Source organism: Phyllobates terribilis, unplaced genomic scaffold (assembly GCF_046119375.1).
Source record: "Phyllobates terribilis strain yellow unplaced genomic scaffold, ASM4611937v1 Scaffold_19__1_contigs__length_20705806, whole genome shotgun sequence".
Classification (NCBI taxonomy): domain Eukaryota; kingdom Metazoa; phylum Chordata; class Amphibia; order Anura; family Dendrobatidae; genus Phyllobates; species Phyllobates terribilis.
Window position 1 is genome coordinate 7,250,032 of NW_027362779.1, and position 72,089 is coordinate 7,322,120.

Below are 72,089 nucleotides of genomic sequence, written 5' to 3' on the forward strand. Positions count from 1 at the left end.
AATACCAAATCTTTGGGATATTTCTGCTGTATAAATCTCTGTTTCAGAACTTCTGATTGTTTGTCATAATCTATTTCAGTGGTACAGTTTCTACGGATTCTTTGGAATTGATTGTGCGGAATATTAGTAAGCCATTTTTTATAATGTCCACTGGAAAAATGGATGTAGCTATTGGTATCCACTGATTTAAAATAAGTTTTAGTGAAAATTCTGTCATCTTTTACATATAAAACAAGATCCAGAAAATTAATAGATTCTTCACCACTATCCTTATTAAAAGAAATACCCCAATTGTTATTGTTGAGAAAGCAGAAAAACGTAGTGGGGTCTATAATTTTCCTGTCAATGATGAAGATTAGGTCATCTATATATCTTCTATAAAAGATGATCCCCTTATTAAAAATCCCCTGGAAGATAAAAACTTGCTCAAACAATCCCATAAAAATGTTGGCGAAGGTCGGTGCTACTTTAGAGCCCATAGCCACTCCCTTAATCTGCTGGTAAGTTTTTTTCAGAAAATTAAAATAATTATTTTTCAAGATAAAAGTGAGCCCTGCTAAAATAAAGGATCTATGGTTGGAGGACAGGCGAGTATCTCTGGAAATGATGTATTCCACGCACAACAGACCAATATCTATGTCAATGTTAGTATATAGAGAAGATACATCCAGGCTTAAAAAGACATATGATTTTTCCCATCTGATGGTTTGCACTAATTTGATAAGGTGTGCAGAATCCTGGAGATAGCTTCTAAGGTTTCTAACGTGGGGTTGTAAAAGCACGTCCAAGTATTGAGCCAAATTGGATGTAAGGGAGCCTATCCCCGATATAATGGGTCTCCCAGGGGGGTTTCTGGAATCCTTGTGTATTTTAGGGAGATGATAAAAAAATGGCATGCATGGACTCTGAATAGTCAGGAATTTCCTTTCGTTATCATTTAAAATGTTCTCATCCCGTGCTTTGGAGATAAGTTTCTTATATGTGGGAATCATGTTTAAGAGTGGATTGGAAAAAACTTCTCTGTAATAATTATTGTCACTTAGTATCCTATGTGCTTCCTCCACATATACATTGTAGTCTTGGATGACTATTCCCCCCCCCTTATCTGCCGATCTAAGAACTATATTCTTATTCTTTCTTAGATTATTTAGTGCAGTAATTTCGTTACGGCTCAAGTTGTTATTTCTAGATGGCAGTGGTGCCGCAATTATTTCTTTGAGATCTTGCAGGGTAATGTCACAAAAAGTATCTATCTGGTGACTCTTACTTTCTATAGGATAGAAGTTTGATTTTTTTCTTAAGTCAACATGACATGCCCTATTAGATGGGGAGCACTCCATACCATCATTAATTCCCTCTGCGGGATATTTGTCTGGTTTTGTAATAAAATGTCTTTTTAGGGTTAATTTCCTGATGAAAGTCTGTAAATCCAAAAAGATATCAAAATCTCTCGATTTGTAGGTAGGGCAGAAGGACATACCCTTGGATAATAATTTTTTCTCATCATCATCGAGTGTGTATGATGATAAGTTATAGATATTGGATTTCCCTTCTTTTTCTTTTAATATTTTTTCTCTTTTGTTAGTCTTTTTGCGTTTAGTCCCTCCTCTAACTCCTCTGTGGGATTTTTTCTTTTTCCCAGTCTGTGGAAGAACCGGTCTATGGTTTCCTGGCCTGGAGGCATAGCCTGGGGTAAAAAATCTGTGACACAGATGGAGTTATCAACCCTTGTATTGTCCACCAGAATCCTATTGTCATTTTTAGGACTGATGGAATTAGTCCATTTTTCTATTTCCTCTGAAGGAGAGGATGTGATTGTAATAGGAGTGCAATGTAATGATAAATTGAGTAGATCTGTGATGTCTGCTGGCATATGATTTGGAGACATATTACTGTTAACCATTGTGAGGGATCTTCTCCTCTCTTCCTGTATTTGATTTATTTGTATCTTTATATCCTCTAAATTTTTCTTAGTTTTTGCCAGTGTCTGGTACGCTATAAAGGAGTTAAGGGTTTTGGTAGGACCCTTGTCAGTGCAAACAGGTTTCTGGACTAATGTGGGAATAGGATTAGTATTGATACCTTTGTATACCCCTGTGTCCATTCTAGATTGTTTTCCATTAACTGGAGTATCTTTTATGTTATTCCCAGGCAATATGGGGGCTGCTGTTGTTTTTGTGTTGTCAATAGGGGAAGAACTGATAAGTTCACCTCTATTGATGCTATTTCTCTGAGGAGAGACAATAGTGATGGATATGTCAGTAGTCACTTTGTCCATCTCTATGGAGGGACATGGAGTTGGCACAGCTGTTTTTTCTGTGTACTCCGAAATAGATTGCTCCTTCTGACGAGCACTGAACGGGGCATAGTGCTTATCTTTGCTATTATTATTTCTCCTGTGGTAATTGCTATTGGAGAATGTTTTTATTTTTTTTGGGTAATCCATGAGAATGTATCCTCTTAGGAGGGCTCACTGTCTTTATTCTTAATTGGACCGGCACTATAGTACTAACAGATCTTTTATAGTCATCCCTATCTCTTTGGAGTTTTTTTGCTTTTTTTATAATGGTTTCATGTTCATTTTGCAGAATAGTTGTAGTAATATTGTTATTAATCTTCCCAAAATCAGGGTGTGTTTCAAATGCTAATAAATTTCTAGCAGTTTCAAAAACTCTATTTGTAGTAGCTATACATAGTTCCGACCTTTTTGTGTGGATGCTTTTTAGCAAACTTTGCATGCAAGAGTCTAAAATAGTTGTCCATTCGTTACTAAACTGTTTGTCTTCAGGAAACGGTGGGGGCATTGTAATCCTCAATCCCCGTGGACATAGTTTTTCTTCCATGTAAATGGTTAGAAAACGGATATCAAGTTCTAATCGTAGTTCATCTTTGAGCGCTTCTTCAAGATCATGAAATAAGTTTTTCATGATACTGGTATCATTCTCATTAAAGTTTACAGTATTATCAGTAGATGTTACCTCAGGAATACGGGTGGTAATTCCTATGGCTTGTCTAATTAGCCGTTCTCTAGATTACCAGCAGATTAAGGGAGTGGCTATGGGCTCTAAAGTAGCACCGACCTTCGCCAACATTTTTATGGGATTGTTTGAGCAAGTTTTTATCTTCCAGGGGATTTTTAATAAGGGGATCATCTTTTATAGAAGATATATAGATGACCTAATCTTCATCATTGACAGGAAAATTATAGACCCCACTACGTTTTTCTGCTTTCTCAACAATAACAATTGGGGTATTTCTTTTAATAAGGATAGTGGTGAAGAATCTATTAATTTTCTGGATCTTGTTTTATATGTAAAAGATGACAGAATTTTCACTAAAACTTATTTTAAATCAGTGGATACCAATAGCTACATCCATTTTTCCAGTGGACATTATAAAAAATGGCTTACTAATATTCCGCACAATCAATTCCAAAGAATCCGTAGAAACTGTACCACTGAAATAGATTATGACAAACAATCAGAGGTTCTGAAACAGAGATTTATACAGCAGAAATATCCCAAAGATTTGGTATTCAATTCATTCAAACAGGTGAGGGAAAAAAATAATCAAAGTTCATTACTGAGGGAACCAGCACGAAAAAAGAATGATAATTTTGAGCATGAACTAAAATTCATCACCACATATAATCAACAACATAGGGAAATCAGAGAAATTCTTCAAAAAAATTGGCATATTCTTCAAAATGACCGTTTATTAAATCAGGTCTTACCAAGAAATCCCTCCATAATATTCAGGAGAGCACCTACATTAAGAAATATATTGGCTCCGAGTAAATTACGTAGGCAGGAACCAAATATTGTGGTAGAGGGAAAAAAACACTTAGTTACTAAATGTGGTAAGAAGAGCTGCATGTGTTGTAAATCCATTATACATTCCACTGATAATTTCACTTCGGTGGCCACTGGTGAAAATTTCAAAATGTCATATCCCATGTCATGTGAAACAGATTATGTGATATACGTTATTGAATGTAGTTGCCCTAAACAATATGTGGGCAGGACGACTCAGGCACTACATAATAGACTCAATTCTCATAGACATAATATAACCACAGGATTCATGAAACATGGGCTGTCCCGACATATGGTCCTGCAACACAAGCAGGATTACAGGGATCTTAAGATCTTACCTATTGAACATGTTTTGCCTGACACCCCTAATAGGGTGCAATGTCTGAATCGTAAAGAAATTTATTGGATGTATAAACTCAACACTTTGAAGCCACAAGGGCTAAATGAAATCACAGAGGTTTTTATATGAGTCTTGAGGTCAGTTATCACATATACCCATTATATACATTTCTAATTCAATTATATATCATATGTCCACCCCACCCCCCTTTTTTATTCCCAATGTATTCTGACACATGGCTCAAACCCCACAATTCCTACAACACAAAATTCGTTATCGTCCTTATTCCTGCCATACATATTATATATATTGATGATAACAGAACAGCAAGATTTCTAGCCTTGCAATTCGCATACCAATTCCTTCCATGCATTTCCCGAGGTCTTCTACACTAACATCTATATACATATGCCACAGCACATAATAAGAATTAAGTATCTCAGCATTCTACAGTCACACAGCCATCTCCTCATTCCCCCACTCTTTCCTACAACCTGCCCCCTTCTATTTACACTGCTACTGATAACACACATAATATACCTTTAGCAGACTAGTACGTCCCACGGAGACTAGTTTGCATTTTCTTCTCTTCCTTTAGTTCCCTGTCCTCTGTCAGTCAGCCGGACAAGGTGTGAGATCCAGCACAGTGATCTGGAAGATCTTATCTTCAATACATTGTAATATACCAATCGTTCAGGAGTTTACACACTTGCGGTCCTCAGTCATCTCTACATGCCCGTCCTCCCTCCTTCCCCCCCTTTCCTCACTGACAAACACCTCATACCTAATACACCAGTAGCAGGCTTGCACCTTCTGCCATTCCTTCAGCTCTTGGTTTTCTGCCTGTCAGCCGACGAGGTGTGAGGTCTGGCAGAGCGGTCTGGACTCTCTGATCTTTCACACATGATACAATATAGCTAGGACTTTGGGATCGCATACACTGCGGTCCTCGATCAACTACAAATGTTTTATCCCATGTGCTTTAATATAAATGTTTTAAAACATTTGGATCATTACATTTCAGAGGTCATTTTAATTATTTGTTCTATGGTTTTCATTTTATCTGCATAAGAGTGTAATTAGTCGACCAATAATTTTATTTAATCTATTTATAAGTAATTTCACTGTCTCTCTGTAAACCGTTGGTTGGTCTTGGCGCCAAGAATAACAGCGGGCTTTTCTCCCCTTTTTTTTTTTTTTTCACCACGTGTAGTTTTATGTATATAAGACCGTTTGATAAATCGGTCTACATCAGCTATGTACCTGAGGAAGTGGACGGGACGTCCACGAAACGCGTAGTAATCGTAGCTTTTAACAATAAACCACAAGATTGTTTAATTATACAATCTCTCGTCATAATTCTTCACTACGGAGGAGCGCGGATTTTTTACCAGCACCTACTTCATCCTACTACAGCTATACGGCTCAGACACTGGTAGCTGACAGGGAAGGGGTTAAGTATGTTGCTAGGGTTAAACAGTTAATAGACATTGTAGGAATGAATAGGAGGGGAAGACTTCAGCGGGGGCTGTGGAAAATAGCTTTAAAGAAAAAAAAAAGGGTAAACTAGAGGAAACAGGTTTATTATCTGTGGCTATGGCAAATGACATAGCAAAACAGGGATGGGAAGAGGAAGAGAGAACAGATGATAATGATGATGTATATTACATGTATGTTAAGAACCATGTTTTTAATGTTGCTTTGAAAAATGTTGAGCCACCACCTTATAATGGCCTCAGGGGGTGGACATGTTCTAGGAGTGATGTGCAAACTTTAGACTCTGGGGACAATGGTTTACATTGTGGAGTTCATAGACCATCCCCCCTCCCCACTGACTTTGTAGCCACAGCGCCTTCTCTTGACTGCTCTTGGACAGACACACCACCCAGGTGCCCTCCCACCTTTGGAATGCATGACTCAAAGGAAGTCCCACCCACAGGTACTTTCTGTGGCGGTCATCTTACTCCACCCGGAAGGCCTGATAACAATGAGACGACAGATATTCCAAAGCCTAATGCCCAATTAGTTTCTCCACCAGTTTCTATATATCCGGTTGTGACTATGCAAGGACAATATTACACCCCACCTCAGCAATCTACCTCAGCATCTTCCCCACCTCCGACACCAATGTTCCCAGCTCTTACATCACCTGTCCCTCAGTCAGGTGAAGGGGCTCCATCTGTTGCCCCATCATATCAACATGTGGATAATGGCAGCTTTGTGTCGGGCCCCCCAGAGGACTGGGATCCTATTTTGAGAAAATGATTGCCCAGTGTCAGACAGGGGCTGGGGTACTAATCTCTGTGGGTGTAGGGAACATGGTCACTCAGCGGGTGGATGCTATAGTGAATGCTACCAATAGCCACCTGCAGCACAGGGGTGGCCTGGCTAGAGATATTGTCATGGCAGGGGGAGACAGTATTCAAAGGGAAAGTGATAATATTGTATGACGACATGGTCCTTTCCAGCCAGCAATGGTCACAGTTACCGAATCAGGCGATTTACCCTGTAACACTATTATTCATGCAGTGGGGCCCATCTATAACCCTTCCTATCCAGATAATAGTGCACGGCTCTTGTGCCAGACTGTACACGCAGCATTAGACATTGCAAACAAGACTGCTGGCATTAAGACTATAGCACTTCCTTTAATTAGCTCCGGTATCTTTGGATACCCAGTCAGAGCATGTGCAAGGGAGCTAGTACAGACAGTGATAGAAGAGGCCTCTAAGCCTTCTTGCCATCTAACCGAGATACGTCTAGTCAGTAAACAGACTGACACTGCAAGGGCAATGAAAGATGCTTGTCAAACACATGTGACTCCCATCACACCAGTACCAATTAAAAATGATGTGGATGAAGAAAAGTTGCTGCCAAGCCTACCTAGACCACCATCTAATTTAACCCTTAAGCCTATCATACCACCACCTGCTCTTGGCAAACCAGAACCTATCATGTATTTAAAATTCACACCGACTCAAGCCATGACACTCTGCAACTAATTGCCAGACCCAGAGAAACAACCCATGCCTTTCTACCGTGCAGTTTTGGCTATTCAGAAGACATACTCAGCTACGTGGCAAGATTTGTCCTCTCTTGTGTCTGTTAAAGCAGGAGATGCATATCATCCACAAGTGCTTGTGGGCAGGGACGGTACATCTCGCTGGTGGCACACTGGGTTAACATAGTGGAAGCCAGGACCCAGTCGGACCTTGGGACGGAACACGTCCTCCCGACGCCAAGGATTGCGGGCCCTAGGTCAATCAGCGTTGCCCCCACGGTCTACAGCTTCTGCACCTCATCCTCCTTAGCCTCCTCCTCCTCTTCAGCCTCCATCTCCGAAATTACAACATCAGTCACAAGCTGGAAGCACTGCAGCACTGCCTCGGCCAAGCTGCAACAGGCTGTGCTGAAGCTAATATGCTTGGGTGAAAATACCCACAATGCTGAAGAGTTGTGGACAGCTCTGAAAGAGCAGGCAGATCTGTGGCTCACACCGCTGAATCTTCAGCCAGGCATGGTCATGTGTGACAATGGCCGGAACCTGGTGGCGGCTCTGAGGCGAGGCGAGCTCACACACGTACCATGCCTGGCCCATGTGCTTAACCTCGTGGTTCAGCGGTTTCTCAAATCCTACCCGGAGCTGCCAGATCTGCTTGTTAAAGTACGCCACCAGTGTGCCCATTTTAGAAAGTCAGCTACAGCTTCCGCCGCCCTTGCAGTGCTTCAGCAGCGTTTGCAGCTACCGGCTCACAGACTGCTGTGTGATGTCCCCACGCGTTGGAACTCTACACTGCAGATGTTGGGAAGGAATTGTGAGCAGAAGAGGGCAGTTGTTGTCTACCAGCATCAACAAGGCCGTCGGTATTCAGTTCAGACTCCACACATAAGACCTCAGGAGTGGACATGGATGTCAGACATATGTACCATCCTCCAAAACTTTGAGGACTCCACCAAGATGGTGAGCGGCGATGACATCACAATTAGCGTCACCATCCCACTTCTCTGTCTTCTGAAACGCTCTCTGCTCACAATCAAAGAGGATGCATTGCAGGCAGAGCATGATGAGATGGAGCAAGGAACCATACAGGGTAATTACACACAGCCCAGCCTCATCTCATCCCAACGTAGATTGGGTGACAATGAGGAAGAGGAGTAGGAAGGACAGGAGCTAGTTTCATGCACTATAGATGGTACTACCTGCACAGCTGTCATACCGTCTGTTCAGCGTGGATGGCCAGAGGACAGAGAGGAGGAGGAGGAGAGCATGGTCAGTCATCCTCTTGGTGAGGACTCTGAAGTCTTGCCTGTTAGTAGTCTGGCACGCATGGCTGAGTTTATGTTACGCTGCCTTTCCCATGACCCTCGCATTCTCAAAATTTTGGGTGACAGTCATTACTGGTTGGTGACACTTCTAGACCCACGCTACAAGGAGAACTTTATATCTCTTATTCCTGAGGCAGACAGGTGTACAAAAATGGGGCAGTACCAGAAGGCCCTTGTTGCGGAACTATTAAGAAAATTCCCATCTGAAAACGCTGGGGGCAGAGGGCACACTTTGTTGGACAACCAAGGAGTACAGGCGAGAGAGACACAACTTCAATCCAGCAGAGGCAGCGGAACACTGTCAAAGTTCTGGGAGAGTTTTCTCAGACCCTCCCCTCGCACAGGCCCTGAAGCGCGGGGTACTATCACAAAGAGTGCAAAGTTTGGGAAGATGCTGAGGGAGTACCTTGCCGACCGTACCAACGTCCTCCGTGATTCCTCTGTGCCTTATAATTATTGGGTATCCAAGCTGGATACGTGGAATGAACTGGCTCTCTATGACTTGGAGGTCCTGGCCTGGCCTGCCCTGTCGCCAGCGTTTTATCAGAGCGGGTTTTTAGTGCCGCTGGTGGAATTATAACTGATAAGCGCATCTGCCTGTCAACTGAAAATGCTGACAGGCTGACTCTTATAAAAATGAACAAGGGGTGGATTGGGCCAGACTTCTCATCACCACCAAATGATAGCAGCGTAACATAAACTCCAATCCAGTGTCTTTTCTTGGGAGGTGTATTCCCATGCACCTTTTTACACCCACACATGGGTATACACTTACTGATTTTGGCTATTTGCTCTTGTCCTCCTCCTTCTCTTCATCCTTCACCACCATATCACCAGGGTGACCGTGGTCCGTGATGCAACACCCACATAATTTTTTTAAAGGGTGTTTATGATGCCCGTAAAAAAAATTTTTTATACAGTATGTTCATGTATACCCCCCAGGGGTAAATGTTTGTCAGCCCATACACTTAGTGCATGGGCATTACAAGTATAGGAGGCCCGCTGCTTTCTAATGGGAACATTTTTTATGAGGCCCTCCTCCACGTCTCTTCCAAGGGGCATTGAAGTGCCTCCAAATTTTTGGCAGCTCTTGCATTCACTGCATAGGCCAACACTATGGGAGACTCTCTCCTTTCTAATGGGAAATTGTCATTACTGTGGCCCTGCTCTGTGTGTCTTTAAATTCTTAGTGGGGTTTTTCCTAAAATTGGTCAGCCGTTGGACTCACTGCATACCTTATAACTGTATAGCAGACCCTCTCCTTTCTAATGGGAACATGTCGTACCTTGTTACTGTGGCCCTGCTCCGTGTGTCTTTAAAATTTTAGTGGGGTTTTTCCTAAAACTGGTCAGCCGTTGGACTCACTGCATACCCTATAACTGTATAGCAAACCCTCTCCTTTCTAATGGGATCATGTCGTACCTTGTTACTGTGGCCCTGCTCTGTGTGTCTTTAAATTCTTAGTGGGGTTTTTCCTAAAATTGGTCAGCCGTTGGACTCACTGCATACCCTACAACTTTATAGCAGACCCTCTCCTTTCTAATGGGAACATTTCGTACCTTGTTACTGTGGCCCTGCTCTGTGTGTCTTTAAATTCTTTGTGGGGTATTTCTTAAAATTTTTCAGCCGTTGGACTCACTGCATACCCTATAACTGTATAGCAGACCCTCTCCTTTCTAATGGGAGCATGTCGTACCTTGTTACTGTGGCCCTGCTCTGTGTGTCTTTAAATTCTTAGTGGGCTTTTTCCTAAAATTGGTCAGCCCTTGCAGTCACAGCATGGGCATTACCACTATAGGAGACCTGCACCTTTATAATGGGAACATTTTTTTACTGAGACCCTCCTCTATGTCTCTTCAAAGGGGTATTGGGTTGTGTCCAAATTTTTGGCAGCCCTTTCAGTCACTGGATACGCAATAACAGTATAGGAGACCCACTTGTTAATAATGGGAACAACAAAGCATAACCGGCTGATGGCTGTCTAACAATAGCTAGGGCAGACTGCTGACCTTTTAAGAATAGTGAGGGCCATCTGATGTCCCTATAAAAATAGGCTTTATGACTTTCAGAGTCCCTCCATCATAAATAAAACAGGATGTGTCTGATGATGTGTCACACACCACATTGCCAGATAAGGTTGTAAAATGTTAAAATGACATTTCCCAGTGAATGCATTTGTCTTAAAAAATAACGTAAACAAAACAATAGGATATTTCTTTAGTATAAAAAGCAGCGTCACCAATTTAACCTCAATGTAATCACATTGTTCAGCTCCTGCACCTCCTCCTCCATCTCCGAAATGACCACATCAGTCACAAGCTGACAGCACTGCAGCACTGCCTTGGCCAAACGGCAACAGGCTGTGCTGAAGATAACATGCTTAATGCTTAGGTGACAAACCGCCCAGCTCTGCAGAGTTGTTGAAAGCTGTAACACAGCAGCCTGATCTGTGGCTCTCACCGCTGAACATACAGCCAGGCATGGTCGTGTGTGACAATGGGCGGAATCTGGTGACGGAGAACTGACAGCCGGGGTAGATACGGTTTCCCTCTATGCCAGTCCTTTCACCGAGCTAAAGAATATGGCTGTGGTGAAATACAACTCCCACTGATAAGCTGTTTCAGATTGAAAAACATTGCGCCCACCAGAGGATTTGATTCTGACCTTTCTCACCTGCTCAAGAGCCCCATAGCAGCTGCAAAGTTAGCGCTATCATGAACTCTCCTGAGGTAGAAGCCAAGGCACACCAGAGGATTCTCTGCTGGGACCGTCCAACCCTGCCGAAAAGCAGTCCTAAGAAAAGTGTGTGGGAAGGTTCCCGGACACTCTATGGCTGCTTTTTTACTGAGGAGGAAACACACGCAAACACGGGGAGAACATACAAAGTCCTTGCAGATGTTGACCTTGCTGGGATTTGAACCCAGGATCCCAGCGCTACAAGTCTTCAGTGCTAACCACTGATCCAATGCTGCCATTCACCCTCTAATATCTAACAGGCTGGAGAAACTTGCACCTACTGCCACGCTATCTTTAGCTCCTTTGTGAGAAAATGTATTTGGGCAGCCACTCAGTCTACCAAATAAAATTCCTGAGAAGGAAATTGGGGAAGGCTTCGCTACTGGTACTGGGGCAGTGCTAATACCATGGCGTCGTACCATAGTTTACTGGAAATATTCCAGGCTGGTAGGAGGCAAGCAAATTCCCACAGAAAAGTACCAGCAGTAATATTCAGGCCACATTTCAAGTGCAAGCAGCTTTAGAGGACTTCCTGGGAGAAATGACACGCAGGGTAGATACGGTTTCCCTCTATGCCAGTCTTTTCACTGAGCTAAATACAACTCTCAGCAAAAAAAGTTGTGGACTGGCTCCATACCGTCCCTGGCCACATTCACCTGTCCACGTGTTTATGGTTAGGCGGTCCTTCCACTGGGGAGGGCATGGGTAATGTTGTGGGACCCATGCTTGTGGAAGGCGGAGATGATACAGGGAAAAATAATGGCGGCTGGGGACCGAGTATGGATACCCAGTCGCCACCGCCATAAGATTGTGGACAGCTTCCGCCTCCATGAGCTTAAAAACCCATATTTCAAGTGCAAGCAGCTGCCCACAAATCTGGCAGTTTAGTGTTGCGACCTGTGGGTGGGTGGGTGGCTGGCTGCATACTTGCACTTACATTCCAAGTAACAGAAAACTAAGCAGATGGTGGCCTCTATCATCATCATGGCCTCACCTCGGCACTATGAACTCTCCTGAAGGAGAAGCCAGGGCCCGCCGGAGGAGTCTCCGGTTCTCTGGTGGGCCCGTCCAACCCTGCCGAAAAGCAGCCCTGGATACGCAATAACAGTATAGGAGACCCACTTGTTAATAATGGGAACAACAAAGCATAGCCGGCTGATGGCTCTCTAACAATAGCTAGGGCAGACTGCTGGCCTTTTAAGAATAGTAAGGGCCATCTGATGTCCCTATAAAAATAGGCTTTATGACTTTCAGAGTCCCTCCATCATAAATAAAACAGAATGTGTCTGATGATGTGTCACACACCACATTGCCAGATAAGGTTGTAAAATGTTAAAATGACATTTCCCGGTGAACGCATTTGTCTTAAAAAATAACGTAAACAAAACAATAGGATATTTCTTTAGTATAAAAAGCAATTTAACCTCAATGTAATCACATTGTTCAGCTCATGCACCTCCTCCTCCATCTCCGAAATGACCACATCAGTCACAAGCTGACAGAACTGCAGCACTGCCTTGGCCAAGCGGCAACAGGCTGTGCTGAAGATAACATGCTTAATGCTTAGGTGACAAACCGCCCAGCGCTGCAGAGTTGTTGAAAGCTGTAACACAGCAGCCTGATCTGTGGCTCTCACCGCTGAACATACAGCCAGGCATGGTCGTGTGTGACAATGGGCGGAATCTGGTGACGGAGAACTGACAGCCGGGGTAGATACGGTTTCCCTCTCTGGTGGGCCCGTCCAACCCTGCCGAAAAGCAGCCGTGGCTAATAAAAGTGTGGGGGAAGGTTTCCGGACACTCTGTGGCTGCTTTTTTAATGTTGATCGGCCATGCTTATGCATGTTATTTCTCAAAACGCATTACAGATCAGGCCATTGTCCAACTCTGTATTCAAGAAATTAAATGCGCAAAGAAAGATGTGTGTGTGTCAAAGCACCACCGACAAGTGCAAGTTGATGTTGGACGGGCTGCCATTGCTTCTGCAACAAGCTCAATTACAGGACTTCCTGGGAGAAATGACACCCAGGGTAGATACGGTTTCCCTCTATGCCAGTCCTTTCACCGAGCTAAATACAACTGTCAGCAAAAAAAAGTTGCGGACTGGCTCCGTACCGTCCCTGGCCACATTCAACTGTCCACATGTGTTTGGTTAGGCGGTCGTTCCCAGTAAGTGCACTGGGGGGGCACGGGTAATGTTGTGGGACCCGTGCTTGTGGAAGGCAGAGGCGATACTGGGAAATATATTGGCGGCTGGGGACCGAGTATGGACACCCAGCCGCCGCCGGCATGAGGTTATGAAAAACTTCCGCCTCCACGAGCCTAAAAGGCTACATTTCAAGTGCAAGCAGCTGTCAAAAATTTGGCAGTATAGTATTGCAGCCTGTGGGTGGGTAGGTGGGTGGCTACCTGCATACTTGCGCTTGCATTCCAAGGAATGGAGAAGGGACAAGTGAACGCTGCAGTGGGACAAGGACGTGGACGGTGATTGTTGCAAGTCAGCAACGACAGGTGCATGGCGGGAGGCATCTTCGCATGCGCCAAGCATCTCTTATGATGGGCACACTTTTAGGCAGTGACCTGGGAGTCAGAGATGCTTCCAGAGGTCTTCCCCATGCTGTTCCCATGTCTTTTCAGCACTGTATGCATGTGTCTGATGACGTGTCACACACCACATGGCCAGATAATGTTGTAAAATGTTAAAATGACATTACCAGGTGAATGCATTTGTGTTGGTTAAAAGCAATGCAAAAGTGTAAAAACGCATCAAAAACGCTACGTGTGAACATAGCCCAAGGTGTGGAGGAGCATTTTTGTTTTTGGTTATTTATTTTGCCTTATATACAAGTCATTACCCTGGAAAGGATGTTCCTTAACATATTTCCCAGGAAAAAAATTTTGGTTTCGTTTTTGTAAGTTTTATTGTGAGTCTGTAAAAGTGGCGTAATACCTCTGACCACGTTGTTGACAGCAGTGATCTGGGAGTCATAGATGCTTCCAGGGGTCTTCCCCATGCTGTTACCATGTCATTTGAGCATTATTCCCATCGATTTGGGCAATTTTTAGGCCCTCTGTAGACCGCCGGGGGGAACCGCCTGAAAAATGCTCGAGTTTCCCATAGACTTACAATGGGCTCGTTACTCTGGTCGAGCACCCGAGTATTCCAATGTGCTCGACCCGAGCATCGAGCACCCGAGCATTTTAGTGCTCGCTCATCACCATTAATGACGTAAATGATTGATCACTTGGGTCACTTATCATTAATTCTTCAATAGCTGTCACAGTTGTTAATAGTAAACTCTCCAACCAATGAGGTAAATGTTATTTGGTAAAAAAAAGACACGCGAGGAATAAATATACACAATATTTCCCATAATATGACTATTATATCTTTGGGGAATGTTCACAAGTGGCATTTTTTTCAGGGTTATTTTTCTGCTGCTAAAACATTGCGTTTTACAGTACCAGCTTAGTGAATGAGATTTCTAAAGTCTCATTCACATGCTGCGTTTTTTTCCTTTTTTTATTTTAAATTTGCAGGATGTTAATTCTTTCAGGGGTTTTGCAGCATTTTTCACCCATTCAAATGAATGAAAAAAAAACAACACAAGTATAAACACTGCAAAAACACAGCAAATAAGTGTGGATTGTATGCAGTGTTTTTCCTGAGTACAACCTGGTTTTTGGTGTGGAAAAAAATGCTGCAAAAACGCAACGTGTGAACATTCCCTTATCCTGGTTGTGTTGTATTTGGAAATAAAAGAGGACGGCCAAAAAAGCATATTGCTAGGCAGCATGTATGTGTGTAGAGCCACTCCTTGAAGATTCCATCACAAGATTCCATGATGACATCACAGGTCATGGTCGGGCATTATGACATCACAGCTCACAGTCACTATATATACAATGTACACAGGGTCGCGGCTGCCTTTGTTGGCTTCATAGTGACTGAGCGCACTTGCAGTTTCTCGCTATTCTATAGTGACTGATTGCATTTGCAGTTTCTCGCTATCCCATAGTGACTGAGCGCACTTGCAGTTTCTCGCTATTATATATAGTGACTGATCGCACTTGCAGCTTCTATGGCTGAATTACTTTTGGACAATCTTCAAGTAGAAGCTCTATGGGAGATTCTTACCACCAATTGCCCTGAGATTGTGCTTCTACCACCCAATGGCGTCCTCAGCTTCACTCACCGGCTGGTGGTGGAGCTTGTAAGGGACTGCCTGACCAAATACCACCGAGGTCATCTCACCTCAGAGTATCTGACGGATTTACCTCAGAACATCAGGACATTACTACAGCAGGTAAGTGGCGGACGCTCCGCATAAAACTTCTCAATAATGGATAATAATGGTGGGATAGAAGCAGGGGCTGATTAAGAGTAGCCAGGGCCCTGGGCAGTTTAGGAGGTGTGGGGCCACAGCACCCGATGTATCACATGACATGTCACAAGATTGCCTTTGATAGATCATGTGATAAGTCACGTGATTAACATGCAGGTGCTCAAGTGCACTACACATAACAGAGCACTATGCATAATAGAGCAGGGGTGGGAAAGTAATATTACTGAGGGGCCAAATGAGAAATGTGACTGTTGTGTAGGCCGAATCAATAGGCTGAAATTAATTCTGCTCAATATTAACATATTAATTATATTTTATATTATTAACTGTATCACTTATTATTGAGCAGAATTAAGTGTGCTGGCATCCCCCTACATACAGTAAGAGCCCACACACATACCCTATATACAGTAAGAGCCCACACACAGCACCCTTTATACAGTAAGAGCCCATACATAGCACCAATGTACAGTATGAGCTCACACACAGAATCCTATTTAGAGTATGAGCCCTCACATAGCTCACTATATACAGCCTAGCTCTCACATAGCCCTCTATATACAGCATGAGCCCTCACATAGCCCGCTATAAATAGCTGAGCCCTCACATAGCCCCCAATATACAGCATGAGCCCCCACACACTTTAAATATTGCTTGGCAGCATGTATTTGTGCAGAGCCGCCGCTATAAGATTCCATCACAAGATTCCATGATGACATCATTAGTGATGGTCGGCCATTATGACATCAGAGCTCACAGTCACTGTGTACAATCTACACAGGGTCATGGCTGCCGTTGTTGGCTCCATAGTGACTGAGCACTTGCAGTTTCTCGCTATGGAACATTAGGACATTCCACAGCAGGTAAATGGTGGACGCTCCGCACAAATCTTCTCCACAATAATGGATAATAACGGTGGGATAGAAGCTTCTTCTTTCTTCCAATATAAAACAGGACAAGACCCCAGATATGTAGTCAATGTATCTGCAGAGAGGAGCAGATGTCAGATACAATGGCCGCCTTCATTGTGATCTTTCTCATCTCGAGATTTTTCATTTGTGTTTCTTTTCTTCTTTTTAGGCTGAAAAAAGATCTCAATATGGAGATTTGTCTTTTGTTAAAGAACTGGCCGAAAAAGTCCTGTGTGTACTGGAAGGTCCGGCCCGCTCATCGGAACGCCCGGTAAGGATCCATCATCTTCTCTATCACACGTCCTTGTTTTCTGATCTTCTCCAGATCACCAGCCAGATATCAGAAGATCTGGTGTTAGATCTTATCGGCCTCCCTGTCAGCCCCTGGCAAGCACAGGAGGTAATATGGCCGCCTGTCTCTGCTGATGGCAGTCTGTATTCTGCTGATGTAGTCACAGCTCAGTGGTGGGAAGTCTGTATTTCCGCCTCTGTCTCCCTCTATTATCCATATTAATGTTTTTGCAATGTTACCTCATCTTAATCCATTTTATCTGAGAAAAGTCCTCATGATGGCGCCTGATCTGTATAGTTACAGTTGGTGTGTCTGTAAATGCGGGTTTAGTCCTTCCTGATTTGTGGATTTGGTCATTTAGTGGAAGGTTCCTCGTGGTAATTCTATATATTCTATCAATCAGGAGACACCAGAAGGCGACACCGAAGATGAGCAAAATGTGACCCCAGAAACCCCTGACCCTAATACGAGTCAGCCGGGACCGAGCAGCGATCTGACTACAGGTGAGCCGATCACACAACCTTCTACAGGAAATATCCGGATATTATAGAGAACAGGGGATCATTTCACATTTACTCTTTCCACTCTCTAATCAAACATACAGAGAGCCAAAATGAAAAACTTGGAAAAAGTCACGAGCCAATCAGTATACTGGGTACCACAAAGTCCTCCATAATGAATAATGGGTCCCACATAGTCCTCCATGCAGAATAATGGGCCCCACATAGTGCTCCATGCAGAATAATGGGCCCCACATAGTCCTCCATACAGAATAATGGGCCCCACATAATCCTCCATACAGAATAATGCCCCACATAGTCCTCCATACAGAATAATGGGCCCCACAAAGTCCTCCAAACAGAATAATCGGCCCCACAAAGTCCTCCATACAGTATAATGGGCCCCACATAGTCCTCCATACAGAATAATGGGCCCCATATAGTCCTCCATACAGAATAATGGGCCCCACATATTCCACCATACAGAATAATAGGCCCCACATAGTCCTCCATACAGAATAATGGCCCCACATAGTCCTCCATACAATATAATGGCCCCACATAGTCCTCCATACAGAATAATGGCCCCACATAGTCCTCCATACAATATAATGGCCCCACATAGTCCTCCATACAGTATAATGGCCCCACATAGCCCTCCATACAGAATAATGGGCCCCACATAGTCCTCCATACAGAATAGTCATTTCTCCATTATATTGCTGTATTATGTCTGTAGGATTAATATCCTCTAATACATTTTATTTCCTCATCATTTTATCGCTATTTTAGAAACAACTGAGCTGTTGGATCCTGACAGTGTAATCTTAGAGATCCCGGAGATCCAAGAACCTGCCGGTGTAAGTATTATAGAGGTAGATGTCTGTGTATCACCAGATCACGGGGTGTAAATGACCCGTCCAGTATTATCCCCCATATAACCAGGGGGCGCCTCTATTATTAGAGGAGATGACACTATTGCATTAGATAATAGCGTTTATATTATAGGGAATCCGTCAGCAGGTTTCTGCTCACCTATCGGATCAGTGACATCAGCTGGGACATAATATAGGGGGAGACGTTTCCGCATCTGGAGATTTTCTCCAGCAACTTCTAGATCTTAATATCATTTCTTCTTCTTCTTCTTTTCTAGGACTTGATGGAATCATTGATCCCGGCGAGAAAGCCGCGTATGAGCGACTACGAAACATCTAAGCTGATCAGCAGCGGATCTTTTGGGTGAGATTTCAGTTAGCATAAGCCACATTTCTCAGGGTTCCCTATGATAATGCTTCATCCTCTGCGCTCTGCCATTCAGTGTTATCATAGGGACATGATCTGAGGTGAAAGGTGATAATGTGACCTGGGTGAGGGTCCGGCAGATGTGGCATTGTGCAGACTTCCCATAGGTGATAATGTGACCTGGGTGAGGGTCCGGCAGACGTGGCATTGTGCAGACTTCCCATAGGTGATAATGTGACCTAGGTGAGGGTATGGCAGGCGTAGCATTGTGCAGACATCCATAGGTGACAATGTGACCTGGGTGAGGGTGTGGAAGATGTGGCATTTTGCAGACCTCCCACAGGTGATAATGTGACCTGGGTGAGGGTCTGGCAGACTTGGCATTGTGCAGACCTCCAACAGGTGATAATGTGACCTGAGTGAGTGTCCGGCAGACGTGGCATTGTGCAGACTTCCCACAGGTAATAATGTGACCTGGGTGAGGGTCTGGCAGACGTGGCATTGTGCAGACTTCCCATAGGTGATAATGTGACCTGGGTGAGGGTCTGGCAGACGTGGTATTGTGTAGACCCTCCCATAGATGATCTATGTAGTATTATTTAATGTATTTCTAGATGTGGATTTCTAGTAATGGTCGGACTTCTGGTATTAAACATTAGTACAGAAGATCATATAATGACTTCTATAGAAGGACTGTTAATAAGGATTCACTATAAACCATGGTTTCTTCTTCTCTCCAGGTCCGTCCACTTAGTTCACCATAAAGACTCACAGAAGATCTTCGCTATGAAGAAAATTTCCAAGCGGGACCTGGATATTCCAAAACATGTGGAAGGGGCCTATCTGGAGAGGGACATCCTGACATTCGCTGACTGTCCCTTTGTGGCCTCCATGCTCTGCTCCTTCCCTACTAGATCTCACCTGTGTATGGTCATGGAGTATGTAGGAGGTAGGACATGTACATGTATTATATTCAGCCCATGTCTGCTGACATCTTATCAGCGCTCATATCATTAGGACTTGTCCCCGTGGACGGTTACATCCCCGCACAGCATTTACTATAGATATTATGGAAAGTCATTGATGTGTGTGATCTCCCTGTATGTCCGCACTGAGCACGTCAGTATCGCCAGCTGTAGACGAGATGAGACATCACTTTATTAGTGACATGGACGACATCTCACCATGACCTCAGACTAATATTCTGTGCTCTATACATTATATCTGTATATATTCTCTCCTGCCCCAATGTCTCCGCTCACTTCTCATGATCCATCGTGGTGATCTGCTGTATAAACCCCTCACCGCTCAAATTTCCTTTCTTCTATAGGTGGAGACTGTGGGACCCTCCTAAGCACCAGGGGTCCTTTATCTGTCCCCTTGGCCCGCCTGTATTTTGCAGAAGCGATACTTGCTGTGGAATACCTGCACAGCTATGGTGTGTTGCATAGAGACCTGAAACCAGAGAAGTAAGTGCCCCCTGTAGTATAATAAAGGGGGAAGTTATTTATTACCACACAGCCTGTGAGACTAAAACCATCTTCTCTTTCACAGCCTCCTGATTACACCGGCTGGACACATTAAAGTCGCCGATTTTGGGATTTCAAAAGTTGGTGTCATGATACCAGAAACCAACACCCACAGGGAATCATTGGAGGACATCGCCAGAGAGTTCCAGGACCATGAGGTTGGCATCACTTACAGGATCTTAGCTTGTTCTTTACAAATCTCATCACACTATTGTCTCTTCTCTACGTTCTTCATTTCTAGAGAACTTTTCCACTGATATTTTATCTTCTGTCATTGGCTTTTTATGTAGAGAACTTGTCATAATAATCATTTCATCGATTCTTATCTTTATCTTCTGTTGGTTTCCAGGACTGTGGCACCCCGCTCTACATGGCCCCAGAAATCATCCTGAAGAAAGGCTATGGAAGACCTGCGGACTGGTGGTCAATGGGGATCATCCTGCATGAGTTTCTGGTGGGATATGTACCATTTCATGGGGATTCTCTATCTGAGCTCTATAAAAATATTGTCACTGGTAAGTAGAATAATCCGATCATTGCTTTGACTGGTTACATGAATTTAGTTATTTCCTCTACTTTATCTTACAGTCCAAAACAGAGGTTTTATTTTCTGTAATTTTCTATATAACAGGAGACATAATTTGGGATTGGGATCGCTCTCCTCCCCCCGATGCTCAGGACCTCATTAATGACCTGCTCAGAACAAATCCTGCACAAAGACTTGGGACAGGTAACTGATATACTGTATTAGTATTAATATTCACTTTTTACAACGAGGACTCATCGCTCCTGTCCATGAGGATCAGCACTCCTCTATCTGCTTGCCTATTTCTAGTTCTCCATAATATAACTTTTAGTTTGTTTCGTTCACTTTTGTCATTACTTCAGATATACTGTTCAGATATGGAGCAGCCTCTAGCAATGTCCGCATCACTTTTGTTTTTCTTTTTCCAGGAGGAGCATTTGAGATCAAGAGTTATCCATTCCTGAGTGACTTAGAATTTGAAAACCTTCTAAGTCAGAAGCCGGAGTACATTCCTCGGCTTGTGTCAGATATGGACACCAGCTTATTTATCAGTAAGTAGAAGACATCATCTAGACTAAGCGGCTGTTTGTCTCATCTTCCATAATATGTGACAATCGGTTCCCATTAATAGTAGTGATAAATGGTGACTGTGTTATACTGACAACCACTAATAACACTTCATTACCTATGTATTGTAGATCACGCTGATACAGACAAGCCTATTGTCTCAGAGGAGGAGGACACAAGTGAGGATAATGAGAGCCTTTTCTTCCAAAATTTTACAACATCCTCTAAAAGGCTTTCTAAAGTAAGTGATCAATAAATCCAGAATACATAAAAAGACCTCTAAAAGTAAAAAATAGAATTTCATATCTTATTTTTGTCCTTATTTAGCTCTGTACCACCGTTATCAAGTCCCCTCCAGAGTGTACCCCGGCATCCAGCAGAAACATCTCAGAAATGTGAGTAGATTGTGGAGTCATTACTGGGAGCTCCAGACTAATATATGTGCACAACACCAAATATAGGACATAAATACCATCATATCGAATGCAGCATCCACTGCCACATGATCAGCGGTCATTGCGCTTTTGGCTTCAGAATTCGCTGGAGATAACAGCCCATAATTGCTGCCGGTCAGGCATTGGTAGTATTGCCCACATTGTGGGACAGATGTAGTATTACATGCTGGCCATTATTGGTAGTTGTTTTCCGCTCTGCTCCATAGAAGGTAGTTTTGAGCAGGAGACCTTCCCCACTATGACTTTCATATGTCCTATTAGGCCTTATAGTCAGGGTTCTTCTAGTGAGACAATCCCTTTTATACTGAATTTACTTGTGATTTACACGTTTTTCTTCTTCCTAACAGGCAGAAAGGATCTTCTCCTGAATCTGCTAGAGACGATGCTATAACCAGCTTGCCGTCCTCGTCCCCATTGTCAGGTATGTACATGTCTATAGCACAAACAATGTGAATGTTGTCATCAACGGTGAAATATTTCCACATGGTTTTTCTGTAATAGGTCTCCTATGTTATCTATGTTCCATGGATCCCAATTACTTTGCCCATGGGCCCATACTGTGTCTCCATTTCTGTAACTTTGTACAGTATTATCATGGATTCTGTGATACATTGTTGCATCCAGTAACCTCCGCCATCATAATGAGACATCGTCTCCTATAGTAGAATATCGCTCATTAGGGATGCACCACATGGCGGCACACAGGGCGTTCACTGCTCCATATTAGTGACACATCTAATGCCCCTCATATTAGGTCATGTCCGGTATATAGGACTTATTCTGCCCTATTGTGTAATACCAGATTATCAGGACTATAGGGGACAGGACTAGAACAATCTATGTACTATATACAGGAGCGATACAAAGCAGATCCCATAACAATATGTCTTTAGTGAGTTGTTGTTTTTTCTTTTTTCTGATCAGAATTTCCAGCTGATGACGAAAAATCAGAAAATGGGAAAAAGGGGAAAAAGAGACGAGGTAAGTGTGAGAGTCATCTCCATGTTGTGTGATGTCGTCAGTGAGAATAATTCATGTGGAGCAGATGTCATCTGTCGGAGATGGGATTGTCACATGTATGATGGCTGACGATGATCCCTGACCTCTGTGTGATGAGATTCCTCTGCCGTCCGGCCACAGTGACCGCACAGTAGTATCATGTCATATGGAGTCCCATCACTTACACTATATTTCCTTCTCTTCTCATAGGTTCCATCTTCCGCCGGATCCTATCATCCTGCCGGCGTGGATTATCCAGGGCTGCTCGCGTATTTGCGTGTTGTCACCGTTCCCCTAGAGACATCTAAAAGACGGTAAACCTCCGCATCCAGCTCCCTGAAGTCCAGCAGATCCACCATCACTGCTGGAGCTGTACAGAAGGACCTTCACCATCTACCGGTGGCCTTCTGACTGTTACATCTCTGCCCGGACAATCTCAGTATCACCTCTGTCACCAGGCTCCGCGGTATTCATACTGCTCGCAGACGTGGCGGTTACTGATCACCTGGTATCTGACCCCGGCTGTTTTCCTGATTATAAGTTTGCCTACTGATTCTGTTCCTGGTTTTGTCCCTCCCTTCTATCCTATTATTAATAAAAAAAAAATACAATTATTATTACTGAGATCTTGGTTCATCCATCAAACTTTACTCTGCATTTTGTTAACTGATAAAAATAATTTATTAACACTTCTGCTTTTAAAAGGATATATACAGTATGCTTATAATATATATACAGTATGCTGATTATATATACATGGTGACAAAGTCACTGGCAAAGTGCTGGAGGGGAGGTATGTTTCACTGAGGCTGTTAGCTTCAGTGATTTGAAACCCATAAGTTTTACACCAGCACACTATGTGTTGATAGGGATTAATCGGCCATTTTAAGGGCTGGGTTTTTGTGAACGACCATAGAACGGGTTGGGAGGTCATTCATCATATCTCCACCCCTGGGTGAGGACTAGGATATATATAGACGGCCTTCTAAGGCATTCAGTGTTCAGTAGGGCTGTAGAGAGGAACTCCAGCGCCTTGTGTCCTGAGAAGGAAAAGCTGAACTAGTGGATGGTTGTTCTCCTGAGCGGGCAGATCCCCACAGCAACACGGCTGTATGTTATGTTTTGTTTTTCCTTAGGTCAGAAAGCACGTATTTATTTTTGCTAACTCTTCACTGGCTTATGCAGCATCTTCAAATAAACCAGTGAGAGACTTAAGGAGACAGCGCTCCGGTGGCTACTTCTGTGTGCAACTGAGTGGGCCGATCTACCATAGTATATATAAGGCGGCATGCGTGTCTCTGTCTGAAGCTTCGATAGACTGCGCATGTGTGATGCGCAGCCTGGCTCCAGAGAGAAGCACGCATCCAGCCGTTACAGGTAAGAGGAGGTGTATGGCGCCGGAGATCGCGGGATGCGTAGACACTGAACGCATACCGCGATCTCCGGCGCCATACTTACATACTTACCTGACCGGGAGGAGCGTTGTCGCGGCGCCTCTCTTCGCTGGAGACCGGGGGCGGAGTGAAGGCGTCAGATCGACGCATGCGCATTGCGCTATCCGGCGCCATTTTACTGAAGACACATTTACAGTGTGTCTTCAGAAAAATGGCGCCGGACAGCGCGGTGCTCCAGCACCGCACTTCTCCCTCGGCCTCTGGCAGAAGAGGACGCAGCAGTGCTGGAGTACAGAGAAGAAAGGTGAGTATAACTGTTTTTTTGTGTGTATGTGTGTACAGTGTGAAAGGGGTGCCACGCATACCGGGATTGGGGATGAGGGGTGCCACGCATACCGGGATTGGGGATGAGGGGTGCCATGCATACCGGGATTGGGGATGAGGGGTGCCACGCATACCGGGATTGGGGATGAGGGGTGCCACACATACAAGGATTGGGGATGAGGGGTGCCACTCATGCCGGGATTGGGGATGAGGGGTGCCACGCATGCCGGGATTGGGGATGAGGGATGGAGTGCCATGCATATCCCGGGATGAGGGATGGAGTACCATGCATACCAGGATGAGGGATACCATACACACCAGGATAGTGATGAGGGGTACCATACATACCAGGATAGGGATGAGGGGTGCCACGCATACCAGGATAGGGATGAGGGGTGCCACGTATACCAGGATTGGGGATGAGGGGTGCCACGCATACCAGGATAGGGCGTGAGGGGTGCCACGCATACCAGGATTGGGGGTGAGGGGTGCCACGCATACCAGGATTGGGGGTGAGGGGTGTCAAGCATACCAGGATTGGGGGTGAGGGGTACCACGCATACCAGGATTGGATGGTGGGGACAGGATGGGGACAGCACAAATACAAGGAGGGGGGCAGCACATACCAGCATGGGAGACCATATACCAATAAAAATGCTGTCCACCCGGGCGTAGAACGGGTTCAATAGCTAGTAGTATATATATACTGAATGCATATACCGTATTTTTCGGACTATAAGACGCACCGGACCATAAGACGTACCTAGGTTTTAGAGTAGGTAAATAGAAAAAAAATGTAAGCAAAAAATGTGGTCATTATGCCCTGTTAAGGGGGAGGGGGTCTGCTGCTTACACTGTTATAGGGGTAATGTCCCCCAATTCTGTTAATATCCCCCATCCTGGTATATTTATATATACACTGCTCAAAAAAATTAAGGGAACAATCAAATAACCCATCCTAGATCTGAATGAATGAAATATTCTCATTGAATACTTTGTTCTGTACAAAGTTGAATGTGCTGACAACAAAATCACACAAAAATCATCAATGGAAATCACATTTATTAACCAATGGAGGCCTGGATTTGGAGTCACCCCCAAAATTAAAGTGGAAAAACACACTACAGGCTGATCCAACTTTGATGTAATATCCTTAAAAAAAGTCAAAATGAGTCTCAGTATTGTGTGTGGCCTCCACGTGCCTGTATGACCTCCCTACAACGCCTGGGCATGCTCCTGATGAGGCTGAGTATTGTGTGTGGCCTCCACGTGCCTGTATGACCTCCCTACAACGCCTGGGCATGCTCCTGATGAGGTTGCGGATGGTCTCCTGTGGGATCTCCTGCCAGACCTGGACTAAAGCATCCGCCAACTCCTGGACAGTCTGTGGTGCAACGTGACATTGGTGCATGGAGCAAGACATGTCAAATGAGCAATAAAAGAGAAGAAATCCGGCACCACCTCTGCTTTAAATACACCTCTCATTCAATGAAATGAAACTCCCGGATACATGGTGGTGCATATCCAAGTAAACAGTCTAGTAATGCAGAAGCAAAAATAAAGGTAGCACTCAACAAAAGTTCCGAAGATGTCCTTTATTAGTACTAACAGTACATGTTGTCTGACGGCATAGGATGGAGACCCCTAAGGGTGTGCGGGGGAGTGAGGGAGAGGACGATGGCCGTTTCGCTCCCTTCCGGAGCTTGAACGGGTCCCAGGGAGCAAGACATGATGTCCCAGATGTGCTCAATCGGATTCAGGTCTGGGGAACGGGCGGGCCAGTCCATAACTTCAATGCCTTCATCTTGCAGGAACTGCTGACACACTCCAGCCACATGAGGTCTGGCATTGTCCTGCATTAGGAGGAACCCAGGGCCAACCGCACCAGCATATGGTCTCACAAGGGGTCTGAGGATCTCATCTCAGTACTTAATGGCAGTCAGGCTACCTCTGGCGAGCACATGGAGGGCTGTGCGGCCCTCCAAAGAAATGCCACCCCACACCATTACTCACCCACTGCCAAACCGGTCATGCTGAAGGATGTTGCAGGCAGCAGATCGTTCTCCACGGTGTCTCCAGACTCTGTCACGTCTGTCACATGTGCTCAGTGTGAACCTGCTTCCATCTGTGAAGAGCACAGGGCGCCAGTTGCCACTTTGCCAATCCTGGTGTTCTGTGGCAAATGCCAAGCGTCCTGCACGGTGTTGGGCTGTGAGTACAACCCCCATCTGTGGACGTCGGGCCCTCATACCACCCTTATGGAGTTGGTTTCTAACCGTTTTTGCAGACATATCTACATTTGTGGTCAGCTGGAGGTCATTTTGTAGGGCTTTGGCAGTGATCCTCCTGTTCCTCCTTGCACAAAGGCGGAGGTAGCGGTCCTGCTGCTGGGTTGTTGCCCTCCTACGGCCCCCTCCACGTCTCCTGGTGTACTGGCCTGTCTCCTGGTAGTGCCTCCAGCCTCTGGACACTACGCTGACAGACACAGCAAACCTTCTTTCCACAGCTCGCATTGATGTGCCATCCTGGAAGAGCTGCACTACCTGAGCAACTTCTGTGGGTTGTAGAGTCCATCTCAAGCTACCACGAGTGTGAAAGCACAACCAACATTCAAAAGTGACCAAAACATCAGTCAGAAAGCATTGGTACTGTGATGTGGTCTGTGCTCCCCACCTGCAGAACCACTCCTTTATTGAGAGTGTTTTGATAATTGCCAATAATTTCCATCTATTGTCTATTCCATTTGCACAACAGCATGTGAAATTGATTGTCAATCAGTGTTGCTTCCTAAGTGGACAGTTTGATTTCACAGAAGTTTGATTTACTTGGAGTTATATTCTGTTGTTTAAGGGTTCCCTTTATTTTTTGAGTAGTGTGTATATATATATATATATATATATATATATATATATATATACACTGTGGCTCTGGGTGGTGGGGGGAACGGCAGTGGCGGAGGAGTGGGGCACTGAAGGCAGCATGGCTGCGGTGGCTGCAGCCTTTACCTGAACGGGATTCGGGCATATGATCTGACGTGGCCATAGACTATAATGGTCCAGACAGAGTGAATGTGCCCTCTGTCGTACAGGGGGACATTAAGTCATAGGGGGCACACCAGGCAGGGACCCGATATTACAGGGTGGCAGGAGGGCGACTATTGCAAACAACATAACTAGAGCTATGGGCCCTTATGTGCAGGGTATTCAGGGGCCCCATTATGCAATGCAGGCGGGATACAGAGTCCCAGCAGAGCTCAACAATGACGGATACAATGTTTTATAATGGAATTGACCTAATAACAAGGCACCAGTGTAATGGTATCAGGGGCCCCGGCAGCCGCCTGTACTCAGCTCCTATATATCAAGTGTAAGGGCCACATAGTAATGGTATCAGGGGCCCCAGCAGCCGCCTGTACTCAGCTCCTATATATCAGGTGTAAGGGCCACATAGTAATGGTATCAGGGGCCCAGGCAGCCGCCTGTACTCAGCTCCTATATATCAGGTGTAAGGGCAACATAGTAATGGTATCAGGGGCCCCGGCAGCCGCCTGTACTCAGCTCCTATATATCAGGTGTAAGGGCCACATAGTAATGGTATCAGGGGCCCCAGCAGCCGCCTGTACTCAGCTCCTATATATCAGGTGTAAAGGCCACATAGTAATGGTATCAGGGGCCCCAGCAGCCGCCTGTATTCAGCCCTTATATATCAGGTGTAAGGGCCACATAGTAATGGTATCAGGGGCCCCAGCAGCCGCCTGTACTCAGCTCCTATATATCAGGTGTAAAGGCCACATAGTAATGGTATCAGGGGCCCCGGCAGCCGCCTGTACTCAGCTCCTATATATCAGGTGTAAGGGCCACATAGTAATGGTATCAGGGGCCCCAGCAGCCGCCTGTACTCAGCTCCTATATATCAGGTGTAAGGGCCACATAGTAATGGTGTCAGGGGCCCCAGCAGCCGCCTGTACTCATCCCTTATATATCAGGGGTAAGGGCCACATAGTAATGGTATCAGGGGCCCCAGCAGCCACCTGTACTCAGCTCCTATATATCAGGTGTAAGGGCCACATAGTAATGGTATCAGGGGCCCCAGCAGCCGCCTGTACTCAGCTCCTATATATCAGGTGTAAGGGCCACATAGTAATGGTATCAGGGGCCCCAGCAGCCGCCTGTACTCAGCTCCTATACAGTGGTGGCCAAAAGTATTGGCACCCCTGCAATTCTGTCAGATAATACTCAGTTTCTTCCTGAAAATGATTGCAATCACAAATTCTTTGGTCTTATTATCTTCATTTAATTTGTCTTCAATGAAAAAACACAAAAATAATTGTCCTAAAGCCAAATTGGATACAATTAGCAATAACTAAATCACACTTGCAGCCAGTTAACATGGATTATGTTATGATCTGCAACATAAACTAAGGAAAGAAAGGGAAAAGCTGTCCCTACAGTAAGACTAAGCTGAATCCCTACGATGTAGCGGGCTGCCTGTTCCTTGTGAACAGACCCGCCTTCGTCCTCGGCTAGTCTGAACAGAGACCTATAGAATAAAGGGAGGGGTCCCTAAAAGAACTAAGGACTGGGACAAAAAATGTAATCCTCCTAACAGAAGTTGTTGCAGAGCAAAAATACAAACTGAACAAAAAGTACTAGAGGTCCAGAGGACCAAGCAAACTAGACAGAGATAGGCACCGAAGCACCTGGCTAGAGAGACAGGCAAAAAACACTGAAGTCCAGCAAAGCCAGAAGGGCGGAGTTGGAATATATAGGCAGCTAGTCACGTGACCGCAAAACACAAGATAGCAAAAACTAACAGGAGGGTTCTAACAGATTAAAGTTGACTCAGCCTCTGTCCTGTGTCCTTGTGTGTACCACATTGAGCATGGAGAAAAGAAAGAAGACAAAAGAACTGTCTGAGGACTTGAGAAACCAAATTGTGAGGAAGCATGAGCAATCTCAAGGCTACAAGTCCATCTCCAAAGACCTGAATGTTCCTGTGTCTTCCGTGCGCAGTGTCATCAAGAAGTGTAAAGCCCATGGCACTGTGGCTAACCTATCTAGATGTGGACGGAAAAGAAAAATTGACAAGAGATTTCAACGCAAGATTGTGTGGATGGTGGATAAAGAACCTCGACTAACATCCAAACAAGTTCAAGCTGCCCTGCAGTCCGAGGGTACAACAGTGTCAACCCGTACTATCCGTCGGCGTCTGAATGAAAAGGGACTGTATGGTAGGATACCCAGGAAGACCCCACTTCTTACCCCGAGACATAAAAAAGCGAGGCTGGAGTTTGCCAAAACTTACCTGAGAAAGCCTAAAACGTTTTGGAAGAATGTTCTCTGGTCAGATGAGACAAAAGTAGAGCTTTTTGGGAAAAAGCATCAACATAGAGTGTACAGGGAAAAAAAGAGGCATTCAAAGAAAAGAACACGGTCCCTACAGTCAAACATGGCGGAGGTTCCCTGATGTTTTGGGGTTGCTTTGCTGCCTCTGGCACTGGACTGCTTGACCGTGTGCATGGCATTATGAAGTCTGAAGACTACCAACAAAGTTTGCAGCATAATGTAGGGCCCAGTGTGAGAAACCTGGGTCTCCCTCAGAGGTCATGGGTCTTCCAGCAGGACAATGACCCAAAACACACTTCCAAAAGCACTATAAAATGGTTTTAGAGAAAGCACTGGAGACTTCTAAGGTGGCCAGCAATGAGTCCAGACCTGAATCCCATAGAACACCTGTGGAGAGATCTCAAAATGGCAGTTTGGAGAAGGCACCCTTCAAATATCAGGGACCTGGAGCAGTTTGCCAAAGAAGAATGGTCTTCAATTCCAGCAGAGCATTGTAAGAAACTCATTGATGGTTACCGGAAGCGGTTGTTCGCAGTTATTTTGGCTAAAGGTTGTGCAACCAAGTATTAGGCTGAGGGTGCCAATACTTTTGTCTGGCCCATTTTTGGAGTTTTGTGTGAAATGATCATTGATTTGATTTTTGTTTCATTCTCTTTTGTGTTTTTTCTTTGCAAGAAAATTAAATGAAGATAATAATTAGTGTTGAGCCACCCCCGTAGTGTTCGAGTTCGGTTCGTCGAACACCCGTGTGTTCGCCGAACTGTTCGTCGAACTGTTCGTCGAACACCTTCGAACACCGTTAAAACCAATGGCAGGCAAACAAAAACACATAGAAACACATAGAACACACCTTCAAAGGTGTCCAAAAGCTGACAAACTGCTCAGAAGACATAACTAACACATGGAAAAGTGACAAGTACATATAGTCATGCGAAAATAAAAGAGGTGGAGGAGTAAAAGGAGGGGGAGACACAGATATAGGCATGTCATGCCCTTCTAAAATCCAAAAAGTGAGAAGCCGACACGGCCAGTCCCCTCCTGCCCGTGCCACCTCCGTGTCGCTGGGTTTGTGCCAGAGCCGCGGTGAACCCTGATGGCCAGCCCCCCTCTCCCAATACTGGTGCCTGTCCGCTGGTGGGTCGAGCGAGCACCCCTGTGGTGGAGGCAGCTCTAAGCTTTTTAATTTAAATTGTCTCTCTAATTTGAATGAATACACTTTAAATCCATTTACAAGGATCTATTGGAGGGCAAGTCTCATGCCAGCAGCCACGTAATTCCAGCTCCAGTAGCGTCCACTAAAGCTGCTGCAGTTAAAAAGCTTTTATAAGGATCGAGCTCGGCTGTCCACCGCAAGGCATCCTACTGCCAGTCCCAGCCCCTATGCCTTGGGGTGCCTCCTGATGCTCTTCACTAAGTATCCCATGGTCCCGAAGCATTTCCTTTGAAAAAATTAAGTGTCTAAACTACAGGTGGTGTAGCTTGCTTAACAGCCGGGATAATCCGCTGACTAGCAGACACTGCTACTAGGCACAAAGTATTTCCTGGGCTAGATGCAGTTAAAAATTTGTAATTAGATACTCTCGTTGGATGCTGAGAAAGCATTCCATAGAGTCTCCTGGCACGCCATTTATGATTCTCTTAAAAAGCTTGGGGTAGGGGTCTAGGGGACCCTTTTATAGCCAAAATCACGGCCCTGTATCACAATACGTCACCTAGGCTGAAGATAAATGGAACTGTAGCACCCTGAGGGCTCGGTTGCTACAGACGTATTGCACCTCACCCAGAGGTGTGATATCTCACTCTCAGGTAAGGATGGAGTGTGGATCAGGACCCGACACCTGCATGCATTACACCACATTGCCGTGGGGCAGGGCGACCAATATGCCCCTGAGATGGGCACGACAGTCCCTGTCCCTGGCTGGAGTGGGGGGAGGGAACACTGAGGAAGGGGAACCCTGTAGTGCAGGAGCAGGGAGGAAGCAGTTCCTGGGTGCATTGAGAAGGGAGTATAAAAGGTGGGCACCATCTTAGTTCAGTACAGAGAAGTCTGAGCAGAAGTGGCAGGGAGCAGGGGCTCTGCATGAGCTCTGCTCCGGAGGCGGGCCTAGTAACAGAGGCCCAGGCCTGGAAGAGGGAGAAGGAAGGAAGAGGAGCGGAGAAGGCTCCAGGAACGAGGAATGAAGGGATCCCAGGGGTGCGGACGGGCGAGTCGCCACCGCACGCCCGAATCCACCTGCGTGGAGGGGTCAGGCCAAAGGGGGAGACCGGTCCCCGAACTAGTGGAGGCAGGAAACGACCCTCAGCTAGAAACCGGAGGCTCTGACATTTTATGTGGCGCAGCCCCTCGCTACACCCGCTAGGAAGGCACCACATAGGGTCAGGGAAACTGGCGCCAAGTTTACCAAGAGGAGGCCCGAGGCAGCCGGACAGAAGTGTTGGTAAGAAAGGCCAGACAAAGGACACACAAAGGGGGTCCTGTGAAGTGCTCCAAAGTTATCTGGGAGTTGTCTGAGCCCCTCACCTGGTGAGCACAGTACGACGTGGGCAGCCGTTACCTGCAGACGTGGTCTGGATAATAAGAACTGTGAGTAAAGGCCCTGAACTGCATCACTGACTCCGTGTCGTTACTGCTGCTGCCCTGCACCATCACCCCCATCCTCCGCATACACTGCCCTGAGGCTATACTCCTCCCGTGGGGAGTTATGCTATGCTCTGCTGCACCCACAACACCAGCCTCAGCGGTCTGCCCTGTAGCGGCGGTTCACTCTGACCGCAATCCACGGGTGGCGTAGTCGTACATTTAAACATCAAAACCACATAAATAGTTCCGCCACTGGTTTGACCGCCCTGAGCCACGGAACCGGGTCGCCGCCACGAAGACTACAACCACCAGCATCCACCAAAAAGGGTCCGGCTCCGGGTGTCTCAAGGCCCAGGGGGTGCGTCAGAACATTTTCAGCACCTTTCACAATCACCAATGGGACAAGGCAGGGATGTCCTCTGTCCCCTCTCTTATACATCCTAGTGACGGAGCACCTGCTCTCATCAATTCGCCATAACCCCAATATTAGGTGGATTGAGGTGGGAGGCACCGAGTACAAGTGCTCTCTATTTGCTGATGATGTCCTAGTATATATCACTCAATCACATATATCCATCCATGCTGTTATGGCTGAAATAGATCACTTTGTTACATGGTCAAATTTTAAAATCAATGCAGCGAAGTCTGAGGCCCTCGATGTCTCCCTCCCCAAATCCATATAGGATTCCATCCAGTCCAACTTTCCCTTTGCCTGGCCCTCACAGGGTATCAAATACTTAGGAATTCCTATTCATAGAGACCTCTCCCATCTATGTTATCTTAATTTTGGGCCCTTTATTGAACAACTCCATACAGACCACGGTTGGCAAGTTAGAACTGTAAGATTCACTACGTGAACCGCTGGTGTTTTGTGGAAAAGCACATGTACACTGCGTTCCAAATTATTATGCAAAAAGTGTTTAGGAGTGATAAGGGAAGAATTTGTTTGTTTGTCAGTTAAACTCATTGATGGTGATGTGTGTCAGGGCTCTTTATATCACTGTAAGCAATTGCAGACACCTGTGCTAATTAGTTTGGCAGGTGTGTCCAATGAAAGGCAAGACTACTTAAGAAGGCTCTCTCACATTATTAAGCAGCCTACATTTTCTGCCAAAATGGGAAAGAAAAAGGATGTGTCGGCTGCTGAGAAGCAACAAATTGTGGAGTGTTTAGGTCAAGGCATGACTACAATCAACATTGTGCGATGATCAGGATGAAGTGTCTTGGCAATCAAGAAGTATGTAGCTGATTCACAGTACACACGTGTGCGTGCTGATAAGGGCAAATTGAGGACTCTTTCCTACAGGCAATTACGTCAGGTTGAAAGAGCAGCGGCAAAAAAGCCTTGTCATAGCAGCAGACAAGTTTTTGAAGCTGCTTGTGCCTCCAACATCCCCCGAACAACAAGATGCAGGGTCCTTCAGAGGTTTGCAGCTGTGCATACGCCATCCTGTCGACCTCCTCTATCCACTTCACACAAGCAGAAACGGCTCCAGTGGGCCAAACATTACATGAAGACTGATTTCAAAACAGTTTTGTTCACGGATGAGTGCCGTGCAGCGCTCGATGGTCCAGATGGATGGAGTGGAGGATGGCTGGTTGATGGACACCCCACGCAAACACGGCTACAGCGCCAACAAGGAGGAGGTGGAGTAATGTTTTGGGCTGGAATCATGGGGAGAGAGATTGTCGGCCCCTTTAGGATCCCTGAAGGCGCTAAAGATGAACTCCATAATGTATGTGGATTTTCTCAAACAGCACTTCCTGCCATGGTTCAAGAAGAAGAACCGTGTATTTCACAGCAAGATCATTTTTCTGCATGATAATGCACCATCTCATGCTGCACATAAAACATCTGCATCTCTGGCTGATATGGGCATAAAAGGGGACAAACTTATGGTGTGACCCCCATGCTCCCCTGACCTCTACCCCATTCAGAACCTTTGGAGCATCATTAAAAGGAGTGTCTATGATGGCGGGAGGCAGTTCACATCTAAGCAACAGCTCTGGGAGGGTATTCTGTCCTCATGCAAAACAATTGAAGCAGAAACCATCCAAAACCTGACAAATTCAATGGACGAGAGAGTTCAGAAGCTCCTTTCGAACAAGGGGTCCTATGTGAAAATGTAACATCACCTAGAATAAAGTTTTGAGTTGAAAACTGTTTGATTTCAGTTTCTAACAACCTACTAATGCTTATAATTTCAAAAATGACCATTATTTTGGTCTTTATTAAAATGAAAAGGTTGATCGAAAAGTTTGGGGGATCTAAGAGTGTGGCAACCCAGTAGTCAAGATTACTTCGAATTCTGACAATATGAGGGTCATGCTGCAGGTAGTGCAGCAAGAAGGCACTTATGTGTCTTGCACATCTCGGAGCCCCAAAATTATTTTCCGGGCTAGATGCAGCTAAAAATTATTTTTAATTTTAAATCTGGTGAAGCTTTAGTATAGATGGCCTAATAGGATCAGTGCTGCACACTGCTACAAAGCCCAAATTATTTTCCAGTCAAGATACAGATAAACATGATTAGTAATTTGAAAGCTTAAAACGGTTGGTAGGGTGATTTTAACCAATCATCAAGCTTTTACTCTCCCCAGGATGACACAGGGGTAGAAAAGTCGTTTCGGATCCATGATTTGTTCATCTTTATGAACGTGAGTCTGTCTACATTATCAGTGGAGAGCCGCGTGCGCTTATCTGTCAGCACACCACCAGCAGCGCTGAACACACGTTCAGACAGAACGCTGGCTGCGGGGCATGACAAGATCTCCAAGGCGTAAGTGGCTAGCTCCGGCCATTTATCCAGATTGGAAGCCCAAAAAGAGCAAGGGTCCAGTGACACAGTCGTGGCTTCAATGTTTACTTGGAGATATTCCTGTACCATCGTCTCTAGACGTTGACTATGTGTCAGACTTCTTGTCTCCTGTGGCCTTGCAAAGGATGGGCTAAAAAAGTGGTGAAATGATTCCGCAAAATTGATGTTACCAGCAGATACTGTGGTTCTGTTACGGTTTGAGTGCTGAACACTTGACGGTCCCACGGTTGGCAAGTTGGAACTGTGAGATTCACTACGTGCACCACTGGTATTTTGTGGAAAAGCACATGTAAGATTCTGCAACAGTCTCTGCTGATACTCCTGCATGCGTGCATCCCTTTCTATGGCAGGAATAATTTCTGCAAATTTACTTTTGTACCGGGGATCTAACAGTGTGGCAACCCAGTAGTCAGGATTATTTCTAATTCTCACAATTCGAGGGTCATGTTGCAGGTAGTGCAGCAAGAAGGCACTCATGTGTGTTGCGCATCCAGGAGCACCAAGTCCCTGTTGTGTTGGTGGCGAGGTAACAATCATGCTTCCTTCCTCTGTCCTCTCCCCCCAACCTCGCACAACAGAAATGTGATCAAGGTCTCCCTCATCTGATGAGTCTTCCATCAGTTCGTCCTCCACTTCTTCCTGGGCTCCTGCACCTTCCTCACTAGTTTGGCTGCTACCATGCGCCCTGGTAAAACCATCTCCCCCACCCTCACATGCCTGCCGCCTTGGTGCTGCCGACCGTCTGGACCTTGCAGATGTTAGCCCTTCCGCATACAACTCCTCCTCCTCTACTTCCACCACCTCCTCTTGTGCCACCACCTGACTCCGAATTCTGTTTAACATGTGCTCCAGCATGTAAATCACCGGAATAGTCATGCTGATAATGGCATCGTCAGCACTAAACATCTTCGTCGCCATTTCAAAACTGTGCAGAAGGGTGCATAGGTCCCTGATCTGAGACCACTCCTCCAGCGTGATTTGCCCCACCTCTGAATCTCGTTGGCCCAGGCTATACGTCAGAACGTATTGCACCAGGGCTTGTCGGTGCTGCCACAGTCACTGCAACATGTGCAGAGTTGAATTCCACCGGGTAGGCACATCGCATTTTAGCCGGTGAAGTGGCAGGCCCAACGACTTCTGTAGAGATGTAAGTCGCTGAGCTGCGGGATGCGAACGGCGGAAGTGAGCACACAGCGACCGTGCCCTCTGCAGAAGGCCATCTAGTCTGGGATAGTGGGCTAAAAATTGCTGGACAACCAGGATCAACACGTGAGCCATACAAGGCACGTGTGTGACATTGCCCCGGCGAAGGGCCGCACCCAGGTTTGCAGCATTGTCGCACACGGCCTTCCCTGGTTTCAGGTCCAGTGGAGACAACCATTCATGAAATTGGTTCTCCAGAGCTGACCACAACTCCTCAGCTGTGTGACTCACATTTCCCAGACATTTCAATGTAAAAACCGCCTGATGACGTTGAGCCCTACTGCCAGCATAGTAAGGAGGTGTGCAGGATTCCTTCTGCGCAGTTAGAAAGCTTGTGGCATGACCAGACAGGCTTTGGGTGCAGGTGGAAGACCGAGAGGAGGTTGAGGAGGCAGAAGCAGTGGAGGAACTTTGACATAAAGAGGATTGACGCACAACTCGTGGGGACGGCAAGACTTGGACAGCAGCCCCTTGTCCTGCTGTCACCATAGTTACCCAGTGCCCAGTCAGCGACATGTAACGCCCCTGTCCATGCCTACTCGTCCAAGTGTCTGTGGTGAAATGCACCCTGTCACACACAGAGTTTCTCAAAGAAGCGGTGATGTTGTGTGCGACATGCTGGTGGAGCGCAGGCACACCTTTCTTTGAGAAGTAGTGCCGACTGGGCATCTGGTACTGGGGCACTGCGACGGACATCCTCTTTGTCCACCAGGCGGAAAGGCAGCATTTCTGTAGCCAAGAGCTTGCAGATGGTGAAATTCAACCTCTTAGCTTTCTCATGGCTAAGAGGAAATGGTCTTTTACTTGTCCACATCTGAGGGACCGAGGGCTGGCTATTGTGCTTAGACGGGGTTGATAAGTGTGTCCCCGGCAAACTGCCGGTCTGTGAGGAAGATGCAGGCGGACATGTTAGGTTGCCTTGATCCAAAGGTGGTGCTATCGATGTCGGACAGCGCTCAACACCAGCTGGTGTTCCCACCTCCAAAGAAAATGATGACCTGCCAATCACGCTGGCTGTTGCGGGTAAAGAGGTGGCAGGTCTGCGCCCCAAAACAGGTGTGACTGCTGTCCCCCCAGTCACAGAGGATGAAGAGGCCGCGGATGCACAAGATATGGCAGACGGTGGTTGGCCCGGCCGGCTAGGCCGCATTGTAGCACACTGAGCTTCCCACTGCAACTTATGCTTCATGTCCATGTGTCGGTTCATGCATGAAGTACTCAAACTATGTATTTTTTGGCCTCTACTTAGCTTTTGCTGACAAATGTTACAGATAACACGAGTTGGGTCATCTTTATCGATCTGAAAAAATGCCCAGGCTATGCAAGGCTTAGCACCCATGCGACCTGAAGAGCCACCACGACTTGTGGTGAGAGGCAGAGTTGTGTTTGAGGATGCAGTTGTTGACGTGCTTCCAGTACTACGTCTCTGTCCAGGAAGGCGCAACCTGACCTCGTAGTCACTAGCATCTTCCTCCACCTCCTCTGCTGACCTCATCTCTTGGCTGACTGTGGGTTGACAGTAAGTGGGATCTCCAACCTCATCATCATCACCCTGTGCGTTATCACACCCGTCGTCCTCAGAGACAACCTGGTCCTGCCCTGACAAAAAACTAAAGTTGTCGCTCCAATCAGGTATTTGAGTCTTATCATCGTCTTCCTCATTGTCTCCACCAACAGGAGTTACAGTTTGGGAATGAGGGTCTACATTATGGTCAGAACCTTCTGCGTCTGGTCCTGGATCCGACTCATAAAGATTCTGGGCATCAGTGCAGATCATTTCCTCGTCTGGATTCACAGAAGCGCTGGAGTCGACCTCTGATTCCCAGGCTATAGTATGAGTAAACAGCTCTGCAGACTCAACCATCTGTTCTACCTCATACTCAGACGGGCAGCTGGAGATTTGGGAGCTGTGAGGAAGCAAGTGCGATTGGGGTGACACCTTTGAGGACTGGAGTATTTGTGATGTTGAAGTTGATATGGAGGAGAGCCCACTTAAATGAGCACTTGATATCCGTTGAAGCACCTGCTGTTTTTGTGCCTCATCTGGAATTTGTAGCGATTGGCGTGGCCGTAAGAAAGGAATCTTATCACATTGTCCGCTAAAAGAAGTAGACATTTTAGTTTGGCTGGAAGATGGTCTTTCTTCTGCAGATGTTACTGTTGCTTTAACACCTACCCCACGGACACAACCTTTTTTCCCCTTCCCAACACGCCTATTCCCCTTTCCACCAGCAGCAGGCCTTTTTCCACTCATTTTGGTGGTTAACTAATTCACAACTCTGGAGTTGTTTGCACAAAAAAACAATGGATGGTAACCGAGCAGAGCTGAGTGGCCAAACTGTGGTATTAGGCCAAAACTATTGGCTGGGTTAGATGCAGAAAAAAATTATATTCAATTTGCAACCTGATGGAGGTCAGTATAGATGGACTAATACAACAAGTCCCACACACAGCTAGAAGCCCAATATTTTTTCAGAGGTAGATGCAGAAAAAAATTAAATTCAGTTTGCAACCTGATGGAGGTCTGTATAGATGGATTAATAGAACAAGACCCACACACAGCTAGAAGCCCAATATTTTTTCAGAGGTAGATGCAGAAAAAAATATATTCAGTTTGCAACCTGATGGAGGTCTGTATAGATGGATTAATAGAACAAGACCCACACACAGCTAGAAGCCCAATATTTTTTCAGAGGTAGATGCAGAAAAAAATTATATTCAGTTTGCAACCTGATGGAGGTCTGTATAGATGGATTAATAGAACAAGACCCACACACAGCTAGAAGCCCAATATTTTTTCAGAGGTAGATGCAGAAAAAAATATATTCAGTTTGCAACCTGATGGAGGTCAGTATAGATGGACTAATACAACAAGTCCCACACACAGCTAGAAGCCCAATATTTTTTCAGAGGTAGATGCAGAAAAAAATATATTCAGTTTGCAACCTGATGGAGGTCAGTATAGATGGACTAATACAACAAGTCCCACACACAGCTAGAAGCCCAAATATTTTTTCAGAGGTACTGTAGATGCAGATAAAAATTATATTTAATTTGCAACCTGATGGAGGTCAGTATAGATGGACTAATAGAGAAAGTCCGACACACTGCTAGAAGGCCAAATATTTTTTCAGAGCTAGATGCAGAAAAAAATTATATTCAGTTTGCAACCTGATGGAGGTCAGTATAGATGGACTAACAGAGAAAGTCCCACACACTGCTAGAAGGCCAAATATTTTTTCAGAGCTAGATGCATACAAAAAATTATTTTGAATTTGCAACCTGATGGAGGTCAGTATAGGTGGACTAATAGAACAAGTCCCACACACTGCTAGAAGGCCAAATATTTTTTCAGAGCTAGATGCAGAAAAAAATTATATTCAGTTTGCAACCTGATGGAGGTCTGTATAGATGGAATAATAGAACAAGACCCACACACAGCTAGAAGCCCAATATTTTTTCAGAGGTAGATGCAGAAAAAAATTATATTCAGTTTGCAACCTGATGGAGGTCAGTATAGATGGACTAATACAACAAGTCCCACACACAGCTAGAAGCCCAATATTTTTTCAGAGGTAGATGCAGAAAAAAATATATTCAGTTTGCAACCTGATGGAGGTCAGTATAGATGGACTAATACAACAAGTCCCACACACAGCTAGAAGCCCAAATATTTTTTCAGAGGTATTGTAGATGCAGATAAAAATTATTTTTAATTTGCAACCTGATGGAGGTCAGTATAGATGGACTAATAGAGAAAGTCCAACACACTGCTAGAAGGCCAAATATTTTTTCAGAGCTAGATGCAGAAAAAAATTATATTCAGTTTGCAACCTGATGGAGGTCAGTATAGATGGACTAACAGAGAAAGTCCCACACACTGCTAGAAGGCCAAATATTTTTTCAGAGCTAGATGCATACAAAAAATTATTTTGAATTTGCAACCTGATGGAGGTCAGTATAGATGGACTAATAGAACAAGTCCCACACACTGCTAGAAGGCCAAATATTTTTTCAGAGCTAGATGCAGAAAAAAATTATATTCAGTTTGCAACCTGATGGAGGTCTGTATAGATGGATTAATAGAACAAGACCCACACACAGCTAGAAGCCCAATATTTTTTCAGAGGTAGATGCAGAAAAAAATATATTCAGTTTGCAACCTGATGGAGGTCAGTATAGATGGACTAATACAACAAGTCCCACACACAGCTAGAAGCCCAATATTTTTTCAGAGGTAGATGCAGAAAAAAATATATTCAGTTTGCAACCTGATGGAGGTCAGTATAGATGGACTAATAGAATGATGCTATGCCCAAAAGATTTTACTTCACTAGGTGCAGTAAAAAAATTGGTATTCTATACACAGGTGGTATATCTTGCAACACAGATAGGCTACTCCACTGACTAACACACTCTGCAATAGGCCAAAAAGGATTAGCTTTGCTAGATTCAGCCAAATGCTGTGAAAAAAACTTGCACAGCACTGGCACAGACCTGCCTGGCAAAAACTGATAGGAACTGATGTAACCTAGTCCTGAAAAGGACTCCAATTACAATTAGTCTTTACTCCCACAACCTATCTATTTAAGAGCACAGACCTGCCTGATAAAAGTCGTAGGAAATGCTGTAACCTAGTCCTTAAAAGGACTGCAATCACAACTATTCCCTACTCCCAAGCTATCTGTATATTTGTGCGAAAATTGGCTTGAAATTAACAAGGTATAGCGCACACAGCAACAGCGGTGCCGTCTAACACGCAGCTGCAGCAGTGAGAAAATGGTGGCGACGGGGAAAATGGCTTGGTCTTATAGGGCAAGGACATGTGACATACACTGCCAATGACACATGCCCTTGCTTGTGTGAAAAAAAGCACTTCGCTCCGTGTGTGCGCTGCTGATAGGCTGACAGATTGCACCTCCCCACTGCAAATGCGGGAAAGAGAAAAAAAAATGGAGATCTTCATTGTTCCTGCAGAGATCCATCCCCTGCCCCTCCCCCCACCCCGCTGTACACTCAAACTGCGTATTAACATTAATTTTCATCATTACTGAGAAAAAATCCAGTTATGATTTTGGTGCACGAACAGTTATCGAACATAATCTCGAACAGCCGAATTTTTCTCAAATTGTTCGTGTTCGCCGAACGGCTCGAACACCGCCCAAAACAGCTCGAATTTGAGATTGGCGAACAGTTCGAGTAGAACAACGCTCATCTCTAATAATAATACCAAAGAATTTGTGATTGCAATCATTTTCAGGAAGAAACTGAGTATTATCTGACAGAATTGCAGGGGTGCCAATACTTTTGGCCACCACTGTATATCAGGTGTAAGGGCCACATAGTAATGGTATCAGGGGCCCCAGCAGCCGCCTGTACTCAGCTACTATATATGGCCACGGCCGAAAGTGTTGGCAATCTTGAAATTGTTCCAGAAAGTGAAGTATTTCTCCCAGAAAATTATTGCAATTACACATGTTTTGTTATACACATGTTTAATATTCTTTGTGTGTATTGGAACAAAAGAAAAAAACAAACAAAAGGAAAAAAGGCAAATTGGACATCATTTCATACAAAACCCCAAAAATGGGCAGGACAAAATTGATAGCACCTTTCCAAAATTGTGGGTGAACAACTTTGTTTCAAGCATGTGATGCTCATTCAAACTAACCTGTGGCAAGTAACAGGTGTGAGCAATATGAAAATCACACCTGAAACCAGATAAAAAGTGGAGAAGTTGACTCAATCTTTGCATTGTGTCTGTGTGTGCCACACTAAGTATGCAGAACAGAAAGAGAAGAGAACTGTCTGAGTACTTGAGAACCAAAATTGTTGAAAAATATCAACAATCTCAAAGTTACAATTCCATCTCCAGAGATCTTGATGTCCCTTTGTCCACGGTGCGAAACATAATTAAGAAGCTTACAAGTCATGGCACTGTAGCTAATCTCCCTGGACATGGATGGAAGAGAAAAATTGATGAAAGGTTGCAACGCAGGATAGTCCGGATGATGGATAAGCAGTGCCAATCAAGTTCCAAAGAAATTCAAAGTTGTCCTGCAAGCTCAGGGTGCATCAGTGTTAGCGCAAATAAGCGCTAAGGCAGGAGACCCAAGAGAACCCCACTGCTGACACAGAGACATAAAAAGCTACACTGAAGTGTGCCAAAATGTATGCAAGCCAAAATCCTTCTGGGAAAGCATCTTTTCGACAGATGAGACCAAGACAGAGCTTTTTGGTAAAGCACATCATTCTACTGTTTACCGAAAATGGAATAATGCCTACAAAGAAAAGAACACACTACCTACGGTCAAATATGGTGTAAGTTCAAAGACGTTTTGTGGTTGTTTTGCTGCCTCATGCACTGGGTGCCTTGACTGTGTGCAAGGCATCATGAAATCTGAAGATTACCAACGGATTTTGGGTCGCAATGTAGTGCCCAGTGTCAGAAAGCTGGGTTTGCGTCCTAGGTCATGGTTCTTCCAGGAGAATGACCCAAAACATACTTCAAGAAGCCCGCAGAAATGGATGGAAACATAGCGCTGGAGAGGTATGAAGTAGCAGCAACTATGAGAGACATGGAGCAGTTTACAAAAGAAGAGTGGTCAAAATTCCAGCTGAGAGGTGTAAGAAGCTTGTTGATGGTTATAGGAAGCGATTGATTGCAGTTATTTTATTCCAAAGGGTGAGCAACCAAATATTAAAGTTGAGGGTGCCAACAATTTTCTTCAGACCATTTTTGGGGCTGTGTGTGAAATTATGTCCAATTTGCCTTTTTTTCTGCTTTTTTTGTGTTGTTGCAATACACACAAAGAAAATAAAGTGTGTATAGCAAAACAGATGTAACTGCAATAATTAGGAGAAATACTTCATTTTCTGAAACAATTTCAAGGGAGTGAACACTTTCGGCCATAACTGTATGTGTAATATATACATATATACATACACACACACACACAGTTGAAACCAGAAGTTTCCATACACTATATAAAAAGACACATCTGCATGTTTTTCTCAATATCTGACATGAAATCAGAATAAACCTTTCCCGTTTTAGGTCAATTAGGATTACCATAATTTTTAAAATTTGCCAAATGCCAGAATAATGAGAGAGAGAGAGAGTGTTTAAGTCATTTTTATTACTTACTGCAAAGTCAAAAGTTTACACACACTAAGATTACTATGCCTTTAAACAATTCTGGACTGCCCATATGATGATGTAATGTGTTTGGAAGCTTCTAATAGTTTTTTTGGCAACATCTGAGTTAATTAGAGACACACGTGTAGATGTATTTTAATGCACACCTGAAACACACTGCTTATTTCTGTAGTATCATGGGAAAGTCTAAAGAAATCAGTGAAGATATCAGGAAGAGAATTGTGGACTTGCACAAGTCTGGCTCATCCTTAGATACAATTTCAAGATACCTGACGGTGCCTCGTTCATCTGTACAAACAATTATACGCAAGTACAAACAAGATGGGAATGTACTGCCATCTTATCGCTCAGGAAGGAGACGTTTTCTGTGTCCCAGAGATGAACGTGCTTTGGTCCGACATGTGCATATGAACCCAAGGACAAAAGCAAGAGACCTTGTGAAGATGATGGCGGAAGCTGGTAAGATTGTGTCAATAACCACAGTGAAACGAGTACTGTATCAACATGGGCTGAAAGGCCACTCTGCCAGGAAGAAGCCATTACTCCAAAAGAAACATAAAAAAGCCAAATTAATGTTTGCAAATGCACACAGGAACAAAGACCTTAATTTTTGGAGACATGTCGGTGGTCTGATGAAACTAAAATTGAACTTTTTTGGCATAATGACCATCGCTACGTTTGGAGGAAAAAGGGAGAAGCTTGGAAGCCTAAGAACACCATCCCAACTGTGAAACATGGGGGTGGCAGCATCATGATCTGGGGTTGATTTGCTGCAGGAGGGACTGGTTCACTTCACAAAATAGATGACACCATGAGAAAAGAAGATTATGTGGCAATACTGAAGCAACATCTCAAGACATCAGCCAGGAAGTTAAAGCTTGGGCGGAAATGGGTATTCCAAATGGACAATGACCCGAAGCATATTGACAAAATGGGAACAAAGTGGCTTAAGAATAACAAAGTCAATGTTTTGGCGTGGCCATCACAAAGCTCTGATTGCAATCCTATTGAAAATTTATGGGCACTCTTGCTGCGAGCAAGGCGACCTACAAACCTGGATCTGTTACACCAGTTTTGCCAGGAGGAATGGGTCCAAATTCCGACCAACTATTGTGAGAAGCTTGTGGAAGGATATCCCAAAAGTTTGACCCAAGTCATTCAGTTTAAGGGTGATGGTACCAAATAATAATGAAATGTATGTAAACTTTTGACTTTATATATATCAAAAATTGATTCTGCTATAACCAGAACCCTGGTAGGATAAACAAAAACATGAACACTTCAAATAATATTAACAATATAATTTTATTAGAACATAAAATAACAATAATTAAAATACCAGGAGCCTCAAATGTGAGGGACAAACAAATGCTGTACCCTATTCCTGAAGGAATTGAGGGTAAACTGATTAAATTTGCTGATGACACAAAGCTAGGAGGGATAGCTAATACTAGAGAAGAGAGAGAGGATTCAAAAAGACCTAAATAAACTGGAGCAGTGGGCAGCAACCAACAGAATGTTTTTTAACAGGGAAAAATGCAAAGTACTACATCTGGGCAATAAAAATGAAAAAAGCATATACAGAATGGGAGGAATAGAGCTAAGCAACAGTACATGTGAAAAAGACTTAGGTATACTAATAGATCATAGACTGAACATGAGTCAACAGTGTGATGCAGCAGCAAAAAAGGCAAATACAATTCTGGGATGTATTAACAGAAGCATACAGTCTAGATCACGTGAAGTCATTATCGGTCTTTACTCCTCTTTGGTCAGACCTCATCTGGAATACTGTGTACAGTTTTGGGCACCACATTTTAAAAAAGACATAGACAAACTGGAGCAAGTTCAGAGAAGAGCGACCAAAATGGTGACTGGTCTGCAAACCATGTCCTATGAGGAATGGTTGCAGGATTTGGGAATGTTTAGCTTGCAAAAAAGAAGACTGAGAGGAGACTTAATAGCTGTCTACAAATATGTCAAGGGCTGTCACATTGTAAAGGATCATCTTTATTCTCATTTGCACAAGGAAAGACTAGAAGCAATGGGATGAAACTAAATGGGAGGAGACACAGATTAGATATTAGAAAAACCTTTTTGACAGTTAGGGTGATTAATGAGTGGAACAGGCTGCCACGAGAGGTGGTGAGTTCCCCTTCAATGGACGTCTTCACACAGAGGCTGGACAGACATCTGTCTGAGATGATCTAGTGAATCCTGCTTTGAGCAGGGGGTTGGACCAGATGACCCAGGAGGTCCCTTCCAACTCTACCATTCTATGATTCTATGATTCTATGATATCTGCGCAGCAAGAGTAATAACCATATATTACCCCATTACTGAAATAATGTGACTATACAAATGCATTGCAAAACATTTCAATCTGAATAACCGCTCATGTGGCAAAAATAGAAAGAAAGAAATGCATATGCTATTATAACGGTCACTAGACTATCACTGATGAGTTTGAGATACGCCTATAAAATGTAAAGCGGCAGTGCATATGATGATATAGAGTCGACTGTCCAGAAAAAAAGTGCAAAGTGCTTAGATAAATATAACGTATTGTTTCCATCCTCAAAGAAACTAATGCATATAGCGGTTAATAATGTTAGTATATCTATCAGGGGAGACTGGGTACATAAAAGAGGCTGGGTACTGTCCCATAGAATAACTATAGTGTAATAGTGGCACTGTCCACAAATAGACAAAACAGCTCAACACATCATGAGAAAGAAATACCTGGTTAGAATGGCAGCTTCTAGGCAGGGTAAGCACGCGTCCCTCCACCCCGACGCGCGTTTCATCAACACTTCCTCAGGGGTCGTGCCAGGGAGGGGAACGCCAGATGTTATATAGGGAGCCTAATCCAATCATGAACCGAGCCGGAGAGAAAAAGTGTGTCACCTGACTTTCCGGTATGTGTTCTGGCTGGTATACGGCGTGAGACATTCTGTGCCCGCCCCAATACATGTGACTCTGCGGCTTCTGGCATTTGACCCGCAAGCCGGCAGTGCAGTCACGGACATGACGGCAGTGCGTACCAGCAGGGTCTAAGAGCCAGAAACAGCCAAGGTCAGGGGGAGGCGCCCATAAATGCTAGCGCTCAGCAGCCATACACTCTAACCTGATCATACATAATACTAAGGTGTGAATAGGCAGAAATTATGGGATTCTATTGTGTAGTGAACAAATATGCAGACTGATTGGGGATTAGAATAATGTTAAGACTTTGCAGTAAGTAATAAAAATGCCTTAAAACATTCTCTCTCTCATTATTCTGGCATTTGGAATATATCAAAAATGATGGTAATCCTAATTGACCTAAAACGGGAAAGATTTATTCTGATTTCATGTCAGATATTGAGAAAAACATGCAGATGTGTCTCTTTATATAGTGGATGGAAACTTCTGGTTTCATCTGTATATGTATTGATTTCATGGCTCTAATGATTTTTGGGGGAATTGCTCAAGTTTTTAATGTAAGCATCAAAAATTGTAAAAAATTTTTTACACTTTTATATTTTTTACATATTTCTATGTCGCCAACAAATTCTGCAAAGTTCAGTTTTTTTCTCATTAATAAAACTTGCATTTTTCTAATCATTTATTGTATCATAAAATATTACACACAATGCAGATTGTTCAACTTTGCCAAAATTTGACTTTTCCAATGTGTCCACCAGTCTTGACCAGTACCGGCAAAATTTTGAAGCCTTGCGGAGCTTCTTGGGGAGAGGCTTAACAGCGCCGCAGGTTTTTCCAGCTAATCCTTCACTAAAACAGGCGTGTAAAAGGCCAATCTTCATGAAATGGGACATAATCTTGTGTAACTGTCTGCCCAGAAACAATGTAGGGCTGACAATTATCTAATAGGTTTGAGGCCTTAAAGGGACTCTGTCAGCACAGAATGACTGTTCAAACCAAGCACAGGCACTCGATGCACTCTTGCTGCGGCCAAACATTTAAGTGCATCTTCTCATCTATTTCTATCCCTGTTACAAAATGGAGCGTCTGGTTGGATGCCCGACCACTGATCCATTCATTCTCAATGGAGCTGTTGGAAAAAGCAGAGCGCTCTGCAGCCCCAAAGGGCAAGAATGGAGGTCAGACTGAGCATGTGCACCGCTGCCCAATTCCAAAAGTGATAAAAGTGCCGCATTCTGCCCATCAGTGCCGCTCTAAGCTGTTGGACACCACCGATCACCTTGGATAGGTGATAAAGGGGTCGTCTGATGAAAAGAAGTTCTCTCGATTGATGCACGGAAGCATCGTTATAAAATACAGTTTTCTCTCATAAAATGTGAGATTTTAGTATTACGTTATACCAGGGATGGCCAATTTATTTTCCCGAGGAGCCCTCCACTGTTCTGGAGGGAAAAATCAACAGGCTGAAATCAATTCTGCTCAATATTAGAATTGATACATTCCGCTGACTCGCTGCTACATGTTACGATAGAGCTTATTGTATCGTCTATCCTTACTTGTAGTGACTCGCCCCCTGGGCCGTGGGGCTCTCGGAACCAGACAACAGGGCAATGCTGGGAGTAGTAGTGGCGACCCGGTCCCGTGGCTCAGGGTGGTCAGACCAAATGCTGTGGCAGTGTATTTGTAGGTTTTGAAAGTCCGACTACGCCACCTGTGGATTGCGGTCAGGGAGGACCGCCGCTGCAGGGCAGACCGCTGAGGCTGGTGTTGGGGGTGCAGCAGGGAATAGTACAACTCCCCATGGGAGGAGTGTAGCCTCAGGGCAGTGTAATAGGATGCTGGGGGTGATGGTGCAGGCGCAGCAGTAATCACACAGAGTCCAATAATGCAGTCCAGGGTCTTTTACTGCAGATCTTATCACAGACCCACCAGGAGTACAGGGAGGAATGGACCTGGGTGTCTGAGGGCATTCGGGCGAGCTCCACTGGTCAGGGTGAGTGGGTAGGCCTACCGTTCTCTCTCTGCCCTTGCTGACTATCTCCCCCTTTAGTGGTATGATAGCCCACGTCCCTGAGCTGGCCGTGTACTACACCTGTATGGCTTGTGACTCGGGCCTTAGGTACCTATAGCTTCTCTGTGCTGTACCGGTCCCTCTGTGTGGCGGAGCTTCCAGGCTTCTTTGGCCAAGGGACCTAAAATCCCTCGCAGGTAGATGATCTGCTGCAGGACTTGCAATCCTGACAGCCTCGGATCCCAGTGTCCGGTATGTAGTTCTCTCTCAGCCAGGACCGACTCTCGTCGCCTCTGTCCCTGGCTTGCTGTTCCTCCTTAGCCTCCTGGACTCCTCAGCTGCCGCTGACCTGTCCCTCTCTTCTGGGAACCCTTCTGGATGCTTCAGAAGTGGGTCCTGGTCTCCCTAACCCTGCCCTCAGTACCAGCTTTTATAGGGGCAGCCTGCCCCCCCTACTGGCCTGGGACAGGAGGTGCTGCATGCTAATGGTCCATGACCAGAGAACCTCCCTCCTGCTCTCAGACACAGCCTTACAAGTTTGTGGCATCCAGACATGGGGTGACACATTCCCCCCTAGTAAAGTTTAGTACTCCGGGACTAACAAGAAACACGAATACCGGGTATAAATTATAACATAAACACAACAGAGAAGAAAACAACAAACAACACCACATATTGAGTTCTTTAGGTCACAGCGTGGTCTGTGACCGGGTGTCCGTTTCACCCAGTAAGGCGAAGTCTTAACCGGTGCGGGGACATGTCCAAAGCAAACCCCAAGCGTTGGCCCTGGGCGTGGCTGCAAGGCGAAGCAAACTACTTTGGACCACTCGGGGCCACGCCAGACAGGTTTTTCTTCCGTGGCCATCTTCGCAAGAGGCACCAAGTGCAACTATTTACAAGGTAGTTCGGTTATCCAAAGTTCATAACCTGTCAGTCCATATATCTAGAAAAACTGGAGAAAACACTATTAGCTACAGGTAACAAACATATTAAATATATACATGGTACGTTTAGATCTCGCACTTATATCCTCCAGCGAGCTGGTGTTTGTCCCCTAGTGCTGCTGGTTGATCTCCTTAACCCACTGTCTGGTGGTGGACCAACCTGGCTTTCCCCACTATCATTGAGGGTACAGCTACTAGCTAGGTTCATAGGTAGGGCAGGCAGCTGTCCGCAGCTTCTTTGGCTTACCACAGGCATGGCAGGCTCCCTGTCAGCAGAGGGATGACTCTCCTGGGCTGCTGGCATGGGTTCTTCTGCCTCTGGGGCTGCTTGCTCTTCTTGCTCTCCGGTAGGCTCCTGCTGAGTAGGCTGAAGGAAGTGTAGGATGGGTACCAGTATTGCGCCATTTATCTGAGTCCAGGTCCGGGGGAACTCTCCGAGAACTGTGCTGATCATCTCTTCCTTGTCCTCTGCGGATTCAAGGTCATCTTGATCTTCATTTGGACTCTGTAGTTGCTCGGGGCACCGTTTTAGGTGGTCTCTGGAAACAGTACTAGTGGTTTCTCCTCCATCCTTGGTGATCACACATACCTTCGGGTTGTCGTGGTCGGACTGCAGTACTGTGTACGGGTCTCTCTCCCACTGGTCATCAAGCTTGTGTATCCTTTTCTTACGCTTCAGGACCTGCTCACCAGGTTCCAGGGGACCAGCAGGGGCGTGTTGGTCGAAGAGCCTCTCTTGCTTTTCTCTCGCTTGAGCCAGACTCCTCTCCACACTCTCCTGTACCTTCTTGTACGGTAGCTGCCATTCCATATCCCAGTCTGCATCTGGGGAGGTGTCCTCGGGTGTCAGGACTCCCATCTCCAGGTCTATCGGCAGCTTACCTGGTCTTGCTTGCATTAGGTAAGCCGGGGTGAAATTTGTAGCATTCACCGGGATATGGTTGTACAAATCAATCAGGTCTGGCAGCTTCTCCGACCACAGGCTGCGTTCTTCCAGGGGTAACGTCTTGAGGAGATCAATGATGATATTGTTCATTTTCTCACACAGCCCGTTAGTTTGCGGGTGGTAAGGCGTCATCCGAATCTTCCTACAGCCGTAGAGGTTGCAGAACTCCTGGAATACTTCAGCCTCAAACGCTGGACCTTGATCTGTCAAGACCTGTTCCGGATACCCATGTGGACGGCAGAAGTGTTGCTGGAAGGCTCGGGCCGCTGTTTGGGCGGTCAGGTCTTTAACAGGAACCACTACCAGGAACTGGGGGTAATGGTCCACAATTGTCAGGGCATAGACGTAGCCCGATCGGCTTGGAGCCAATTTCACATGGTCCAGAGCTACCAGCTCAAGAGGCTGCCTGGTGACGATGGGCCTCAGGGGTGTCTGCTGGCTGGTACGGTCCTTCCTTCTGAGGTGACATGGGCCGCAGTCCCTGCTCCACTTCTCTATGGCCCTTCTCATGCCGACCCAATAGAACCGCTCCCTCAGTAGGAACTCCAGTTTCTTCCACCCGAAGTGTCCCGCTCTGTCATGGTAGGCCTCCAGGACCATTGCTGCATCTCGCCTTGGGACCACTATCTGCCAGGTCAGCTCGTGCGTCCAGTGGTTGACAAGCCTTCTGCACAGCTTACCCTCGTAGAGGAATAGCCTGCTTTTCTCCTTCCATATCTGCTTGGCTTCCTCTGGAGCGTCCGGGCCAGGGCTAGCGTCTTCCTGGGTTAACATGTCTTTCACCAGGCGTATTGCAGGGTCGCTGTCTTGCGTTTCAGCCCAGCTGTGGTGGGGTAAGGGGTTGAACATGACGGTGGTTAAGTCTTTGTCTCTTACCCGATGAGAATGCTGAATGGCCCCATACCGGTGGAACGCAGGGAGCTCTATTTCCTCCAGCTCTTCCGAGTCGTCTTCTCCTTCAGGTAGGTGAGGCATTCTTGATAGGGCGTCTGCGTTGGCGTTGGTTCTGCCTGCCCGGTATTTGATTGAGAAGTCATAATTGGATAACCGGGCCATCCACCGCTGTTCTAGGGCACCTAGTCTTGCATTGTCCAGATGTGTCAACGGGTTGTTGTCCGTGTACACGGTGAACCTTGCGGAGGCCAGGTAATGCTTAAACGGCTCTGTGACGGCCCACACCACTGCCAAGAATTCTAGCTTGAAGGAGCTGTAGTTCTCCGGGTTTCTTTCAGTGGGCCTCAGCTTCTGGCTGGCATACGCGATCACCCTTTCTCTGCCCTGTTGGTTCTGTGAAAGTACGGCTCCCAGCCCCACATACTGGCATCTGTGTGGAGGATAAAATGCTGGCCATAATCGGGGTAGGCCAGGATCTCATCCCCCGTGAGGGCCATCTTCAACTGGCGGAAGGACTCCTCTTCCGGCTTGTCCCACTTCAAGGGTGGCTTGTGACTTCTGGATTTAGATTACCCTATCAGGAGGTCCTGCATAGGGGCTGCCATCTTAGTGAACCCGGGGATGAACCTTCGGTAGTAGCCTACCAACCAGAGGAATTGCCTCACTTCCTTGATGTTAGAGGGGCTTGGCCAGCTCTTGATGGCTGTAACTTTGTCGGGATCGGGGGCTACTCCCTCTGCACTCACCACGTGTCCTAGGTATTGGACCTTCGGTTTTAACAGGTGGCACTTTGAAGGCTTCACTTTCAGGCCATAGCCTGCCAGGGCTTCGAACACCTCGGCCAGGTGCTTTAGATGGTCCTCGTAAGTCTTCGAGTAGACGATCACGTCGTCCAGGTAAAGGAGGCCGTTTCGAAGTTTCGGTGCCCTAGACAGCATTCCATCAGCCTCTGGAAGGTCCCTGGTGCGTTGCAGAACCCCAAGGGCATACAGTTGAACTCGCTCAATCGCATCGGGGTGGTGAAGGCGGTCTTCTCCTTGTCAGCCTCTGCCACAGGAACCTGCCAGTACCCGCTAGTAAGGTCCAAAGTAGAGAAGAAATTAGCTGATTTTAGAGCTGCTAAAGACTCCTCTATCCTAGGTAACGGGTACGCATCTTTATGGGTGATACAATTGATTTGTCTATAGTCCACGCACATTCTCATGGTACCGTCTTTCTTTTTTACCAGAACCAAGGGGGCTGCCCAGGGGCTACAGCTATCTCTAATGACCCCAGCTTCTTTCATTTCTCTCAGCATACCCTTTGCGTTCTGATAATGTGCAGGGGGTACAGTCCTGTGTCTCTCTTTTATTGGTGGATGGCTCCCCGTGGGGATATGGTGTTCTATCCCTTTTACTCTGCCGAAGTCTAGCGGGTGCTTACTAAAGATTCTCTCGTACTCCTGTACCACCCGGTAGACTCCTTGTTTTTGGTGCAGGGGAGTGGAGTCAGCACCCACATGGAGTTTCTGGCACCAGTCCTCCTTTTGTTTCTGGGAGCCATTACCCTCCGCCTGTGGAGATGGAGGCAACGGTTCCACGGCCCTGATAGCTTTGTGCTCAACAGCAAACAGTTTGGCAAGTGTAGCGTACCTGGGTAAGTGTACCTCCCTCTCCCCAATGTTGAGAATGCGAACGGGCACCCTCCCATGACGGACATCAACCACCCCCCGGGCTGTCAAAATGGTGGGCCTGCTGTCTGAGCACACGGGTTCTACCATGGCTTGGTAGTCTCTGCCTCTCAACCCGATTGCAGTCCGACACCATATCACCATTTCACTTTTGGGAGGCAAGGAAATGGGGAATAGGTCACTCATTCTTACGCTAACGATCTCACCACCAGACAGTTCTACCTGCTGCCGTCTCATCAGGGCTCTTATCTCTTTCTGGAGGACCCACCTGCTGCAAAATCATAATTACTTCTGAAAGACAGTTTTCAATTACATTAGTACCCAAGGTTATTTTAGGGTGACTTTCACGACGGTCAATGTCCACAATGATCACTCCCTGTGCCGGCAGTTCCACCTTTCCAATCTTGATGGTCATCTCTCTGAACCCCACCTGCGACACGGGTGGGCCATTGCTGGCAATGACGCTTAAGTCATCGTCTGGATAGCGGGTTATGTCAGCGTCACTCCAGTACCGCTTGAAAAGTACGTAGGGGATGGTAGTCACTTGAGACCCGGTGTCCAGCAGTGCACTCATGGGGATACCGTCTAGCACTACGGGTAAGACTGGGCGTCCCCCCACGTACTTATCACGCCAATTAGATGGGCCTGATGACCTTATGCCTGGGGGTTGGCCCTCTGCCCCAGGTCGGACCCATTTAAAGTATAGTACCTTGCTATGTGTCCCGGCTGACTGCAACGGCGGCAAATCGGCTGTCCATCCTCAGTGTAGCGGTCGGCGGGCCTCCCTCTGAACGACGGGATCCTCCTCTGTCGAAGCCACGGGACATCCTCCGGACTGGAAGCCAGCTTGATGGGAATTGACGGTTCCACCTGCAACGACTGTACAGTCCTGGTCAATGCAGCCACACTCTTTGTTAGCTCCGGGACCTGATGGTGCAGTTCTGCAGGCTGGGATGGATTTAGGGCCTGTGCATCAGCCCCCACAAGGTCTGCGGGGTAGGGCGCTGCCCCCTGGTAGTAAGTGATGGCAGGGCGCCGGGAAGCTACAGCGCCACCTGGTGCGGGTTCTCTGAGCACCCGGATGGCCCTATCCTTGAAATGCGCAAAAGTCAAATCGGGGTTCTGTAGGGACATGAGGCGCAGCCGGGTTCTGTGGGTGCTGGACAGCAGACCTTCTATGAACTGGTCAGTCAACAGTTTATCGGTGTCCTGTACGCTGCCAGGGTCAGCTATTTTGATAGCTCTCAGGGCTTCTTGCAGGTTCAAGGCATAGTCTCTGATACTATCCTGGGCCCGCTGCTTACAGCCATAGAACCGCATTTTGATTTCTGCTGAGGTACGGGTATCAAAAGTACTCCGCAGCCGGGTCAGAATATCCTTTACTGTCCTTTTCTCCTCATCTGACCATGATTTCACTTCCCGCTGGGCTGCACCGGTGAGCTGCCCCGTTAGAATGCTCACTTTCTGTTCTTCTGTCAGGGGATAAACTTTAAATAAACTGTGCAGTCTTTCCCTAAAGTCAGTCAAGGTATGGGAGTCCCCTGAGTATTGGGGCAGCCAGGCTGCTCCGGGGATGTAGGGCATAGAGAACGGCATCACCGCTGCTGCAGCCCCGCTGGTTGTAGAGGGCCCCTCCGCGTCCGTCATCTTCCTCCCCCCTAGTTAAGCGTGGCCTACCTTCCGTTGATCCTCTTCCGTAGGCCGCGGCTCCGCTGGTGCTGCTCCGGACGAGGTCCTGGTGACGTCAGCTTCGCTCTCTCTCCTTCCAGGACCTTGCGCAGCGTCGGTGCGTAGGGCGGGGCTTCAAGCCTCGCGCGCTTTGGGCGTCCACGCCCCTCTTCTTCCCGTGCGGCGTCCTGCAGATGGCGTCCGATGGCGGGAAAACGGCTGAAGATGGCGGGAAACTGCTGAAGATGGCGGGAGACGGCTGAAAATGGCGGGAAACGGCTCCGGATGGCGGCAAACCTCCTTTTAAGGTACGTGTACAGTCTTTTTCAGGCACGCAATACCCGTTCGTGGCGGGTTGGTCACAATCCTGCCGACTACGCCAAAGCTGACTCGCCCCCTGGGCCGTGGGGCTCTCGGAACCGGACAACAGGGCAATGCTGGGAGTAGTAGTGGCGACCCAGTACAGTGGCTCAAGGTGGTCAGACCAAATGCTGTGGCAGTGTATTTGTAGGTTTTGAAAGTCCGACTATGCCACCCGTGGATTGCGGTCAGGGAGGACCGCCGCTGCAAGGCAGACCGCTAAGGCTGGTGTTGGGGGTGCAGCAGGGAATAGTACAACTCCCCATGGGAGGAGTGTAGACTCAGGGCAGTGTAATAGGATGCTGGGGGTGATGGTGCAGGCGCAGCAGTAATCACACAGAGTCCAATAATGCAGTCCAGGGTCTTTTACTGCAGATCTTATCACAGACCCACCAGGAGTACAGAGAGGAATGGACCTGGGTGTCTGAGGGCATTCGGGCGAGCTCCACTGGTCAGGGTGAGTGGGTAGGCCTACCGTTCTCTCTCTGCCCTTGCTGACTATCTCCCCCTTTAGTGGTATGATAGCCCACGTCCCTGAGCTGGCCGTGTACTACGCCTGTATGACTTGCGACTCGGGCCTTAGGTACCTGTAGCTTCTCTGTGCTGTACCGGTCCCTCTGTGTGGCGGAGCTTCCAGGCTTCTTAGGCCAAGGGACCTAAAATCCCTCGCAAGTAGATGATCTGCTGCAGGACTTGCAATTCTGACAGCCTCGGATCCCAGTGTCCGGTATGTTGTTCTCTCTCAGCCAGGACCAGCTCTCGTCGCCTCTGTCCCTGGCTTGCTGTTCCTCCTTAGCCTCCTGGACTCCTCAGCTACCGCTGACCTGTCCCTCTCTTCTGGGAACCCTTCTGGATGCTTCAGAAGTGGGTCCTGGTCTCCCTAACCCTGCCCTCAGTACCAGCTTTTATAGGGGCAGCCTGCTCCCCCTACTGGCCTGGGACAGGAGGTGCTGCATGCTAATGGTCCATGACCAGAGAACCTCCCTCCTGCTCTCAGACACAGCCTTACAAGTTTGTGGCATCCAGGCCTGGGGTGACACAGTAGCAGCAAATCCACACCATATAATTCAGTGCTTTTTATAAAGCATCTGCTCCCGTTATTCAATCATTGTACGATGATAAACAGCTCTTCACACACACATTATGATGCCCCCACAGTACATTCCCCCGACAAAGTATGATGTCCCCACAGTACATTCCACCACACACAGTATGATGTCCCCACAGTACATTCCCCCCCACACACAGTATGATGTCCTCACAGTACACCCCCCCACACACAGTATGATGTCCTCACAGTACACCCCCCCACACACAGTATGATGTCCCCACAGTACATTCCCCCACACACACAGTATGGTGTCCCCACAGTACACCCCCCCACACACAGTATGATGTCCTCACAGTACATCCCCCCCACACACAGTATGATGGCCCCACAGTACATTCCTCCCCACACTCAGTATGATGCCCCCACAGTACATTCCCTCACACACACAGTATGATGGCCCCACAGTACATTCCTCCCCACACACAGTATGATGCCCCCACAGTACATTCCCTCACACACACAGTATGATGCCCCACAGTACATTCCTCCCCATAAAGTATGATGTCCCCACAATAGATTCCTCCACACACAGTATGATGTCCCCACAGTACATTCCCCCCACACACACAGTATGATGCCCCCACAGTACATTCCTCCCCACACACAGTATGATGCCCCCACAGTACATTCCCACACACACAGTATGATGCCCCCACAGTATATTCCCCCTCACACACAATATAATGCCCCTACACAGCATGATGTCCCCACAGTAAATTCTCACACACAGTATGATGCCCCCACAGTAAATACCCCACACTCAGTATGATGTCCAAACAGTACATCCCCCCCACACAAAGTATGATGTCCCCACAGTACATTCCCCCCCACACACAGTATGATGCTCCCACAGTACATTTCCCCCACACACAGTATGATGTCCCCACAGTACATTCCCCCACACACAGTATGATACCCCCACAGTACATTCCCCCCACACACAATATGATGTCCCCACAGTACATTCCCCCACACACAGTATGATGTCCCCACAGTACATTCCCCCCACAGACAGTATGATTCCCCACAGTACATTCCTCCCCACACACAGTATGATGCCCCCACAGTACATTCCCACACATACACAGTATGATGCCCCCACAGTACATTCCCCGAACACACTGTATAATTCCCCCACACACAGTATGATGCCCCCACAGTACATTCCTTCACACACAGTATGATGCCCCCACAGTACATTCCCCCCACACAGTATGATGTCCCCACAGTACATTTCCCCCCCCACACACAGTATGGTGTCCCCACAGTACATTCCCCCACACACACAGTATGATGTCCCCACAGTACATTCCCCCCACACAGTATGATGCCCCCACAGTACATTCCCCCACACACAGTATGATGTTCCCCTCTATGCCAGTCTTTTCACCGAGCTAAATACAACTCTCAGCAAAAAAAGTTGTGGACTGGCTCCGTACCGTCTCTGGCCACATTCACCTGTCCACGTGTTTGTGGTTAGGCAGTCCTTCCACTGGCGAGGGCACGGGTAATGTTGTGGGACCCATGCTTGTGGAAGGCGGAGACAATACCGGAAAAAATAATGGCGGCTGGGGACCGAGTATAGATACCCAGTCGCCGCCGCCATAAGATTGTGGACAGCTTCCGCCTCCACGAGCTTAAAAAGCCATATTTCAAGTGCAAGCAGCTGCCCAGAAATCTGGCAGTTTAGTGTTGCGGCCTGTGGGTGGGTGGATGGCTGCATACTTGCACTTGCATTCCAAGTAACAGAAAACTAAGCAGATGGTGGCCTCTATCATCATCATGGCCTCACCTCGGCACTATGAACTCTCCAGAAGGAGAAGCCAGGGCCCGCCGGAGTAGTCTCCGGTTCTCTGGTGGGCCCGTCCAACCCTGCCGAAAAGCTGCCCTGGCTAATAAAATTGTGGAGGAAGGTTTCCGGACACTCTGTGGCTGCTTTTTTAATGTGGATCGGCCATGCTTATGCATGTTATTTCTCAAAAAGCATTACAGATCAGGCCATTGTCCAACTCTGTATTCAAGAAATAAAATGCGAAAAGAAAGATGTGTGTGTGTCAAAGCACCACCGACAAGTGCGAGTTGATGTTGGACGGACTGCCATTGCTTCTGCAACAAGCTGAATTACAGGACTTCCTGGGAGAAATGACACCCAGGTTAGATACGGTTTCCCTCTATGCCAGTCCTTTCACCGAGCTAAATACAACTGTCAGCAAAAAAAAGTTGCGGACTGGCTATGTACCGTCCCTGGCCACGTTCACCTGTCCACATGTTTGTGGTTAGGCGGTCCTTCTCAGTAAGTGCACTGGGGAGGGCACGGGTAATGTTGTGGGACCCGTGCTTGTGGAAGGCAGAGGCGATACCGGGAAATATAGTGGTGGCTGGGGAAAGAGTATGGACACCCGGCCGCCGCCGACATGAGGTTATGAAAAGCTTCCACGAGCCTAAAAGGCTACATTTCAAGTGCAAGTAGCTGTCAAAAATTTGTCAGTATAGTATTGCAGCCGGTGGGTAGGTTGGTGGCTGCCTGCATACTTGCACTTGCATTCCAAGGAACTGAACGCTGAGAAGGGACAAGGACGTGGACGGTGATTGTTGCAAGTCTGTAACGACAGGTCCATGGCGGGAGGCATCTTCGCATGCGCCAAGCATCTCTTATGATGGGCACACTTTTAGGCAGTGACCTGGGAGTCAGAGATGCTTCCATGCTGTTCCCATGTCTTTTCAGCACTGTATGCATGTGTCTGATGACGTGTCACACAACACATGGCCAGATAAGGTTGTAAAATGTTAAAATGACATTTCCTGGTGAATGCATTTGTGTTGGTTGAAAGCAATGCAAAAGTGCAAAAACGCATCAAAAACGCTACGTGTGAACATAGCCCAAGGTGTGGAGGAGTATTTTTGTTTTTGGTTATTTATTTTCTCCTATATACAAGTTATAACCCTGGAAAGGATGTTCCTTAACATACTTCCCAGGAAAATCCATTTTGGTTTCGTTTTTGTATGTTTTATTGTGAGTCCGTAAAAGTGGCGTAAATACTTCTGACAACGTTGTTGACAGCAGTGACCTGGGAGTCAGAAATGCTTCCAGGGGTCTTCCCCATGCTGTTCCCATGTCATTTGAGCACTGTTCCCATCGATTTGGGCAATTTTTAGTCCCTCTGCAGACCGCCAGGGGGAGCCGCCTGAAAAATGCTCGAGTTTCCCATAGACTTACATTGGGCTCATTGCTCGGGTCGAGCAGCCGAGTATTCCAATGTGCTCGACCCGAGCATCGAGCACCCGAGCATTTTAGTGCTCGCCCATCACCATTAATGACGTAAATGATTGATCACTTGGGTCACTTATCATTAATTCTTCAATATTTGTCACAGTTGTTAATAGTAAACTCTGCAACCAATGAGGTAAATGTTATTGGGTAAAAAAAGACACGCGCGGAATAAATATACACAATATTTCCCATAATATGACTATTATATCTTTGGGGAATGTTCACAAGTGGCATTTTTTTCAGGGTTATTTTTCTGCTGCTAAAACACTGCGTTTTACAGTACCAGCTTAGTGAATGAGATTTCTAAAGTCTCATTCACATGCTGCGTTTTTTTCCTTTTTTTATTTTAAATTTGCAGGATGTTAATTCTTTCAGGGGTTTTGCAACATTTTTCACCCATTCAAATGAATGAAAAAAAAAAAACACAAGTATAAACACTGCAAAAACACAGCAAATAAGTGTGGATTGTATGCAGTGTTTTTCCTGAGTACAACCTGGTTTTTGGTGTGGAAAAAAATGCTGCAAAAACGCAACGTGTGAACATTCCCTTATCCTGGTTGTGTTGTATTTGGAAATAAAAGAGGACGGCCAAAAAAGCATATTGCTAGGCAGCATGTATGTGTGTAGAGCCACTCCTTGAAGATTCCATCACAAGATTCCATGATGACATCACAGGTCATGGTCGGGCATTATGACATCACAGCTCACAGTCACTATATATACAATGTACACAGGGTCACGGCTGCCTTTGTTGGCTTCATAGTGACTGAGCGCACTTGCAGTTTCTCGCTATTCTATAGTGACTGATTGCACTTGCAGTTTCTCGCTATCCCATAGTGACTGAGCGCACTTGCAGTTTCTCGCTATTATATATAGTGACTGATCGCACTTGCAGCTTCTATGGCTGAATTACTTTTGGACAATCTTCAAGTAGAAGCTCTATGGGAGATTCTTACCACCAATCGCCCTGAGATTGTGCTTCTACCACCCGATGGCGTCCTCAGCTTCACTCACCGGCTGGTGGTGGAGCTTGTAAGGGACTGCCTGACCAAATACCACCGAGGTCATCTCACCTCAGAGTATCTGACGGATTTACCTCAGAACATCAGGACATTACTACAGCAGGTAAGTGGCGGAAGCTCCGCATAAAACTTCTCAATAATGGATAATAATGGTGGGATAGAAGCAGGGGCTGATTAAGAGTAGCCAGGGCCCTGGGCAGTTTAGGAGCCGTGGGCTCCCAGCACCCGATGTATCACATGACATGTCACAAGATTGCCTTTGATAGATCATGTGATAAGTCACGCGATTAACATGCAGGTGCTCGGGTGCACTACACATAACAGAGCGCTATACATAATAGAGCAGGGGTGGGAAAGTAATATTACTGAGGGGCCACATGAGAAATGTGACTGTTGTGTAGGCCGAATCAATAGGCTGAAATGAATTCTGCTCAATATTAACATATGAATTATATTTTATATTATTAACTGTATCACTTAATATTGAGCAGAATTAAGTGTGCTGGCATCCCCCTACATACAGTAAGAGCCCACACACATACCCTATATACAGTAAGAGCCCACACACAGCACCCTTTATACAGTAAGAGCCCATACATAGCACCAATGTACAGTATGAGCTCACACACAGAATCCTATTTAGAGTATGAGCCCTCACATAGCCCTCTATATACAGCCAAGCTCTCACATAGCCCTCTATATACAGTATGAGCCCTCACATAGCCCGCTGTAAATAGCTGAGCCCTCACATAGCCCCCTATATACAGCATGAGCCCCCACACACTTTAAATATTGCTTGGCAGCATGTATTTGTGCAGAGCAGCCGCTATAAGATTCCATCACAAGATTCCATGATGACATCACTAGTGATGGTCGGCCATTATGACATCAGAGCTCACAGTCACTGTGTACAATCTACACAGGGTCATGGCTGCCGTTGTTGGCTCCATAGTGACTGAGCACTTGCAGTTTCTCGCTATGGAACATTAGGACATTCCACAGCAGGTAAATGGTGGACGCTCCGCACAAATCTTCTCCACAATAATGGATAATAACGGTGGGATAGAAGCTTCTTCTTTCTTCCAATATAAAACAGGACAAGACCCCAGATATGTAGTCAATGTATCTGCAGAGAGGAGCAGATGTCAGATACAATGGCGTCCTTCATTGTGATCTTTCTCATCTCGAGATTATTCATTTGTGTTTCTTTTCTTCTTTATAGGCTGAAAAAAGATCTCAATATGGAGATTTGTCTTTTGTTAAAGAACTGGCCGAAAAAGTCCTGTGTGTACTGGAAGGTCCGGCCCGCTCATCGGAACGCCCGGTAAGGATCCATCATCTTCTCTATCACACGTCCTTGTTTTCTCATCTTCTCCAGATCACCAGCCAGATATCAGAAGATCTGGTGTTAGATCTTATCGGCCTCCCTGTCAGCTCCTGGCAAGCACAGGAGGTAATATGGCCGCCTGTCTCTGCTGATGGCAGTCTGTATTCTGCTGATGTAGTCACAGCTCAGTGGTGGGAAGTCTGTATTTCCGCCTCTGTCTCCCTCTATTATCCATATTAATGTTTTTGCAATGTTACCTCATCTTAATCCATTTTATCTGAGAAAAGTCCTCATGATGGCGGCTGATCTGTATAGTTACAGTTGGTGCGTCTGTAAATGCGGGTTTAGTCCTTCCTGATTTGTGGATTTGGTGATTTAGTGGAAGGTTCCTCGTGGTAATTCTATATATTCTATCAATCAGGAGACACCAGAAGGCGACACCGAAGACGAGCAAAATGTGACCCCAGAGACCCCTGACCCTAATACGAGTCAGCCGGGGCCGAGCAGCGATCTGACTACAGGTGAGCCGATCACACAACCTTCTACCGGAAATATCCAGATATTAAAGAGAACAGGGGATAATGTCATAGTTACTCTTTCCACTCTGTAATCAAACATACAGAGAGCCAAAATGAAAAACTTGGAAAAAGTCACGAGCCAACCAGAATGCAGTATAATGGGTCCCACAAAGTCCTCCATAACGAATAATGGGTCCCACAAAGTCCTCCATAATGAATAATGGGTCCCACATAGTCCTCTATGCAGAATAATGGGCCCCACATAGTGCTCCATGCAGAATAATGGGCCCCACATAGTCCTCCATACAGAATAATGCCCCACATAGTCCTCCACACAGAATAATGGGCCCCACAAAGTCCTCCAAACAGAATAATGGGCCCCACAAAGTCCTCCACACAGAATAATGGGCACCAGATAGTCCTCCATACAGAATAATGGGTCCCACAAAGTCATCCATACAGAATAACGTGCCCCAGATAGCCCTCCATACAGAATAATGGGCCCCACATAGTCCGGCACACAGTATAATGGGCACCACATAGTACTCCATACAGTATAATGGGCACCACATAGTCCTCCATACGAAATAATGGGCCCCACATAGTCCTCCATACAGAATAATGGACCCCACATATTCCACCATACAGAATAATAGGCCCCACATAGTCCTCCATACAGAATAATGGCCCCACATAGTCCTCCATACAATATAATGGCCCCACATAGTCCTCCATAAGGAATAATGGCCCCACATAGTCCTCCTTATGGAATAATGGCCCCACATAGTGCTCCATACAGAATAATGGCCCCACACAGTCCTCCACACAGTATAATGGCCCCACATAGTCCTTCATACAGGATAATTGACCCCACATAATCCTCCATACAGAATAATGGGCCCCACATAGTCCTCCATACAGAATAATGGGCCCCACATAGTCCTCCATAGAGATTAATGGGCCCCACATAGTCCTCCATACAGTATTATGGGCCCCACATAGTCCACCGTAGAGTATAAAGGGCCCCACATAGTCCTTCATAGAGAATAATAGGCCCCACATAGTCCTCCATACAGTATTATGGGCCCACATAGTCCTCCATAAAGTATTATGGGCCCCACAAAGTCCTCCATAGAGAATCATAGGCCCCACATAGTCCTCCATACAGTATAATGGGCCCCACATAGTCCTCCATACAGAATAATGGGCCCCATATAGTCCTCCATACAGAATAATGGGCCCCACATATTCCACCATACAGAATAATAGGCCTAACATAGTCCTCCATACAGAATAATGGCCCCACATAGTCCTCCACACAATATAATGGCCCCACATAGTCCTCCATAAAGAATAATGGCCCCACATAGTCCTCCATACAGAATAGTAATTTCTCCATTATATTGCTGTATTATGTCTGTAGGATTAATATCCTCTAATACATTTTATTTCCTCATCATTTTATCGCTATTTTAGAAACAACTGAGCTGTTGGATCCTGACAGTGTAATCTTAGAGATCCCGGAGATCCAAGAACCTGCCGGTGTAAGTATTATAGAGGTAGATGTCTGTGTATCACCAGATCACGGGGTGTAAATGACCCGTCCAGTATTATCCCCCATATAACCAGGGGGCGCCTCTATTATTAGAGGAGATGACACTATTGCATTAGATAATAGCGTTTATATTATAGGGAATCCGTCAGCAGGTTTCTGCTCACCTATCGGATCAGTGACATCAGCTGGGACATAATATAGGAGGAGACGTTTCTGCATCTGGAGATTTTCTCCAGCAGCTTCTAGATCTTAATATCATTTCTTCTTCTTCTTCTTCTTTTCTAGGACTTGATGGAATCATTGATCCCGGCGAGAAAGCCGCGTATGAGCGACTACGAAACATCTAAGCTGATCAGCAGCGGATCTTTTGGGTGAGATTTCAGTTAGCATAAGCCACATTTCTCAGGGTTCCCTATGATAATGCTTCATCCTCTGTGCTTTGCCATTCAGTGTTATCATAGGGACATGATCTGAGGTGAAAGGTGATAACGTGACCTGGGTGAGGGTTCGGCAGACGTGGCATTGTGCAGACTTCCCATAGGTGATAATGTGACCTGGGTGAGGGTCTGGCAGACCTAGCATTGTGCACACCTTCCATAGGTGACAATGTGGCCTGGGTGAGGGTGTGGAAGATGTGGCATTGTGCAGACCTCCCACAGGTGATAATGTGACCTGAGTGAGGGTCCGGCAGACGTGGCATTGTGTAGACCCTCCCATAGATGATCTATGTAGTATTATTTAATGTATTTCTAGATGTGGATTTCTAGTAATGGTCGGACTTCTGGTATTAAACATTAGTACAGAAGATCATATAATGACTTCTATAGAAGGACTGTTAATAAGGATTCACTATAAACCATGATTTCTTCTTCTCTCCAGGTCTGTCCACTTAGTTCACCATAAAGACTCACAGAAGATCTTCGCTATGAAGAAAATTGCCAAGCGGGACCTGGATACTCCAAAACATGTGGAAGGGGCCTATCTGGAGAGGGACATCCTGACATTCGCTGACTGTCCCTTTGTGGCCTCCATGCTCTGCTCCTTCCCTACTAGATCTCACCTGTGTATGGTCATGGAGTATGTAGGAGGTAGGACATGTACATGTATTATATTCAGCCCATGTCTGCTGACATCTTATCACCGCTCATATCATTAGGACTTGTCCCCGTGGACGGTTACATCCCCGCACAGCATTTACTATAGATATTATGGAAAGTCATTGATGTGTGTGATCTCCCTGTATGTCCGCACTGAGCACGTCAGTATCGCCAGCTGTAGACGAGATGAGACATCACTTTATTAGTGACATGGACGACATCTCACCATGACCTCAGACTAATATTCTGTGCTCTATACATTATATCTGTATATATTCTCTCCTGCCCCAATGTCTCCGCTCACTTCTCATGATCCATCATGGTGATCTGCTGTATAAACCCCTCACCGCTCATATTTCCTTTCTTCTATAGGTGGAGACTGTGGGACCCTCCTAAGCACCAGGGGTCCTTTATCTGTCCCCTTGGCCCGCCTGTACTTTGCAGAAGCGATACTTGCTGTGGAATACCTGCACAGCTATGGTGTGTTGCATAGAGACCTGAAGCCAGAGAAGTAAGTGCCCCCTATAGTTTAATAAAGGGGGGAAAGTTATCATTTATTACCACACAGCCCGTGAGCCTAAAACCATCTTCTCTTTCACAGCCTCCTGATTACACCGGCTGGACACATTAAAGTCGCCGATTTTGGGATTTCAAAAGTTGGTGTCATGATACCAGAAACCAACACCCACAAGGAATCATTGGAGGACATCGCCAGAGAGTTCCAGGACCATGAGGTTGGCATCACTTACAGGAACTTAGATGGTTCTTTACAAATCTCATCACACTATTGTCTCTTCTCTACGTTCTTCATTTCTAGAGAACTTTTCAACTGATATTTTATCTTCTGTCATTGAGTTTTTATGTCGAGAACTTGTCATAATAATAATTTCATCAATTCTCATTTTTACCTTCTGTTGGTTTCCAGGACTGTGGCACCCCGCTTTACATGGCCCCAGAAATCATTCTGAAGAAAGGCTATGGAAGACCTGCCGACTGGTGGTCAATGGGAATCATCCTGCATGAGTTTCTGGTGGGATATGTACCATTTCATGGGGATTCCCTATCTGAGCTCTATAAAAATATTGTCACTGGTAAGTAGAATAATCCGATCATTGCTTTGACTGGTTACATGAATTTAGTTATTTCCTCTACTTTATCTTACAGTCCAAAACAGAGGTTTTATTTTCTGTAATTTTCTATATAACAGGAGACATAATTTGGGATTGGGATCGCGCTCCTCCCCCCGATGCTCAGGACCTTATTAATGACCTGCTCAGAACAAATCCTGCACAAAGACTTGGGACAGGTAACTGATATACTTTATTAGTATTAATATTCACTTTTTACAACGATGACTCTTCGCTCCTGTCCATGAGGATCAGCACTTCTCTATCTGCTTGCCTATTTCTAGTTCTCCATAATATAACTTTCAGTTTGTTTCCTTCGGTTTTGTCATTACTTAAGATTAAGAAATACTGTTCAGATATGGAGCAGCCTCTAACAATGTCCGCATCACTTTTGTTTTTCTTTTTCCAGGAGGAGCATTTGAGATCAAGAGTTATCCATTCCTGAGTGACTTAGAATTTGAAAACCTTCTAAGTCAGAAGCCAGAGTACATTCCTCGGCTTGTTTCAGATGAGGACACCAGCTTATTTATCAGTAAGTAGAAGACGTCATCTAGACTAAGCGGCTGTTTGTCTCGTCTTCAATAATATGTGACAATCGGTTCCCATTAATAGTAGTGATAAATGGTGACTGTGTTATACTGACAACCGCCAATAACACTTCATTACCTATGTCTTGTAGATCACGCTGATACAAACAAGCCTATTGTCTCAGAGGAGGAGGACACAAGTGAGGATAATGAGAGCCTTTTCTTCCAAAATTTTACAACATCCTCTAAAAGGCTTTCTAAAGTAAGTGATCAATAAATCCAGAATACATAAAAAAACCTCTAAAAGTAAAAAATTGAATTTCATATCTTATTTTTGTCCTTTTTTAGCTCTGTACCACCGCTATCAAGTTTCCTCCAGAGTGTACCCCGGCATCCAGCAGAAACATCTCAGAAATGTGAGTAGATTATGGGGTCATTATTGGGAGCTCCAGGCTAATATATGTGCACAATACCAAATATAGGACATAAATACCATAATATTGAATGCAGCATCCACCGCCCCATGATCAGCGGTCATTGGCTATTGGCTTCAGAATCCGCTGGAGATAACAACCCATAATTGCTGCCGGTCAGGCATTGTTAGTTTTGCCCACACTGCAGGAGATATGTAGTATTACATGCCGGCCATTGTTGCTAGTTGTTTCCATAGGTCGTTTTGAGCAGGAGACTTCCCCACTATGACTTTCATATGTCCTATTAAGCCTTATAGTTGGGGTTCTTCTAGTGAGACAATCCCATTTATACTGAATTTACTTGTGATTTACACGTTTTTCTTCTTCCTAACAGGCAGAAAGGATCTTTTCCTGAATCTGCTAGAGACGATGCTATAAGCAGCTTGCCGTCCTCATCCCCATTGTCAGGTATGTACATGTCTATAGCACAAACAATGTGAATGTTGTCATCAAGGGTGAAATATTTCCACATGGTTTTTCTTTAATGGGTCTCCTATGTTATCCATGTTTCAAGGAACCCAATTACTTTGCCCATGGGCCCATACTGTGTCTCCATTTCTGTAATTTTGTACAGTATTATCATGGATTCTGTGATACATTGTTGCATCCAGTAACCTCCGCCATCATAATGAGATATCGTCTCCTATAGTAGAATATCGCTCATTAGGGATGCACCATATGGCGGCACACAGGGCGTTCACTGCTCCATATTAGTGACACATCTAATGCCCCTCATATGAGGTCATGTCCGGTATATAGGACTTATTCTGCCCTATTGTGTAATACCAGATTGTCAGGACTATAGGGGACAGGACTAGAACAATCTATGTACTATATACAGGAGCGATACAAAGCAGATCCCATAACAATATGTCTTTAGTGAGTTGTTTTTTCTTCTTTCTGATCAGAATTTCCAGCTGACAACGAAAAATCAGAAAATGGGAAAAAGGGGAAAAAGAGACGAGGTAAGTGTGAGAGTCATCTCCATGTTGTGTGATGTCGTCAGTGAGAATAATTCATGTGGAGCAGATGTCATCTGTCGGAGATGGGATTGTCACATGTATGATGGCTGACGATGATCCCTGACCTCTGTGTGATGAGATTCCTCTGCCGTCCGGCCACAGTGACCGCACAGTAGTATCATGTCATATGGAGTCCCATCACTTACACTATATTTCCTTCTCTTCTCATAGGTTCCATCTTCCGCCGGATCCTATCATCCTGCCGGCGTGGATTATCCAGGGCTGCTCGCGTATTTGCGTGTTGTCACCGTTCCCCTAGAGACATCTAAAAGACGGTAAACCTCCGCATCCAGCGCCCTGAAGTCCAGCAGATCCACCATCACTGCTGGAGCTGTACAGAAGGACCTTCACCATCTACCGGTGGCCTTCTGACTGTTACATCTCTGCCCGGACAATCTCAGTATCACCTCTGTCACCAGGCTCCGCGGTATTCATACTGCTCGCAGACGTGGCGGTTACTGATCACCTGGTATCTGACCCCGGCTGTCCTCCTGACTATGAGTTTGCCTACTGATTCTGTTCCTGGTTTTGTCCCTCCCTTCTATCCTAATATTAATAAAAAAAAATACAATTATTATTACTGAGATCTTGGTTCATCCATCAAACTTTACTCTGCATTTTGTTAACTGATAAAAATAATTTATTGACACTTCTGCTTTTAAAAGGATATATAGAGTATGCTTATAATATATATACAGTATGCTGATTATATATACATGGTGACAAAGTCACTGGCAAAGTGCTGGAGGGGAGGTATGTTTCACTGAGGCTATTAGCTTCAGTGATTTGAAGCCCATAAGTTTTACACCAGCATACTATGTGTTGAGAGGGATTAATCGGCCATTTTAAGGGCTGGGTTTTTGTGAACGACCATAGAACGGGTTGGGAGGTCATTCACCATATCTCCACCCCAGGGTGGGGACTAGGATGTATATAGTCGGCCTTCTAAGTCATTCAGTGTTCAGTAGGGCTGTAGAGAGGAACTCCAGCGCTTTGTGTCATGAGAAGGAAAAGCTGAACTAGTGGATGGTTGTTCTCCTGAGCGGGCAGATCCCCACAGCAACACGGCTGTATGTTATGTTTTATTTATCCTTAGGTCAGAAAGCACGTATTTATTTTTGCTAACTCCTCACTGGCTTATGCAGCATCTACAAATAAACCAGTGAGAGACTTAAGGAGACGGCGCTCCGGTGGCTACTTCTGTGTGCAACTGAGTGGGCCGATCTACCATAGTATATATAAGGCGGCATGCGTGTCTTTGTCTGAAGATTCGATAAACTGCGCATGCGTGATGCGCAGCCTGGCTCCAGAGAGAAGCAGGCATCCAGCCGTTACAGGTAAGAGGAGGTGTATGGCGCCGGAGATCGCGGGATGCGTAGACACTGAACGCATACCGCGATCTCCGGCGCCATACTTACATACTTACCTGACCGGGAGGAGCGTTGCTGCGGCCCCTCTCTTCGCTGGAGACCGGGGGCGGAGTGAAGGCGTCAGATCGACGCATGCGCATTGCGCTATCCGGCGTCATTTTACTGAAGACACATTTACAGTGTGTCTTCAGCAAAATGGCGCCGGACAGTGCGGTGCTCCAGCGCCGCACTCCTCCCCCGGCCTCTGGCAGAAGAGGACGCAGCAGCGCTGGAGTACAGAGAAGAAAGGTGAGTATAACTGTTTTTTTTTTTGTGTATGTGTGTACAGTGTGAAAGGGATGAGGGGGCCACACATAACAGGATTGTGGGGTGAGGGGACCATGCATATATCAGGACTGGGGGGTGAGGGGTACCATGCATATATCAGGACTGGGGGGTGAGGGGTACCACACATACCAGGATTGGGGGGTGAGGGGTACCACACATACCAGGATTGGGGGTGAGGGGTACCACACATACCAGGATTGGGGGTGAGGGGTAACACACATACCAAGATTGGGGGTGAGGGGTAACACACATACCAAGATTGGGGGTGAGGGGTACCACACATACCAGGATTGTGGGGTGAGGGGTACCACGCATACCAGGATTGGGGGGTGAGGGATAACACACATACCACGATTGGGGGTGAGGGGTACCATGCATACCAGCATTGGGCGGTGAGGGGTGCCACACATACCAGGATTGGGGGGTGAGGAGTGCCACACATACCAGGATTGGGCGGTGAGGGGTACCACGCATACCAGGATTTGGGGGGTGAGGGGTGCCACACATACCAGGATTGCGGGGGTGAGGGGTGCCACGCATACCAGGATTGGGTGGTGAGGGGTAACACGCATACCAGGATTGGGGGGTGAGGGGACCATGCATACCGGGATTGGGGATGAGGGGTGCCACGCATACCGGGATTGGGGATGAGGGGTGCCACACATACAAGGATTGAGGATGAGGGGTGCCACGCATGCCGGGATTGGGGATGAGGGATGCCACGCATGCCAGGATTGGGGATGAGGGGTGCCACGCATGCCGGGATTGGGGATGAGGGGTGCCACGCATGCCGGGATTGGGGATGAGGGGTGCCACACATTCCGGGATTGGGGATGAGGGGTGCCACGCATACCGGGATTGGGGATGAGGGATGGAGTGCCATGCATACCGGGATGAGGGATGGGGTACCATGCATACCAGGATGAGGGATACCATACACACCAGGATAGTGATGAGGGGTACCATACATACCAGGATAGGGATGAGGGGTACCATACATACCAGGATAGGGATGAGGTGTGCCACACATACCAGGATAGGGATGAGGGGTGCCACGTATACCAGGATTGGGGGTGAGGGGTGCCACGCATACCAGGATTGGGGGTGAGGGGTGCCACGCATACCAGGATTGGGGGTGAGGGGTACCACGCATACCAGGATTGGATGGTGGGGACAGGATGGGGGCAGCACAAATACAAGGAGGGGGGCAGCACATACCAGCATGGGAGACCATATACCAATAAAAATGCTCGCCACCCGGGCGTAGAACGGGTTCAATAGCTAGTAGTATATATATGCTGAATGCATATACCGTATTTTTCGGACTATAAGACGCAGAGGAGGAGGAAAATAGAAAAAATATGTAAGCAAAAAATGTGGTCATTATGCCCTGTTAAGGGGGAGGGGGTCTGCTGCTTACACTGTTATAGGGGTAATGTCCCCCAATTCTGTTAATATCCCCCATCCTGGTATATTTATATATACACTGCTCAAAAAAATAAAGGGAACACTGAAATAACACATCCTAGATCTGAATGAATGAAATATTCTCATTGAATACTGTGTTCTGTACAAAGCTGAATGTGCTGAAAACAAAATCACACAAAAATCATCAATGGAAATCACATTTATTAACCAATGGAGGCCTGGATTTGGAGTCACCCCCAAAATTAAAGTGGAAAAACACACTACAGGCTCATTCAACTTTGATGTAATGTCCTTAAAACAAGTCAAAATGAGTCTCAGTATTGTGTGTGGCCTCCACGTGCCTGTATGACCTCCCTACAATGCCTGGGCATGCTCCTGATGAGGTTGCGGATGGTCTCCTGTGGGATCTCCTCCCAGACCTGGACTAAAGCATCCGCCAACTCCTGGACAGTCTGTGGTGCAACGTGACGTTGGTGGATGGGGCGAGACATGATATCCCAGATGTGCTCAATCGGATTCAGGTCTGGGGAACGGGCGGGCCAGTCCATAACCTCAATGCCTTCATCTTGCAGGAACTGCTGACACACTCCAGCCACATGAGGTCTGGCATTGTGCTGCATTAGGAGGAACCCAGGGCCAACCGCACCAGCACATGGTCTCACAAGGGGTCTGAGGATCTCATCTCGGTACCTAATGGCAGTCAGGCTACCTCTGGCGAGCACGTGGAGGGCTGTGCGGCCCTCCAAAGAAATGCCACCCCACACCATTACTGACCCACTGCCAAACCGGTCATGCTGAAGGATGTTGCAGGCAGCAGATCGCTCTCCACGGCGTCTCCAGACTCTGTCACATCTGTCACATGTGCTCAGTGTGAACCGGCTTTCATCTGTGAAGAGCACAGGGCGCCAGTGGCGACTTTGCCAATCCTGGTGTTCTGTGGCAAATGCAAAGCGTCCTGCACAGTGTTGGGCTGTGAGCACAACCCCCATCTGTGGACGTCGGGCCCTCATACCACCGTTATGGAGTGGGTTTCTAACCGTTTGTGCAACACATCCACATTTGTGGTCAGCTGGAGGTCATTTTTCA